This window comes from Salvia miltiorrhiza, chromosome 4 (assembly GCF_028751815.1).
Source record: "Salvia miltiorrhiza cultivar Shanhuang (shh) chromosome 4, IMPLAD_Smil_shh, whole genome shotgun sequence".
NCBI lineage: Eukaryota > Viridiplantae > Streptophyta > Magnoliopsida > Lamiales > Lamiaceae > Salvia > Salvia miltiorrhiza.
The window spans coordinates 44,116,331-44,188,419 of NC_080390.1; the positions used below are offsets into that span (position 1 = coordinate 44,116,331).

Here is a 72,089-nt window from a genome sequence, read left to right on the forward strand (position 1 = left end):
TAAAAATATTTTTTGTGCAGTGCACGAGTGCAAATGCCAGTACTATATTAAAAAGGGAGTTTTCAATTTCAAAATTGAGTGGCAATTTTGTAGTTAGAATAAAATTGAAGGTTTATTTATAAGCTATACATCTTTAATTTTTTCTTTTTCTTTTTCTTTAACTTCTTATTTTTCTATTTTATTTTGGTGAAGCACAAAATCATCCATACCCCAAAAGAGTTAATAAGTTAGTGAGAAAGAAAAACCTGGAGTGTAAATCATGCTCTAACTCAGAAGTTTCTAGATGAATAATTTTTCTTCAGATACAATAGGTGTTTTAGTATAAGTACGCAGTGATAGAGTAAAACCGAAATCCTTTCTACCATTACAGACTTAGTATTTATAGGTGATGAAAATAAAGGGTACAATTGTCTTTTTCTCCTTCGCATGTACTCAACATGCACGGCATACTCCAGGTGTCACTATCGCGGTTGATTGTCCTTGCTTTAACGGACTTGCAGCTTTTTGCCTTTATCAGAAGGTAATTGTGATAGTTTGCGCAAGCATCGACTTAATGGCTGCGCAGGTATATTTAATCAAGTGGTAGTGTAGGTGTCCTCGGGTAACTTATGCAAGTATATCGACTGCGCAGGCATTCTCGGATAACTGTGCAGGTATATCTTCGAATAGTTGTGCAGGTTAAGTTCCTAAGCCTGCGCCGTCTTCAAGGTAGGCTTATCTTCACACCTTTGTTTTACTCTTTTACATGCGCTGTTAGTTCCCCAATACGTACAATAATAAATATAGCATATGAATATTATTTAACCATGAGGTTCATATTAAATCCTGCACTAATGAGGATCTTATCCCTCATCATATTTCTTTTTTAAAATTGTGAAATTCGACTAATTATATAATATTTGATATGCATATCAAATTAAAGATCATGACAAGAGCTTTAATTTAATATATGTTATGTAAATATTGGATTTAAAATATAAAAATTATATTTATTTAAAGATTAAAACTTAAGAAAATTCTCTCTCCTAGGCCTCTCTCCTCTTTTCTTTGAATAAATCCATTTTTTTTCAATTATCTTTTAACTTATATTGTTTTCTTTACAATATCATTTTTTATTAATATGAATTATTCTTTATTACTCCTAGGTGTATTTTTATATTAAACTAAAGGGAAAATGTGCAGATAAGCCCTCCTAGGTGTAGCCCTTATAGCGTATATCTCCCCATTCTCACTGTGTGTGCAACTAAACCCCCCAACTCAAGAAAAATGGTGCAAATACCCCCCTCGCCCTAACCTCCGTTTTCTCACCGTTTGTCAGCATTATTATTTTTTTTTAATTTTCTGTGGGGCCCACCTTCTTCACCTTCTTGAATAAAGCCAACTCAAGAAAAAGGGTGAATAATTCCTTTGAGAGATATCGGCTGCTTCACCTTCTTCAAGTCGCCGTAGATTTTCAGCGCTCGCAGCTTCGTCTTCGAGAATTTGCCTTCGATTTTAGGTTTTAGCTCCAATTCGCGGCGATTTCCGCCGAATTTCTCCTTCGCGAACCCCGTCCGCTGCACCTGGAATGACTCCGCCTCCGACGAGGAGAAGAATCCGACGGCGGCCGCGTAGCTTGAATCGGAGGAGCTCCAGCTGGAACTCTCGCGATCTTTGCACGGCTTCTTCACCTGAAAATCAATGACGGAATTCCTCCAACCGACGGCCTTCTCGGTCACCTTCTTCTCCATCTATTTCTCGATCATGCAAGCGAGCTGGAAATTCGCCATCTCCTCATCACTCTTAAACACGCCGCCGCGCATGTTAGCGCCTTCGGCACCGTAGCTGTTCTTCGCAATGAAGTAAGATAGTCTCAATACTGGTCAACATAACGCAAGTATTGTCCTATCGGAACAGAGGGTCCTCTCAGGGGAAACAAATTATTACAAAGAGTTTCATTGTTCCTCAAGGCTGCACCATCCCATTCCTTCTTTGGATTTCTTAGGCCAGCATCGGCTCGTTTAGCTTCTTGATGGCACTGGAAATGTATGATATTGAAATGGCTAACAGTTGTATAAACACAATCACCACGGGCACTTCCTGACGTTCCAACACCCAAATTCACACGCTTACTGTAAGTGTAAACACCCAACAAATCAGTAGGTCTCAATCGGTAGCCCTCGCGGCAAACCATGCAAGCTAGCTCATCCTCCTCATCTTCAACATCTTCAAAACCCTCAAGAACGGGCTGAGCAACAACAATTCGCTCACCACCATCTGAAGTCACTTGCCGCATCCCAAGCCCCTTAAACCATAAAGTAATAGTTTAGACTTCAAATGTAAACAAAAAGCTAACGGTGAAGAAGGTGGGCCCAACAGAAAATTAAAAAAAAAATGTTGATTAACGGTGAGAAAACGGAGGTTAGGGCGAGGGGGGTATTTACACCCTTTTTCTTGAGCTGGGGGGTTTAGTTGCACACACAGTGAGAATGGGGAGGTATACGCTATAAGGGCTACACCTAGGAGGGCTTATCTGCACATTTCCCTTAAACTAAAATATACTCCCTCCGTCCCAATATTCAAGTCCCGTATTCCTTTTTGGGCCGTCCCATGTAACAAGTCCCCTTTCATTTTTTGGCATTAATTAGGACTCAATTAAGCATTTAATTAAGTCTCTCTCCTCCCCACCAACCAACCCACCTGCTTCTCTCTCTCTCTCTCGTCTCACCCCCACCCACCATCTTCTTCCACCGCTTCCCACCTCTCACCGCCTCTACAACCATTTTCTTCGGCCTAACAAACAGAGCCACCACTGCGCCGGGCTCCAACACCTCCGCGCCACCGTTCCTCTCACCCCTCCACCTTCCACCGCCTCCAACACCTCCTGCTCCGCCTCGCGTCTCCGCCGCCAACGCAACTCGCGCCGCCTCGCGCTTCCGTCTTCACCGACTCCAACGCCACCGCCGCTTCGCGCCTCCTCCTGCACCGCCTTCCACCGCGGGCAGATCTGCTCAAATAAGTTAGGGATTTGCAAGTATTTAGGGAAAATTGAATTATAATTTAGGGATCTGCTCAGATCTGCGCCGCCTTCCGCCTTTCACCGCTTCGCGCCTCCCACTGCGCCGCCTTCCACCGCGAGCTCAATTTTATGATTTTGATTTTGAAGTTAGGATTATTGAATTATGATTTCGTCTATTGGAGTTGATTTTTTATTTTGATTTATGGAAGAGGGAGAAGAGATTTTGCTAGATCTGGGAAATGATGTAGGTATTGCTATGGGTGTGTGTTCGTGTGTTCTGTGAAACCGCCGGAGGTGTTCTGTGAGACTGCCGGAGAGAGACAGCCGGAGGTGTTCTGTGATTTCGTCTCTTCCACCGCTTCCCCTTTCCTTCCTTTTTAATTTTGCTATATTCCTTGTTGTATTAGTCAATTGAATTAGTAAATAAAATAACATTAAATAAAGCACTAATCATATGGTCCCTACTATTTTTACATTCACTTTAACTCTCCTAAATACCCGTGCCCAAAAGAAAGGGGACTTCATTAACGGGACGGAGGGAGTATTTATCTTAAATTATAGTACTTTTAATTATATTTAAAAATTTTATATAATAATCAAATGATAATTAATTTTATACTCCCTCCGTCCACAAAATGAGTACCCATATTTCCTTTTTGGTCCGTCCACCAAATGAGTACCCATTTCCTTTTTTGGTAAGTGTACCCCACACATTCCACTCACAATAAAAGTGGGTCCCTTATTCCACTTACACACACTTAATCAATTTCTTAAAACTCGTGCCACCCCCAAATGGGTACTCATTTCGTGGACGGAGGGAGTATATAATAAAATGTAAAAATATTTTTCGTACGTAAAACCTCTATTTAATAAAGAAAGCTGCAACTATGTTACTATTAAACAATTTTAATGTAAGGAGACAATGAAGCGCAGTCTCTTAGTAAGAACTTCTCCAATCAATAAGTTGGGGGTGTGAATTTAACAACTTTTTTAAAAAAAATGTAAGGAGAAAAGAGAGCCTGAACAAAGAAAAGTTTAAGGAAAGAAAACCAACTTTAATTAAAAGCGGTCCACCAAATTAAGATAAATTATTTCTAAAGAAGATTGAGTCAACTTGAAAATCGTCCACCGAAATAAATTATTTCTAAAGACGAGTGAGAGGGTGTTTGGCTAAGCTTATTTTAAAGAGTTTATAAGTTTCAATAGCTTATATAAGATGTTTCAAAAGCTTATAAGTTGTCAAAGTGTTTGGATAATTGAGCTTATAAGGTAGAGAGAGATTTTTTTTTGTTAGAAAGAGAAAATATGTTTTTAGAGAGAGAAAATCGAAGAGAAATGAACTTGAATGATTTATGATGAAAATAATAAATTATAGTTGAAAACATTTGAAAAATGATTGTTGTATATAAATTATGAAAAAATAAGTTGGGGTAAATGAGCTTATTTTTTGGGGAGCTTATAAGCTCTTAGAGCTTATTTTTGGAGCTTATAAGCTATTTAGGAGCTTATTCTGAATTTATTTTGTCAAACACTTTCAAGGAGCTTATAAGCTCATAAACAGCTTATAAGTTGTTTTGAAGAGCTTATAAGCTCAGCCAAACACCCTCTGAATCAACTTGAAAATCATCCACCAATATACCATCAAGACAAATTATCATTTCCCTATTAGGCTGCTTTACAGTCCATCTCTAGTGCACATAATCATTATATAATTAATTATTTCTCATTCACCAAAAATTGATTATGAGTAAATAAATATACTACGATTATCTATTCAAAACAAAGAGCGATCATAAGCCATTTAATTTTATTAAATTAAATATTTTCATTACTTGAAAAACTAATCAAACATTGGTCAACTTATAACCAAATTCCTACAATATGTTGAGAGAAGAGAGATCGGTAGAGAGATCAAATTTTGGGAATCCAAGCTAACACGAATTCACAAAGAAGAAAAATATTAAGCTGACTCCAATTCAATTCTCATGGCAGGTTAAATTTAATATTTTCACAAAAATTAATTAATTTAAAAAAATTATTTTAATGAATATTTTTTATTTTTGCTATATGAAAATTAATATTTTAATACATTAACTCACATATATAAGAGGGAACCAATTTTATAAGAAACAGGCTCCTGTTACCATTTGGTTTGATAGCTATTTAGGGAGAATTGGTCTTATATAATATTGATGGTTTGATAGCTATTTAGGGAGAATTGGTCTTATATAATATTGATCTGAACGTAGAATTAATCTTGATTTATGAGTTCTTATTTTTCTTATGATATATAATATATTTCCTCCGTTATATTACTATTGGGAACTTAATGAAATATCATAATCCTTGTTTTGATGATACCAAAATTAATAAGTTTCTTCTGTAATAGACTAGGACTGATTGAACTTAAGTGTTAGAGTTCTTTTTCTAGTTTAGTTGCTGTTCTGAAGACTGAAGACTGAAGTTGCCGACTGAAGCATCAGTCGAAGAATCAGTTTTTAACTGATTACTTAATGCGAGCCACGTGGAATCAGCGGACTGATACTAAAGTCAAGTATCAGTTAGACATTCTTCCTCGGACTGAACCTACAACATTCAAAGGAAGCCACGCACTCCAGAAATACATCTGAATTAAATGCAGAGATTTCAGGATCGTCCTTTCTCTGCAGAGGTCATTCCTCTTTGGTGATTACCTTTTCAGAGATGTTGCATCTCCTGCTCTTCAACATAGCCGTTCTCACCAAACAAGGAACCTCGAAGATTGAAGCCTCAGCCTAAGTTCAAATTATTCTCTAACGAAAGAAATCTTGAAGACCTTCTCCGCCAACAGATCTATTAAAGACTTCTCCTATAAATAACGCTCGTGGATCACTTCAATCTTTACCGATTCAACGACATAAGCTGAAACGCTGCCAAAATTGTTTCTCAGCTAAAGCCCAGACTCTCAAAAGTTTGAATCGAAGAAGATAATTCCAAAGCCAAAAATCAGTCACTACTGATTACATACATTCTCTTAGACCTTAGGCAAACCTTGTTTATCCAAAGCCTAGGTCAAACTGACTCCAAAGAACTTGTTCTTTGAAGTTTAGTTGGCAAGTTTTCAAACCTCCCTTCAACCTACTGAATCGAGTGTTTGTGTTGTAAAGGAGTTCAGAAAGGTATTCTGTCTCCGTGAGATCCTAGTGCCCAGTGCGTCCTAGGAGTGAGAAATCCAACAAGGTGTGTTGGTACTGAAGATTGAATCTTCGGTTGTTTCGGTTGTGTGCACCCGTAAGCACATGTTCAGGTTTGCAGTGCACCCGTAAGCACTTGCCCAGTGAAGTTGTTGGTCTGATCAACCGACCGTGGATGTAGGAAGTATTTTCCGAACCACGTAAAAATCTCTGTGTTAATTACAGCTTTCAGTATTTACTTTCTTACTTGTGCTCTTCCCTTCATAAACTGAAAACTGATTAATAGCAAAGAGAAACCTAAAGACTGACAACGTGTTTAACCCACAGGCTATTGCGAAACAAAAGTTTTCAACTGCGTGTGTTATCAGTCTAACTGATCTATCTTCTGATAGTCAGTAAGATTCATAACATCTCTTTTTATCAAACTCGACTGAAGCTTTACGTGAATCAGTTAAGGTATTTGGACTTAACTGATAACTCCTTACTGAAGAGTATTCAGTATCAGTCGTCAACCCTGTTTTGGTCAAAACTCTTTTCAGTAAACAGGTTGTTTAAGTTTGTGTTTGAAGTTTCGTTTTGATCTCTTGTAAAGATCGAAAAATAGCCTATAGGTGTATTCCCCTCCCCCCATACACCTATTCGAGACCCCCGAACCTAATAATTACAAATATCTCATTACTTTTGAGCACAAAGATCAAAGAATGTGTAATTAGTAGATAAAGTAAGTTGATGAAAATTATTTAAGTATTATTTTAAACACAAATACTCATGTGCAACTGGTTTCCAAAATGATACTACTTCATTCGGAAAATGACACTTGAACATTTCTGAATGACACTAATTCAACATACAAATGACACTTGAAGATCTTTATGTTGAAATAGTGTCATTTAGAAACCAATTGCATGGTGTAACCGATTACACCAGAGAGTGCCTCTATTTTAAAAATAGGTATATAGAGAGAGAATGATGAGTGGACCCATTAAATCCCTTTAATCGTTTCACTACAAGAATCTGGCCTATTACCGACGAAAAATTTTGTCGGTAAAGCCATATACCGACGGATCACCGACGGTTGCCGTGTGTCGCCGTGATAAAAAATTTATCGACGGAATTTTGCCTCCGTCGCTAAATTACTAACAGACCGTCCGTAGGCGAGCACACGACGATGTCGACATCACTTGAAATCAACAACGGAAATGACCGTCGATATTAGCGACGGAAATAAATTCTATCGGTAATTTTTTTTTACAATATATATATATATATACATATATCAATCTAGCTTTATATCCCACAAGTATTTTGGTATTTATAATGTATTTTGAACGTAATTGCCTGCGTTAAGACGAACTTTCCAGTGGGTCACCCATCTTAATTGTGCTTTAAGTCAAGAGCACTTAACCTTAAAGTTCATTTCGAGTGGTCACCAGCACAGAGCACACGTATTATTGATATAACTAGTAGGGCTGGGAAATCGGTGCCGGTTTTTCGGTTAAAACCGTAACCGAATCGGAAAAATCGGTTATCGGTTAACCAAAAACCAATTTTTCTCGGTTCGGTTTGATTATCGGTTAGCACTCTCACAGTAAATCGGTAAATCGATTTAATCGGTCGGTTAACAGGTTAAACCGATTAACCGGTTTTTTTAAAATTAATTAATTTATTAATTTAACATTAGTCATTAGGGTTTCCACTTCCAATTTCCAAACTGTTCAGCCGCTCTCTTCATTTCTGTTCTCCACGGTTCAATTCAATTCATTCCACCCGCGGCCCGCCTCCACGGTTCCCTCCGGCCTCCCATCCCCGCCTCCCACCAGCACCGGCGCCGCTGCTTCTCCCATCGGCGTCTCCCTCCCTTTCTCCAGTCCGGCAGTCCCAGCAGCTGCAGCAGTAGCGCTCAGCGCTCGTCCCTTGCACCGGTGCCTCCTCCGCCGATTTTTCCCTCCAGAAGCAGCAGGCAGCAGCAGCGCTCGTCCCTTGCACCGGTGCCTCCTCAGCCGGTTTTTCCCTCCAAAAGCAGCAGCGCTCGTCCCTTGCACCGGCGCCTTCTCCGCCTGGTTTCTCTCTCAGACAGCAGCAGGCAGCAGCAGCTAACCACTTTGCCGGCGTTGCTCACTCTGCCAGGCTCACCTCCTCCGCCAGGCTCGCCTCCTCCGCCGGTTTTTCCCTCCGGTAGCAGCAGCTCAGTAGGCAGCAGCAACTCATCACTTTGCCGGCGTCGCTCAGTCCGCTAGGCTCGCCTCCTCCGCCGTTTTTCCATCCGTCAGCAGCAGCTCGTCCATTCAGCGGGTTAACATCTTTTTTTTCTTCATTTTTTAGTTTTTTAGGCATTGTTTAATTTGAGAAGTTCATGAGTTGCGGGATGAATTGCTAAGTTCTTTTAATTACTTTTAGTTTGTTTTTGAATATTTTATTGTTAAAGGTATTACAAATATTAGTATATAAAAAATTATTTGCATTTCCTATTGTTTGAAACCTGAAAGTTGAAAGTCGAACAAATCTTATGTATATTGATGGCTTTGAATATGTATGATGTATTTATGTGTTGGTGATTTGATTTCGCAGTTATATAGTTTTCTGTTTGTTATGAATTATCATTTTAATTATGGTCTTTTAATACTGATGAATGATGATAAATCGATGATGATATAAATTGATTATGGTCTTTTAACTCTTTTTTATTATATAAATTGAGATGATGATAGGCAATGTGTTTAATAATCTTTAATTAAATTGATTTGGACATTATTTTTTAGTATGTTGTCTTGATTATGTGTAAATTAAGTTTTTTAAATGAAGTTTAAAGAGAAAGTAGTAAATGATTTATAAATTGACTAACTTGTTTGTTTACTAATAACTAATAAGTAATAAGTTGACTAACTTCTTGATTAGATGGAGAGAATTGAAGATGGATCACAATCTATGACTAGGGATGGCAATCTACCCGCGGTAGTGGATATCCACGAAAACCCGAACCCATTAGGGTGGGTTTGGATACCATTTGATATCCACGGATAGTTTCGTGGGTACAATTCACTATCCATTTAGTTCGTGGGTATGGGTTTGGATACTTACTATCCATACCCGCGAAACCCATTTACCCGCGAAAAATACCCGCCAATTATCCGTCAATTACCCGTCAAATATCCACAAAAAAATCTATAAAATATGGGCTTTAAATACATATTTTGAGATTATGGGCTAGTATTTTATATTTTAAAATAGGCCCAAACAATAAGGCCCAAAGGCTAATACTGAGCTAAATGAAAGAATGGAAGCTTTTGGACTTGTCTTGAAGATGAAGAAGAAGAGTTCAATGAAGAGGGTTCTATTTCTACTGTCGAGCAATTATAGACATTGTTCTTTGTTGGATTTTATATTTTAGCTGATGAATTTGAACATTGTTCTTTGTAAATTTGAATTTAAACATTGTTCTTTGTGGATTTGAACTACGCTATTTGTGTTGATTTTTTTTTTCTATTAAATTTGTTGTAAATTTATATTTAAATTCTATTTGTGGGTATCCAGCGGATAGTGGGTATCCGGCGGATAGCGGGTATCCGTCGGATAGTGGGTGACGGATACCCGGCGGATAGCGGGTTTCGCGGATACCCGATGGGTAGCGGGTGTCCGCGGGTAGCGGGTTTGGATACCATTTGATATCCATGGATAGTTTCGTGGGTAGCAACCACTATCCATTTAGTTCGTGGGTATGGGTATGGATAGTCACTATCCGTACCCGTCGTACCCGATTGCCATCCCTATCTATGACACAACAAGCAAGCAATAGGCTTGGAATTGAAGATGATGATATGTTTGAAGAGGTTGAAATACGTGAAATAAAGGGTGATGATGAAGAACCAAAGGCAAAAAAAACTAGGAAATCTTCTGGGACAAGGTCCAATGTTTGGGCTGATTATATTCAGCTTATGGACGGAGAAAGGGATGAAAGGATTAAGAAAGGGCAATGCAAGCGTTGTGGCAGACTAATAAGGGCTTATCTGAATAGAAACGGCACCACTACTTTGAAGAATCATACTACTTCGTGCTTGAAGAAGCATCAAGCAACAGCTAGTCAATCGGTTCTCAACTTACAACCCACTACTGATGGAACATGATCGTTGACAAGTTGGAAATTCGATCAAAATATCGTTAGAATGGCATTGTGTCAGATGATCATCACGGATGAACTTCCATTTAGATTTGTCGAGCGTGAGGGGTTCAAGATGTTTATAGAGGCTGCATGTCCTATGTTCAAGATCCCGGGCAGACAAACAATTAGAGCTGATTGTATGAGATTGTTTTTGGAGCGGAAGGTTATTTTGAAAACTTTTTTTCAAACTAAAGGCATGGGACGAGTGTCGATCACGACTGATTGTTGGACAGGGATCAACAACACAAATTTTATTTGTGTCACAGCACATTGCATTAACAAGGACTAAAAATTGCATAAAAAGATAATCAGTTTTCGCAAGTGCACTAGTCACATAGGTGATGATCTTGCTACTGCAATCATATCATCCGTGGAGGAGTGGGGCTTGCATAAGGTACTCTGTTGCACGATGGACAATGCAACGGCAAATGATGCTGCAATTAGGTACATGAAGCTAGACTTTGAGATGTGGGGGACAAGTGTTGTTGGTGGCAAGTATTTGCACATGCGTTGTGTTGCTCACATCCTAAACTTAATTGTGAATGAGGGATTGGATGATATTGGCATGTCCGTGAGACAAGTAAGAGAAGTCGTCAAATGGATAAAGGCATCACCATCTAGAGCGGATAGGTTTAGAGGTTATGTGGAGGCCTTGAAGATTGCTTGCAGCAAGTCTTTGACTTTGGATGTGCCGACGAGATGGAACTCTACATATTTGATGCTCGAGTCTGCTGTGCCCTATGTTGAGGTCTTCAATCTACATGTGAATGTAGTTAAGGAATTTGTACATGATTTGAATCAAAAGAAGTACAAAGACTTGACAATTGGAGTTCCTGACAGCAATGATTGGGCTAAAGTAAGGATGCTTTGTGATTATTTGGGCAGATTTTATGATTTGACACTTCTCGTCTCAGGTACCACATATGTCTTAGTCAATTTATTTTTCAAGGAAATAAGCAAGTATTTTATTTCATGATTTGACACTTTTCTTCTTAGGTACCACATATGTCTTTGCCCATTTGTTTTTCAAGGAAATGTGCTCTATCTTTGAGTTCATTACTCAGTTACAGAGGGACACCGATACTGAGATTAGGGCCATGGCCAATGAGATGAAGGACAAGCTTGGAAAGTATTGGTTGGAAACTGATGAGATGAACCCAAGAATGAACAAGTTGTTCTACATTGCTGCATTATTGGATCCGAGACAGAAGATAACACATGTGCAAAAGTGTTTGAAGAAAGTTTATGCTCCGCAACGAGCAATTGAATTGTTGGGGGAGGTGCGCAACTCATTGAATGAGTTGTTTGAGTATTACAAGAAACAACTTGCTTCAATTGATGAAGCACTTGCGAATGCACCTACTTCGGTTCAAATTGAACCTCGAGTTAGTGGTGCTCGAAGTCATGTTGATGTTATTTCTGATGATAGTGAAGATGAAGATTCAGGCGATATGTCAGAGATTACTGTGTACTTTGCTGAAAAGAAATACAAGCACAAAGCTATTGAGGGTGATCAGTTTGATATCCTACAGTGGTGGTCCAAAAATAGCCCGCGCTTCCCTATTCTATCCGACATGGTGAGGGACATCATGGCTATCCCTATATTGAGCGTTGCTTCTGAATCTGCATTTAGCACGGGTAGTCGTGTTTTATCTAAATTTAGAAGCTCGTTGACTGTTAATATGGTGGAGGTTTTGATATGCGCTGAGGATTGGCTCAAATCCAGTTCGTCGGATAAATTTCTCCAAGATGAAGAAGATGTGTCTGAGACTGAGTTAGAGAAGGAGTTTGAATCGGGTGAGTACTTTAATGTCTTATAAACCATAATATTCAAATCATTACAATTTACAAATATGCTAATTATTCTTTTTGTTTAATTTTAAAAAATTAACAGTTTTGACACAACTTGGGATGAGTGGAGGACATGGACTTCGTGGAGAAAGTAGTGGAGATGTTCCTAGTCAGACAAGCCGAAGTGTCTTACCGTGAATCCATTTCTTTGTTGTTGGTGTTGACTGTTGAACTTTAGACTTGTGTTACTTTATATTATGTTATGTTTGTTGCCTTGTTGGTGGAGTTTAGACTAATTTTATGACTTTTTTATGGATTGAAAGTAATTGACTTATTATTGTTGTTTTTGGCAATAATGTGAGTTAGTAGTTTACTTTAAGTATCGTTAATTGTTGTCTAAGTTGGGAATTAATTTATTATCATTGTTCTTTTTTTTAATATAAATTACATGTGTCTATAATTTTTTTTTTGGTTATAAATTATCACAAGTTATGAATTGGTGCAGTGGATAAGATCTTATTCTTTCTTTCAAAGGTCAAGAGTTCAAATCCTATTGCACATACTCCCTCCGTCCGCCAAAAGTATTCCACAATTACTATATTTGGCGTCCGCAAAAAGTATTCCACTTTCCTTTTTAAGCCATGGTCCCACCATCCACCTTTATATTTTATCCTTACAAACACTCTTTATTTACAAAAAACTCACCCCAAATTCAATCTCAACCACACATCTCATAAAGTGGTGGGGCCCTTTCTCCACTACATCAACATCATCACACATTTTATTAAACTCCGTGCCCGGCCAAAGTGGAATACTTTTGGCGGACGGAGGGAGTATTTCACAAATTTGAATTTTTTAAAATAAAAATCGGTTAATTCGGAATTAACCGGTTAATTATGCCAAATTGAGAAACAGTGTATTAATCGGTTTTGACCGGTTAATCGGTTAACCGGTCAAAAAACCGGTTCGGTTATCGGTTAGAGAAATTAAATTGACAAACAGTGTATTAATCGGTTTTGACCGGTTAATCGGTTAACCGGTCAAAAAATCGGTTCGGTTATCGGTTAGAGAAATTGCTCTTAACCGGTTTCGGTAAACCGGTAAACCGGTTCGGTAAATCACCGGTTTACCAGCCCTAATAACTAGCACCTATTAATTCATTTAAACTCTGTTTTAATACAAAAAACATATAATCGAATTTAAAATAATAAAAAAATTTAATATTATCGTTAATTAAAAAAATATATATTATTGTTGAAAATAACAATAAATTTTAAAATATTCTCAATAATTTAAAACTAAGAATAAAATAGAATATTAATTAAAAATAAAATAAAAATAACAAAAAAAATTAATAATATTTACCGACGGATTACCGACGGATTAATTAAAAAATAATTTTAAAAAATAAAAAATAAAAAATAAAAAAATTAATATTTTAACGACGAATTATTTTCCGTTGCTAATAATTCCGTCAGTAAAATTAAAAAACTAATTAAAAAATAAATTAAAAATAGAAAAAAAATAATATGTATTCCGGAAGTGAAATTTAAAAATAATTATTAAATTTTAATAAGTGCAAAATCACCGAATTTACCGACAGAATTATTAACTACGGAAATAATCCATCGGTAAACTTTTAAAAACATATTCGTCGAAATTCTGCCGTTGTTCCGTCGGTAATTTATTTTCCATCGGTAATTTCGTCGGTGTTCGATAAATTTTTTTGTAGTGTTTGCCAAAAAAAAAGAATGAGATATTTGTAATGGGACATGAGATGAGATTCAGTGTCTCACAATTTTATGTGTGCCAATGTGTCCCATGCTTAAATCTATTTTTTAAAAAATATTTTTTATAAAAATAAAATTTATTATGTTACTATGAATTATATTTAATTTTTATTTTAAAAAATTAATTTTTTTAAAAGGTATATACCATGACTTTGAATTTATAACCTATTATTAATTAATAAAAGTGAAATTAAATTATAAAAAATAATTATATACCCTACATTGATGGAATAAACCCTAATTAATATTCACAAAATTAAACTAAAGTATATAAAATTGAAATTGAAGAAAAAATATATAAGAAAATAAATTAAATTAAATTAAAAGTGGGACATAAAGTGAGACATAAAGTGTGATACACTGAATCTCATTCCATGTGACATTTATAATGGAACAAAAGAAGTATAAAATTAAGTTTGGATAATCTTAACCTAATTTAATTTCAAATAATCTCGAACGAATTTAATATCGTGCAAGTGAAATCAAATCGCTACTGAATTAAAATAGAAAAACGCAATACTGTAATAAGTAGAAGGAGTTGATGTAGTTGATTAATCGATTAAAAAGTTACCTCAGTTTATATAGTATAAAATAAAATACTCTTCCAAAATCCATCCATGGAGCTTAGAAAGAAATTCACCAAATGACCCAAACAGCACACAGCACCATTCCTTTTTATTCATCAATCTATAATAAAAGAAGAAGAAGTAGAAGATATATACATAATTATTAGTGTTGAAATCTAGCGGCCTGTGTAATTGGTGAAGGAGAGAGTGGCATTAGAGGCTGATGAAAGTGAAGCATTTTGGCCCTCAATAGTGGAATTAGGCCTACGTGGAGCTCTCTGCTCGTCTCCTCCATCGCTTAACATCATTGCCAGGATTTCAGACATGCTTGGCCTCGAAGATGCCGGCGACTGTGTGCAAATCAAACCAATTTCTACCATTTTCTTCAATTCTTCCACTCTATATTCCTTCCAATCCAACATCTCGTCCGCTAGTTTCTGATGCATGCCACTTTCGTATAGTGTCCATGCCTGTGCAGTGCAGATTTAAGCATCATATATTATCTTGGGAAAAAGAGAAAATTAAGAGTTACCTCTTCAAGAAGATAGGTGGAGTTAGAATAATTGGTGTCGATATCACTGCATCTTCGGCCACTGATGATTTCGAGGACAACAACTCCGAAGCTGTAGATGTCAACTTTCTCTGATAAATGGCCGTGCACAGCATATTCCGGTGCTGTGTATCCCCTGATTCATCATCATCATTTATTACTATATATTTCCACAAATTCATTAATTATCATCATTTTGCTAAACTTACAAGGTGCCCGCGAATTTAGTGCTAACGTGGCTGTGATTCTCGGGCAGAAGCCTTGCCAGCCCAAAATCAGCAATCTTGGCTTGAAACTCGTTATCCACTAGAATATTGCTAGGCTTGATGTCTCGATGAATTATGGTAACGTGGTAATGCTCGTGCAAATATGCAATGCCCCTTGCTATTCCAAATATCATATCAAACCGTTGTTTCCAGCTCAGCGATCCTCGCTTCTCACCTATTAATTACTTACATAACCAAATCCTGTTGTTGAGTTATATTTGTAGCTAGTGTTGAGATATAGGTACCGTATAAGAATGTGTCGAGGCTTCCGTTTTCCATGTACTCGTAGATGAGAAGCAGCTGCGATCCTTTGCTGCAACATCCCAACAAACGGATAAGATTGCGGTGATGAACATTACTTATAAGCCTGCCTTCACTCTCAAAATCTGCCTTTGCTCTGCTGTAACTTATATCCAGCCTCTTCACTGCTACCACCTTCCCATTTCTTAAGCTCGCCTGTCCACTGCCATTAATTAACCTTTCACTTTTATACTAACTAAACAAAAACTGCTTATCTTATCTACCTTGTATACAACACCAAAACTGCCTTCCCCTAGTTTTTTTTCTTCACTAAAATTGTCGGTTGCTGCTTTCAACTCATTGTAGCTGTACACATTTGGCTGTTGCAATTCAGTTGCTCCCAAAATGTTACCTGCATATATATATCAACAAACAAATTATTTCCCTGTGATTAATTGATCTTACTAGCTAGACACAAATTAAAATCACCTCTTGAGGCTGCTTTCGCGTTCCTGTGAAACGCATACCACGAGACGAGAGCAAGTAAAAGTAGAACACCGCCCACACCTCCCACCACGCCCCCTACAAGAGCTTTTTCATTGCTCGAATTCCCTATAGAACACAAAAAACATCAATCCCACACTCGCTTCTTGGAAGCAACAAAAGATGCATTATTATTTATTACCTGGTACGCTTAGTAAAGGCGCGATGTCTGTGGTCTGATTATCAGAGAAGAAGGGCGTGTCGGAATATCTCATAAAATAGGCTGCATCAGCAAGCCTTCCTTCAGCAGCCGGGAAGCAGTCGTCTAAGCTCTCGTATGCAGCATTCAAGCAGCCTTGGCACCCACTTTGGCTCACTGTTTCGGCACATTGGGCGGCCCCATATATGGTGAGCCCGTCGTTGGAGACCATCCTCTTGCTGGCTGCAGAATAGCCCGTAGCTCTTGGTGTTGCGATTTGAAGGTCGGTTAGCAGTTTCTGTGCGGCTGCAGAGAATGCATTTTGCTGCGCTGCGCTTCTGTCGCCGCACATTAGAGAGTTTTCTATCGTCTGCTCGTAGAAGTTGTAGCTCTCGTACCTTATTATGTCGACGCATCATCACACTATGTGCTACATTCTCTGATTTACTCCATCTCTTTTTTTTAAGTGTTTTGGTCTTTTACGCTCAAATTATACATATAAAAATATAATACTAAGATTTATATTTATACCTTAGTAGTATTTTCTTTCCATGAGAGGCCAAATTACAAAGAGTACTAAAGAAGAGCGGAAATGATGTCATAATAGTAAACTAAACTGTAAAGACAAAGTTATAGATAAGAGGGGTATATACTTTAAACAAGAGTTACAAAATAACATAGAATTTGGTATAACAATTTTTAAAAAAATGGTGTTCGAGAGTAATTATGAAAATTCCTTAGGCAAATTTAATTGGAAATTATATACATATGACTTTTCTTTTGAAAGAGGATTATTAATAATGATTCAGGATTTTCCTCTGCGAAATGCAGCTTAATTGGTGAAACACTCCTCTTCCAACTATTCAATTGAGGTTGAAGTTATCACCGGTGAAATAAAGAGCCATTTTGGATACAAGGACTTGAAGCGCAAGCAGCGAACATTGTAGCACAACATTAGTTTCTAAAGAAATTTCAAAGAGTAGGGGATTATCTTAATTTGTTAAATTAAAAAATAAAATGTTGAGACATTTCAAAATTGAACAAGTAGTACCTGAGGAAACAACCGTCGTAAACGAGGCGAGCTCCGACGGTGGAGCAGTTTCGAATCTGAGAGACGGCGAAGTCGTAGCAGGCCAAGCAATCCGGTTGGGTCATGTAGCTTCTGCACTGGGCCATGCCGTAAACCGGGTCGGGAGACTCCTCCCGCTGGGCCGTTCCAAACCGTCTGCCGCCCGACAGCTGACTTCTGAGGTCGGAGAAGGTAGCATTAAGGTTGTTCAGAAAAACTGCTTCGTCGGAAGCGTTATACTGGCTGCACCCTTTAGTAATAAGATTAGTCTGCGGTGCTGTCCTCGCGGCCGAGATGGCGGCCGCCGCCAATATCAGGCGGAGCCACCAGGTTAACTGCACCCTGCTTGCCATAAGCCTATGTTTCGAGTATCTGATTGCGGGCAATGTTGTGACCATTGTTTCAACTTTCAGGATTTATTTATGTTTATTGGTGTAGGGTTGTGGGTTGACATTCACCATGGAGTATATTTTATTACAACGATATGCCACGTGTCTGTCTCTTGATCTTTATCACGTCTAATTCTGGGCTGGCCTAACTTTCTACAATAGGAAACGATATATACATGTATCAATCTGCTACTTTATCTTCATAAAACCCAACAACCTAGCTAGCTAGTTCGTTTCACTAGTTTTAGTCTTAGTATTTTTATTTTTATAATGAATTAATAAAACAATGTTGTTTTATTTTATAGCGTGACTGGTGAAATTCCAAAATTCTCAATTCCAATCTAGACTTTTCAGCTCTGTGTCGGAAACGTTGGCCGTGTCAATTTAAAAATAAAATGGGTTTGATAGGTACTGACCATTTAGTTTTATATGTTACAAATATAAGTTATCTAATTGTGGTGCAAGATATAGTTTAATATAAATGAATATAAAATTAAATATGGGGAAGAAATAAATGATTGTTAGAACCGGGTACACGATCGAGATATTACAAAATATTTATTTTGAGAAATTACAACTCAAAATAATTGAAAATATTACAAAGTAAATAATTTGAGAAATTACAACTCAAATAATTCGATACAACTGAAATACACTGTATAAATAAATTATACGTATAAACAAAGTCGAGTCGAGATGAATCTCTTCCCGCAAGAAGATTATCGCCCCGGTAGTGCTCTTCGGTTTGGCGTATCTTCCCCAAAGGTAAAACGACTACGTCTCGTCGGATGTAGCACCACAATCCGGCGAGCTCCGGCGAACTTAATAGGATCAAGAACTGAGCTAGAGGTTGTGCAGAGGGTGTGTGAGTAGAATTGGCAGAATGCAGTATTTCTTGGTATTTGTTGGTTGTTTCTGCATGCTCTCCACAAGCCTATTTATAGACATGTGGTAAGTATGAATTCAATACATTGAATTCCACTCCGACGGCTGGAAGGTTGAAGATGTGGCCGGTGGCAGCAGCCATTGAAGAAACTTAGTTGCAAAATTGAAGACGCCATGCAGAAGTCGAAGCTGGCGTGCTTCTGCTGCTGCTGTGACTTGTTCTGCTGCTGTGACTGTTGCTGTGGGCTTGGGAATTAATTCAGTTGGGCCAAGAAAATAATTCTGTTGGGCCAAAAAATAAAAGCCCAATGGAGTTGGTCCAAAAAATAGTTTGGGCCCCAAACACCACCCCAAAGCACCAATTGCCAAGATCCAAGTCCTTGGCCGCGGCCCGTACCCGACCCGCCCGTCCGGCGGCGGCGGCGGCGACGACGTCGTCGTCCGTCCGTCCGATCGATCGTCGGCGGCGGCGCGCGTGTGTGTGTGCGCGCGAGGCTAGTACTTAGATCAAGCCCACTAGCAAGCCCACAAGTCAATTTATTAACTCCATGTGCTTTGCTATTCTTATACATGAAAAACATCTCTATGTTTTCCAATGTGGGATAACATAACAAATGTTATTTTTCCTCTTCAACATCCAAACTTTGACATACAATATCTCACTCATCGGAAATCGGTTTTGAGACTTCAAGTATATCACGTTGATCTACTCGAGATGTAGATTAACATCCAATAATTATTTTAATTAAATAATAAATATTTAATTAAATAATAATTTCCAGATATGGCATTAAAACCATATTTCCAACAATCCCCCACATGAGTGAGAAAACAGTATGCGAAAGTATGCAAACACTTAGCTCAGTCCTCTTAAGATACAACATTGCATTTGGAAAGGTAGCTTGTGGCTTTGAACCTGCCATAGTCAATATTATCGAGTATACCGGCGGCCTAGTGGATATGGTTCCTTGAACTAGTCCTCCTCGGTGTATACTGAGTCAACAATATTGACACAATATTGCTTCAATCCTTATTCGTTCTCACGTTTGTGTCCATTACAGGCCTTGGAACACCTCTTTGGATTCATAAGTGTTTCAATCGAAGCGGCCCCACTTCACACTTACATAGGTGACTCTTAACTCAAGTATCCTGCTATACTTGTCCTCTTCGAGGAGTTCTAGAGTCATTAAAAGTCAAAGACTTAACCTCACCACGTGCAGGTTTCCGAACACTCACTGTTCTACAAGGAATAGGAAATTCGAGTGTTCAACACACGGATTTTCATAGCTTAGTTGTCCCATTGAACCAAGTTCTTGGGATCCTCCAGTCATCATGGTTGGGTTGCCACTATGATTATCCTTAATTTGTGGACTTCAAACCCATTCCCCCTAACAGTTTATACATTTGATCTCGATGGATACTTATTGTCAAAGGATCCGCTATGTTATCAATTGATCTTATATAATCAATTGAGATAACTCCACTAGTGATCAAATGTCTCACGGTATTATGACGTCGACGAATATGTCTCGACTTACCGTTATACAAATGGTTTTGTGCTCGTCCGATAGCAGCTTGACTATCACAATGAATTATCACGGACGACACAGGTTTCGACCAACATGGAATATCCTCGAGGAAATTTCTAAGCCACTCGGCTTCTTCACCAGCTTTATCCAAAGCTATGAATTCTGATTCCATGGTCGATCTAGCAATACATGTTTGCTTCTTGGATTTCCAAGACACAGCACCACCCCCCACAGTGAATACATAACCGCTCGTTGAAAACGAGTCTTTGGCATCAGATATCCAATTTGCATCACAGTACCCTTCAAGTACAGAGGGTTCCCTAGTATAATGAATCGCATAGTTTTGAGTATATTTCAAATATCTCAAAACCCTTTCAAGAGCTTTCCAATGTTCATTACTAGGGTTAGCTGTAAAGCTGCCCAACTTGTTGACCGAGCATGCTATATCGGGACGAGTGCAATTTGTTAGATACAACAAGCTCCCAATAATCTTCGCATATTCTATCGCGTCAACAGGTTCTCCCTTGTGTACACTCAAATGCACACTAGGTTCCCATGGTGTCTTAGCTATTGGCTTGTCAAAAGCGTTGAATTTCTTTAACACTTTCTCAACGTAGTGAGATTGTGTTATAGTAATACCATCAGGTCTTCTTAGAATTTTAATTCCAAGGATAACATCAGCTAAGCCCATATCTTTCATGCTAAAATTTTTACTTAGCATGCCTTTGGTTTCTTGAATCACTCGGGAATTACTTCCCATGATGAGCATGTCATCTACATAAAGACAAACAATAACATATCCGTTATTAGAATTCTTAATGTAGACACATTTATCGCACTCATTGATTCTGAATCCATTTGACAACATTACACTGTCAAATTTTAAATGCCATTGAAGCGGTGCTTGCTTCAACCCATATAAAGACCTTTGAAGTTTGCATACTTTGTGCTCTTGCCCAGGTACTACAAACCCTTCAGGTTGCTTCATATATATTTCATCTTCCAACTCGCCATACAAGAACGCAGTTTTCACATCCATTTGGTGAATCTCGAGATTGTGCAAGGCAGCAATAGCGAGAAGCATTCGAATAGATGTTAGTCTGGTCACAGGTGAATAGGTATCGAAGAAATCGTACCCTTCTTTCTGCCTGAAACCTTGAACGACAAGTCGGGCTTTGTACTTATCTATAGTACCATCAGATTTGTACTTCTTCTTTAGGATCCATTTGCATCCTAAAGCTTTACTTCCAGGTGGTAGATCCACTAACACCCAAGTATGATTCTTCATAATGGAATCAATCTCAATATCGATGGCTTCTTTCCAGAGAGCTGCATCTGAGCCAGACATAGCTTCTTTAATCGTCACCGGTTCGCCATCTAGCATCAAGACAACATAATCCGGTCCATAGACATTAGCTTTTCTAACTCGTTCCCCACGTCTCGGTTCTACATCCATAGGTTTAGACCTTGGTCTTTTCCTATTAGGTGGTACATGATTAGAACCCGTGGCATCATCTACTTGAGTAGAATTACTAGCTACTTCCATAGGTTTAGAACCTGTAGCATCACCATCAACTCCATCATTAGAGTTCGATGTACCTTTATCCTTGTTAGGATAGATATTTTCAAAGAATATAGCATTCCTTGATTCTATCGTTGTCCCAACATGTATATCAGGTATCTCCGATCTGTGCACTATAAAACGATAGGCACTGCTATTAAGTGCATGACCAATGAAGATACAATCCACCGTTTTAGGTCCTATTGTAACTTGCTTTGGTAAAGGCACTTCTACCTTGGCTAAACACCCCCACACTTTGAGGTATTTATACGAAGGTTTCCTTCCTTTCCATAGCTCATAGGGAGTTACATCTTTCCCTTTGAGTGGAATCTTGTTCAAGATATAGTTGGCCGTTAAGACAGCTTCCCCCCACATGTTCTGGGGTAATCCTGAACTAATCAACAAGGCATTCATCATCTCCTTAAGAGTTCGATTCTTGCGTTCAGCAACGCCGTTAGATTGTGGTGAATAAGGAGCCGTCGTTTGATGGATTATACCACTTTCGTTGCATAATTCAGCAAACGGAGCTACATATTCTCCACCTCTATCACTTCGAACCATCTTAATTCGACATCCAAGTTGATTCTCGGCTTCATTTTTGAAGTTTCTAAAAGCTTCAATAGCCTCATCTTTACTTTTCAATAAGTAAAGGTAACAATACTTTGTGCAATCGTCTATAAAGGTGATAAAGTACTTCTTGCCACCTCTAGTTTGCACGAACTTTAAATCACAAACATCGATGTGAATAAGTTCCAATGGTTGAGTGTTCCTTTTTACCGATTTAAACGGTAACTTAGCCATTTTGGCTTCAACACAAACTTCACATTTTTCTTGTGAGTTGTATTCATCAACTTTTAGTAAATTCATTTTTACTAATCTCTTTATAGCATTTAGATTAACATGTCCAAGTCTACAATGCCATAAATCAGAACACTCAATCAAGTAAGCAGAAGAGGTTGATGCATCTTTATTGATCTTAGCCTTGGCAGGCTTACAAGCTCTTACACCAAGTTTGAAAAGTCCTTCGGAGGCATAGCCTTTCCCTAGGAACTTTCCCCACTTGCGTATTACAACATAGTCAGATTTGAAAAACAATTCAAAATCCTTATTCGTAAGCCTAAAGCCCGAAATTAAATTCTTTCGGACAGTTGGAACGTGTAATACGTCTTTTAATGTGATCTCCACGCCCGACGTGAGTTGAAGAATCACATCTCCCATGCCAAGGACTTGGGATGTCCGCTCGCTAGCCTCCATTATCGTTTTGTTTTCCACTTCCTTGTAGTTGTGGAACAACTCACGATTTATGCATATATGGACGGTAGCGCCGGTATCCACGAACCAAGCGTTCGGGTTGTCCACATGATTCACCTCGGAGATCATGGCAGCAAAGTCATCGTGGTTCCAATCGTCGAAGTCCTTTTCGACGTTGTTCACGTTGCTCTTTGCCTTCTTCCGCTTTGGCTTGCGGCAATCTTTAGCCATGTGACCTTGTTTGTCACAGTTAAAACATACACCATCAAACTTTGATGGTTGACTACCGCCTTGTTTCCCTTTACCCTTATTATTAGGGTTAGGGCGACCACGTTTATTAAAGGGACCGCCTTTCTCGGTGAGATTGGCCTTTGCCTCCATCGGAGCTTTTCCCTTTTGATCACGACTTCTCACGTGATCCTCCATTTGAAGCTTGGATATTAATATCGGCACGGACATCTCCGAGCGCTCATGCTTCAAGAGGTTTTGAAATTTCCTCCAACTAGGAGGTAATTTCTCTATGATGATTGCAACGAGCAATGCATCCGCCAAGGGCATCCCTTCGGCTTGAACCTCATGTGAAAGATTTTGGAATTCTTCCACTTGGTCCATCAATGGCCGGGAGTCGACCATTTTGTATTCCAACCATTTGGCGACAATATACTTGGTAGTATTTGCCTTGTCCACTTGATATTTCAAATCAAGGGCCTCCCACAATTGTTTCGCGGTTTCATGAACCTTGAAAACACGGTAGAGCCGTTCGTCCAGAGACATGAGAACGGTGTTACGGCACAAGTAGTCGCCGCGGCACCAGTTCAAATATCCGGCACGAATTTCTTGGCTTGTCTCCCCTTCCCCTTCACTCGGGGTTGGAGGTTTATCCTCCATTAAAAATCCGGCAAACCCCACGGTTGTGAGGTAGAATAGCATCTTCTCTTGCCAATATTTGAAGTTCTTGCCTGAGAACGTTGATGGTTTCTCGGCAAGACCAATAGTTCTAGATGTTGACGATGAAGCCCCCGTTGATGCAAACGAGGAAAATATTGACGACGTGGTTGAACCGATGGTTGCAGAGGTGGTGGCGCCGTCCATATTGACGTCGGTGTGAGCCATTTCTCGAACGTGTATCAACGGCAGAGAAATAATCTTCTTGCGATTGTTATAACCGGGTACACGATCGAGATATTACAAAATATTTATTTTGAGAAATTACAACTCAAAATAATTGAAAATATTACAAAGTAAATAATTTGAGAAATTACAACTCAAATAATTCGATACAACTGAAATACACTGTATAAATAAATTATACGTATAAACAAAGTCGAGTCGAGATGAATCTCTTCCCGCAAGAAGATTATCGCCCCGGTAGTGCTCTTCGGTTTGGCGTATCTTCCCCAAAGGTAAAACGACTACGTCTCGTCGGATGTAGCACCACAATCCGGCGAGCTCCGGCGAACTTAATAGGATCAAGAACTGAGCTAGAGGTTGTGCAGAGGGTGTGTGAGTAGAATTGGCAGAATGCAGTATTTCTTGGTATTTGTTGGTTGTTTCTGCATGCTCTCCACAAGCCTATTTATAGACATGTGGTAAGTATGAATTCAATACATTGAATTCCACTCCGACGGCTGGAAGGTTGAAGATGTGGCCGGTGGCAGCAGCCATTGAAGAAACTTAGTTGCAAAATTGAAGACGCCATGCAGAAGTCGAAGCTGGCGTGCTTCTGCTGCTGCTGTGACTTGTTCTGCTGCTGTGACTGTTGCTGTGGGCTTGGGAATTAATTCAGTTGGGCCAAGAAAATAATTCTGTTGGGCCAAAAAATAAAAGCCCAATGGAGTTGGTCCAAAAAATAGTTTGGGCCCCAAACACCACCCCAAAGCACCAATTGCCAAGATCCAAGTCCTTGGCCGCGGCCCGTACCCGCCCCGCCCCGCCCGTCCGGCGGCGGCGGCGACGACGTCGTCGTCCGTCCGTCCGATCGATCGATCGATCGTCGGCGGCGGCGCGCGTGTGTGTGTGCGCGCGAGGCTAGTACTTAGATCAAGCCCACTAGCAAGCCCACAAGTTAATTTATTAACTCCATGTGCTTTGCTATTCTTATACATGAAAAACATCTCTATGTTTTCCAATGTGGGATAACATAACAAATGTTATTTTTCCTCTTCAACATCCAAACTTTGACATACAATATCTCACTCATCGGAAATCGGTTTTGAGACTTCAAGTATATCACGTTGATCTACTCGAGATGTAGATTAACATCCAATAATTATTTTAATTAAATAATAAATATTTAATTAAATAATAATTTCCAGATATGGCATTAAAACCATATTTCCAACAATGATATATGAGTGTATTTAATAATTATAAGCTTTGATTTTGGATGCTTATGAAGCACCGGCTGATCCTCCCCGCCAAATTGGACCTCTGATTCTTGTCCGTGAGACAAGTCCTATAAAAATAGTACAAACAAATTGTCAAATATAGTAGACAGAAGTTTTATTGGATCGTCATTGATCCTCACAAATTTTTGCACGCATGTGTTAAATTTCTTTAGATGCAGTCATCTAGTGAGAAATGTGCTTTGAGTATTTGAATTTTCTTTGCGGATAGGAGTGGTAAAACGATTTCAGTTATTCAATATATCGAATCGAAATTTCAATTAATCGGTTAATCGATAATCAAAATTTACGAATTTGATTTGATTATTAGTTTTAGCTTTAATTGGAATTCGGTTAAAACCGATTAATCGATTAAATTTAAAATAAAATAAAAAATATTAGATTTATTTTAAAATTAAAACATACCTAATATTAATTTATTACTAATAATTTCCTTTTCAGTATTCAATGAATTCCACAGAGTTTAGAGAAATAAAATAGGGCCCGGCTGCAGTTGCTTATGGTCAAACAAAGTTGTCAGCCTCTTAGGTCCAATGGCGATGTACACCCATAATTTGCAGCGTGGTCGTCAAAGAGACATGGTACCAGCCTGCAATCTTGGTGCTGTAGCATAAACAACCGATTTGTTATAAGCTTTATACAACAACAGCAGAAACAATCTATGGTGCCAGAACCAAGCCATTCAACCAATGTGCAACCTTCTTGCTTAGTAGTTCACCTGATCATCTGTCAATCAAAATTGGAACTTTAGAAATTTTGCAGTGGATTACATTAATCTCTTGCTTCAATCAAATTAATAATTCGATCGTCAGGTATTGGGCAAGTCTTGGAAGTGAACTGTAAAGCAGTGAGTGCGCCTTCTGACTTTGGAGCAGCAGCTTCTGTTTCATCTACATAATCTTGCTCAAGAAATATGCAAGAAAGTTATTGTCAAAGAGTTCGGGAACTCATTCTATATGATCTATGCTGCCCCCTAACATTACCTAAGTTCTTGTCAAAGAGTTCGGGAACTCATTCTATATGATCTATGCTTCCCCCTAACATTACCTTTGTGCAAGGTTCTTGTTTTTTTTTTTTTTTTTTTTTTTTTTTCGGATAAAGTTATGTTAGATGTTAACAATTAGTTAACCAAACACTCCAAGAATTCACCAAGTCCACCTTATCTCTCCAATCACCAAATTCGCTCCCAAAGGGGATCGAACCCGGGTCTCATCACTTAAGTGAGGACCCGGTGGCCAAGTGAGCTAAGCCCCCTGGTTTGTGCAAGGTTCTTGTAATGGTAAATTGAATTTGAGTAAGTGAATTTCGGTTAATCGAATCAGTTAATTGGCGGTTAATCGAACCGACAATCGATTTCGGTTACGGTTACTAATTTCGACCAATTTCGATTATGGTTAATTGATATGTTTGTTCAGTTAATATGTAACTGAACTGTTTAATTACCACCCATATCTACGAGATCGGTTCCTTAAGGTCTTCAAACACAAATACATAGTACTCCATCCGTCCCATTATTGAAGACCTACTTAATTTTCTTATTGGGGTGTCCCAATAATAAAGACTCATTTCCAAATAAGGAAAGAATTAGCCTTTAAAATACACTAATTAATTTAACCTTAATTACACTATAAATAAGAAACAATAAAAAAACCCTATCATAATTCCTACTCTCTCGGCCTATCCGCCTCTCTCTCTCTCTCTCAAGTTCTCTCGGCCTCTCCGCCTCTCTCACTCTCTGAAACCCTAGGATTCCTCCGTCCTCATCCTCCATCCGCGCCGCCCTCTTCCGAAACCCGCGATTCCGCCGTCCTCACTCTCTATCCGCGCCGCCCTCCTCCGAAACCCTAATCGGCCTCCGTCCTCAGCCTCCATCCGCGCCGCCCTCCTCCAAAACCCCAATCGGCCTCTCCGCCTCTCTCTGGAACCCTAGATCTACGTGTTTATGGCCGAGAATAGCAGTTGGTTGGCATATTTGAACTCTAAATTCGTCCCCGATTCGGAGGACGAAGAATTCTTTGCTAATATACCTCCGTTGCCGTCACCGCCGTCTGGTTTTTTCTATGATGGGAGCGGCGGAGTCCAGGGTTCTGAGGAGTCCGTCGGTGGTGCTTTGATGGAGGATTCGAGGGTTCCAAGGAGTCCGATCCGGCGGCCCATCTATCGCCGCCCCTCTACCGCGATGAAGGCGCAACATTCGGATCTAGACGCTCTCCTATGCATAGAGAGTTGGGATGACGTCGTGCGCGAGCGGGAAGAGGTCGTCAGCGGCGACTGGTGGCTCCGGTGCTCCCCCTTGTTGCGAAGGATGGTCTATACTATGTTTCCGGGATTGAAAGGGTGAGATCTTTCTTTTTTGTTGCGATATTTGTGATCGTATATGCGTTGTTGGTATGAGGGGTGTGACCCTCTGTGTTGTTTCCATGAGTGCGATTGTGGTAGATGGACTGAATGCTGAGATGATGAAGTTGCTGCTCATTTTTTTTTTCCCTAAAATGCTAAGAATCTATGATTAAAACTATGAAAAAATGAGATTGTGGGCTGTGTCCCCATTTGGTTTATTGATGGTTGCTTCCCTGGTTCCCTCTTGTGACTAATTGTTTGTGATTGCATATGGTGTGTGCCCTAGTTCAAGATTTGTGCGTAATTGTATTGTGTATGTGGGCAGTGTCTCTCTTGTTTGAGTGTTATTGCTGGTATGAGGGTTGTGTCCCTCTTGTTTGAGTGTTATTGCTGGTATGAGGGCTGTGTCCCTCTTGTTTGAGTGTTATTGCTGGTATGAGGGCTATGTCCCTCTTGTTTGTCCTGCCAAAAACTGATCTGCACAAAAAACTGAAAACAACATCTTTAGAAGCATTCCTATGCATTAAACTGAAAACAACATCTTTACAAGCATTCCTTGCACTATAGCTTTACAAAAACTATGCATTCACACAAGCATTCCTATAGCTTTACAAAAACTATGCATTCACACAAGCATTCCTATAGCTTTACAAAAACTATGCATTCACACAAGCTGTACAAAAACTATGCTCCTACTCTTGCATATGTTGCTGCCTGGTGCTAAGTGGAGGCAGTCTCAATCATGCTCAATTGATTGAAGGTTGTCTCCATTGCCCCATATGCATCATCATGTAATCCCAATTGCTCATTCAGTTGGTCTATGCCTTCAACAACTCCTTTTTCAATCAAATATCCAATGCACTCTTCCACAAGTTCTTTTGGCACCTCTAATGACATTGGAAGTGCACCTTGCCTTGAAAGCATTCATTTCTTCATGTGTGGAAGCTTATAATAGTTTTGCCCTCTTACTTTCATGATTTCAATTAGACATCCTTGTAGGCTCAAGAAAACTGCATTTAAAGTATGAGGACTTAGCTCCTCGAATGATTTTTCAACTGCTTGTACTAGCTCATGCTCAGTTGTGGCCACTGATTGTACTTGCAAGCTCTGAATGGCCCTAAACCAACCCAAGTCATTGATGTTGGTGTCTGGGCTATTTGGAGGTTGATGTATAATCTTGATATCAAATCTATTGGCTGTTGCAGCAGCTCTCCAATCTGGATCATTGTCCTTAATATGTGGCCTTGCATTATCTTGTTGTATATATATAGTTTTGCTTGCAAATTGAGGCCATTTGTCCCAAATTGCAGGAATTAACTGTATATAAAGGCAATAAACTGTAATGAATTGTAATGAACTGTAATGAACTGTAATTAACTGGAATGAACAGGAATGAACTTCAATTAACTGGATTTAGGTAAAAATGAATGCAAATATTTGCTACATTTAGCTATACCTTGGAGATATAGCAGGCCTTCATCACTTCTTTGGTGATGGATTGGATTTGCTTCTCCTCCATTGTTCCAGCCAGCCTGTTCTTGCTTGTTCTCTTGGCTGGTACCATCTCTGTGAAAGGAAAAATCCCTATCTTGCCATCGAATAACACACTCCCATCTTCATTAAATAGAGGTCTGCCCACTGCACAACTAAACATAACTTTTTTGATAAACTTCTTACTCTTGCAAGTGCGATGTGGATCAGTTTCCTCTGGAGTTAAGTAAAATTTGTGGTTTGCTTTGGTGATGTAGAACAACTTCTCATCAATGTGCACTACATTGTGCATATTCTTGAACTTTAGGACATTGCATATCCTATCATATTCAATCTGTTCAAGAGAGAACCGTAGCCTCAATAACTTGTTGGGAGCCGTCAAATCGGGTCGGATAGCACTTGAATGAGCTCTGATCAGCCCCTTTGAGATCCATCTGCCCACTGTACTCTTCGAGCAATTAATACCTGTTGCTAGTCTTCGAATGGTTCCCCTTTTATGCAACTCTAGACTAGATATGAGTTCTAAATCTATTTGCACTCTTTTTCTTCTACATTTGTTGATTTTTTTTTGCTTTGAACGGATACTAATTGACCTTGTGCTTGCTCCTTTTTTGCAGCCTGCCATAAACGCGAGACGGAGCTCCGACAACACCCCCATTTCGCCATGGCAGCAGTGATAGTCCCATGGTGGAGCTTCCCATCTGTTGAATTTTGAAGAAGAAAGAAGGCCATGGCTTGCCTTTCCTCACTTGTTAAATCCTTCCTTCTACCCATCTTTTGTTTTTTTTTTTGGTGTTTGGAGCTTCTAAGATCACAGCTTTTGTGTGAAAAACTGATCTGGAAGAACCGCACCTTTATAAGGTTGTAATCCCAAATTTTGGTGGGAAATTAAACTAATGAATGAAAAATGAAGGTTGGCGCCCATTTTTGGAGATTAACACTTTTACTTTTGTTTCCAACTGCTCAACCGCCTATTTTAATGATGTATTGACTGCTCAATAAATGAACTTTAGGTTTAATAAAAAATCAACCAAAATAAATAATCTGGATTAAAAAAAAATAATTAAATTAAATGAATTAAATTTTTTGAATTTTTTGGAAATTAAATTCAAAATTGAAGTAAAGCATTAAATAGAAAGATTCCAAAATTAATCACCTACACTAATAGTGGTGGGCCACAACACTTTAACAACTAATCTACCTCTCCTTAATCTCCGTGCCCAAGAGACCTATGTCTTAAATAATGGGACGGAGGGAGTACTTTTTTACAAGAACACAAATTCATAATTATTGGAGAATAATGGTGTCAGATTGTCTGAGGACCTCAATCTATCATGTCCTTCTACCACCACAAGAAAAAAGAAAAAAAATTACCGATGAAAATTTTCGTTAGTAACTAGCTAATTTCCCTTGGTAAAATATATTACTGAGAGATTACCGATTAAACAATGACATCATAAAATTCTACGTCGGTAATTTTTTTATTGAGACGTACTGTAAGTGGAGATGAGACTTCTGCGAAGTACCGCCCACGAGGCTCCGTGCAAGGGTATTATCAATGCCGAACATCATATATATGCTTCTTATTGAGATGGTCTATCTCCCATCACCTCATCAACATATATCTGACTCAAATTGGAACTATCTGCTGCTCAATAATCTCTCTCACTCTTGCCTAATTAGTAGATATTGCAAGTCATAAACATTAAAAAATTAATTAAGATATATTACAAGTCACAAATATTGGTTTTAGTTATAAAAAACTTACATCAATCTCTCCATGTCTTCTTATAGGTATAAGCTCCATCATGCTTCACGTGTAATTTTCTAAAGGAATCATACACACTTCTTGATGGGAATTCCCTCCTCTAAAGCCTATTTACAAAAATATAATTCAAACTATAATATATATACATATATATATAATATAAAGAATAATTTAATCATTAAGTGTTCACCATCTTGTGAGCTCTCACAATAACAGACTTCGAGCCACCCCGGTGATTCATTACGGATAACCTCAGGAACATGGTACCTCGCCCTTTTTGTCCAAATTAAGGCGACGTACCTCATCCTCCCATCTCTCATCCCATAAGTAGTATTTATGTTAATACATTGGTTAAATGGAACAATCATGCAATTTCTACTAAATGTGATATCAAGTAGTGAATATATATGGGCGCGCTCCAGTGAGACCCCATAATTTTCGTGAAACATTAAGACAATGAATAAGACATACAATACTAATGAACAAAACGTATATCTAATGAACAAGATGTATATACTGATGAAAAATAAAATTTAAAAAATTTGTAATGAATAAGACATATATACTGATGAACAGGGTCGTATATACTGATGAACAATGTGCTCCCTCCAGGATTCGAACCCTGTGAAAAAAAATCACCCTCCAGATACAATATCAGCCATAGGATTGATAAAATAAACGCACCATATCGTGCCTAGATCTCACTAAAATTAGGGGGTCTCATTGGGGCTAAAATAAATATATTTTTAAGTGTGTAAAATATGAATAAATCATGTCCATTAGATCTTGGTTGATCTTGTGGCTAGAAATTTGCCTAATCAGAACATAATTCATAACAAAAGATCTTCAGATTCATGCATATAATATAATTCGTAACAAAAGTACTTTCAATTCGTAATAAAAAAAAACATATGAATTGCAAAGGAAACAGTTACGAATTTCAGATCTCCATATAATTTGATCTGGACCATTAATTCACTATGATCTAATGGACATGATTTGTTCATATTTTATACACTTAAAAGTATTTTCATGGTAGCCCACCCATATGCACACACACATATATATATATATATATATATATATATATATATATATATATATATAAATACTTATTTGAAACACCTAATCAAAATATTAATTCTTGACTTCTCCTGGGGTAGTCTTTCAATTAATTAGAATCATATATATATATATATACATATAAATACTTATTTGAAACACCTAATCAAAATATTAATTCTTGACTTCTCCTGGGGTAGTCTTTCAATTAATTAGAATCACAAACAAAACAAAATTATTTTCAATTTTATATATATTAACAACGAAAAATTATAAATAGTGACAAATCCTAACTTTCAGGCGTCCTTGAAAGTGGTATGCACCTGTCATTACTTGAAAGTGCCTCAAATGTTATTTGCTATTACTCTACATCTGAAGAGGAGATGCACAAAACGATGATGTTGCGCTGCTATAATATATACACATAATTATTGGATAATATTGGTGTTAGATTGTCTGAGGACCTCATCAATCTATCAAATTCCTTCTACCCGACTCAATATAGAAATTATATTAAAAAAATATTGTGACATATATTAGTTATTTGGATCGAAAAAAAATATATTCACGCTGAAAAGTATCGCTTGTATATTGATAGAAGTATCAATTAGTTCTAATACATATAGGATTCAATTATCCATACACAAGAGTACCATACAACTCCAAATTACACCCGTTTTATCAAAAATATCTTAAATTATAAGAAGATTTTTTAAAAAATTCAAACTAATTAAGTTTGTATAAAAAATGCACCACATTCATTATTCATGTCGCCAGAATCATGATGTGGCTCGTCGGATGTCATCATGTAATTTATATATTGTTGTTTTAAATGACATGCATGACACAAAACAATGTCGTTTTGTGTCACGTCAGTTGATTTAAACCGTGTTGATGGTTAGTTATCCATCATCGACTTAATTTTGTAAGTGATATAGCATAAAGTGCCGTAATTTTGTATTATGTCATTTAAAAATATAAATATAAATTACACGATGGCATCCGGCGAGCCACATCATGATCCTGGAGATCAGAAAATGGATGCATGACATTTTTAATACAAACTTAATAGTTTGAAGTTTTTAAAATATTATGATTCAGGATATTTTTAATGAAGTGGATATAGTTTGTGATTTAATATGATATTTAGCCTTACTACAAAGATAAATAGTACTCCCTCCGTCCCTGAAATGGCTTCCTCTTTGGGGACGACACGGGTTTTAATGAAAAGTTGTAAAGTGTATTGATAATGGAGAAAAAGTGATATAATTATTATTGAAAGTTGTGAAAAGTGTTATAATTAGTATTGAGAGTGGTGAAAAGTGAAAAGTAAGAATAAATAAAGTATTATTAGTGGTGGGGTAGGTGTCCAAAAATAGAAAGAAAGAAAGAGGAAGTTATTCGGGGGACGTCCCAAAATGGAAAAAGAGGAAGTTATTTTAGGGACGGAGGGAGTATAATTTTTTATAAGAAATGTATAGATAGAAAAATAGCTAGGACAAGATCAATGTGACGGATGGAGTATTTATTTAATCGTGGGCGAATTACAACAAAAACAATTTATCTCGAATTTTACTTAAATAAATTGCCTCAGTAACATTTTGCTTTAAAAAACAATCTAATCAAGTGGAAAAGGGGTAGAAAAAGTGAAGCTCGTTTCGAAGAAAAATACGGAACCTAAGATATATCCAAGAACGAAAAAGGAATATTTGAGAATAAAATGATAGTATAAATGAAGAGTAGAAGTTGAGGTGGCAAGAGACAGAATTGTTTGTTGTGAGCATGAGAGATTGGACAGACACAGCGATGAATAGTGATTTAGGTGGTTGAACATACAAGTGTAAAGTAAAAGAGGTGAGTGAAGCTAGCGACCTGTGAAGCGAGTGAAAGAGTTGGTAGCATTAGACACAGACGATCCTGTTGAAACTGATGTACTCGTTTCACCGCCAACCCTATTTCCATAACTTACAGACCCCCTGCTTGGAGCTTTCCCTTCCAACGATCCATCGCTTAGCATCATCACCACTATTTCAGACATGCTTGGCCTTGAAGACGCCGGCGACTGTGTGCACATCAAACCAATTTCCACCATTTTCTTCAATTCTTCCACTTTATACTCGCTCGATTCCAACGTCGCATCAGCTAGCTTCTCGTGCAGCCCGCTCTCGTACAGTTTCCACGCCTGCACTTACAAATACTCATGTATAATACTTTCTCTTGAAACAATTAGTGAAAAACAGCTACTTATAATTACTTACCTCTTCGAGAAGATATTCTGTGTCGGTATCCATATTCATGTGGCTGCTTCTTTTGCCGCTCATCATTTCCAAGATTACAACTCCGAAGCTGTAGGTGTCGACTTTCTCTGATAGATGCCCGTGGATTGCGTATTCTGGTGCTGTATAGCCCCTGATTCATATATATATACCGATCATCATCAATCTCAGTTAATTATCATTTTAATTAATTTGTAGATTAAGGAGAAGGGGCTTACAATGTGCCTGCGAAATTGGTGCTAACATGACTCTGGTTCTCTGGCAGAAGCCTTGCCAACCCAAAATCGGCTATTTTGGCTTGAAACTCTTTGTCCAGTAGAATGTTGCTTGGCTTTACATCACGATGTATGATGGTTACGTGGTACTGCTCGTGCAGATAGGCAAGCCCTCTCGCTGTGCCAAATAATATATCGAATCGTTGTTTCCAGCTCAGACTTCCTCGTTTATCACCTATATAATTCACAATGATATATCGATCGTCACTACTTGTGTGCATATATAAATTAAGGTTGAGAAAATGGTATGTATAACTAAGCATATATACCGTATAAGAATCTGTCGAGGCTTCCATTCTCCATGTATTCATATACGAGAAGCAGATCGGGTCCCTTGTTGCAGCATCCCAATAGACGGACAAGATTGCGGTGATGAACATTGCTTATAAGCCTTACTTCAGTCTCGAAGTCTGCCTTGGCTCTGCTGTAGCTTATGTTGAGTTTCTTCACTGCTACGACGTTCCCATTTTTCAATGTCGCCTGTTGAGTTGCAAGTGCAACATTTTAGTTAAACCATGCAAAAACACAAAATCATAGTATTATGATTTTACCTTGTATACGTCTCCAAAACCGCCTTCTCCTAGTTTATTTTCCTCACTGAAATTGCTTGTTGCCGCTTTCAAATCCTTGTAGCTGTATCTATTTGGACCTTGCAATTCGGTTGCCCCCAAAATGTCACTTCTTGGAGCAGTTTCGGGTTTCCTTGCAAACTTGTACCATAACAAGAAAGCAGCCAAAATTAGAACAAGAGCTCCAGCTGCTACCACGCCGCCAATAATAGCTTTCTTCTTGCTTGAATTCCCTGAAAATACAAAGCCATGCATCAGACTAATTAAAGAATAGCAGCGTATTAAAATCGTACCTCCTGCTCCTAGAAAGGGCGTGATGTTTGTGGTCTGATTATCAGCGAAAAAGGGGGTGTCCGAATATCTGAGAAAACAGGCTGCATCGATGGCCCTTCCATCTGCATCAGGCAAGCAGCTCTCTATGTTTCTGTATGCAACAGTTAAGCAATCTTGGCAGCCAGCTTGGGTAATGGTTTGAGCACATTGTGCCACGCCATACACTGTGAAGTTCCCGACGGCCCTCTTGCTTGCTGCATAGTAGGCTTTGGTCCTTGGTGTTGCTACTTCAAGATCCCTTAGCAATGCCTCTCCAGATGCTGCGAATTCCGCCGGCTGCGGCGCCGTTCGATTGCCGCATATTTGGACGTTCCCGGGAAGGGTTGTCTGATCGTAGAAGTTATTGCTCTCATACCTTAATTAAGTGAAACAAGAAAGCTTCTCAATATACTTGAATTGTACGTCAATAACTCGCTTTGAAATACGCTGAAACTGTAAGCTTGTGATTGTAAATAAAGTTGGTAGGTGTGGAACATTGTCTCTGTAAATGAATGATACTATTAATAGCTGAATTCCATTTAGACGAATCTTGTTGTGTATAGATTACACGGAGGAGTGGAATATGAAATTAATATTATTAAATTGAGGTTTATTATAAAAGAAAAAGAAAAAAAACCCTTGAGAGCACAAAACGCAGACTAAGGGTACGAAACTCGAAAAGAGATCGTTAAGCTGAGAATCCTAAAGACACTAGCAATCCCATAACTCAGGATAGTCGTCCATCTCATCTGACCAACGTCTATTTACTATATTATTCATTGCCCTCATGCTATCACTATTGCTACAATCAACTACAAAGTCCCTCGGCTTGTAGCTCATTTCACCCGCATTCCTGAGACGACCTTTTATGCTACCTTCCGGAACCGCTTGCATCGGCTCCTTTCCCATGCCCTTTCCCGTGCCCTTTGGGCGGCCACGTCCCCGCTTGGTCGTCTTGTCCGAGAGCATTTGCATCCCCTGATTAACCTGCTCTTCTAACCGACTAATGCGACTAGCAATATTGTCCGGGCCAAGAGCGGACAAATCCTTGTTACCTTCATGCGAAACACCCCCTCTTTTGTCCAAAGTTGGGTCACGTTCGAGATCAACAACTGTGTCGTCCATAATCGGGCTGTTCAAACCCGCGCCATTCGGAGCCTCCATCTCCAAAGTTTCCTCCACATCCGAGTCCTCCTCGTTAATGACTAAGTCACTATCTTTAATAATCACATCTTTAACCCCCTGAACCGGAACCAGGATTTTATCCAACAAATCCGGGCCAGATAAATGAACCCCGAAAGACGTTCCAGAAATAGGATCAACGCCCATATCCAAAACAGTCTCCGCATTATTCTCCAAGTCAAGAGCCTGAAATGCGTTCCGCGCCTCTTTCTCAAGAACCTGAACAACAATCTGTTTTTTTACCGCCTGTTCGGTAACCTTTGACCAAGCCGCAGCAGGTTTATCAGCTAGTTGAGCTTTAGGCTTAACCTTCTTGCTCTTGTTTTCATAATCAGTAGCAGACTCGATCAGAGCTTCTTTACTGTCCTGGATGTCCTTCCGCTTAAGCTTTGTACACTTTTCCACCTGATGTCCAGTGATGCGGCAATTCGAGCAAAAGAAAGGCAATTGTTCATAGCTAAACTCGACATAGAAAGGATGTTCACAATCTATAAGCATCGATTCCTGCAATGGCTGAGCGAGATCCACTTCAATTAGCACACGAATGAAATGGCCGACCTCTCCATGAGCTGATACACCATCAATTTTTATTGAAAAACCAATAATTCTAGCAATTGTTGTTATTACCTCAGGATCCCAAAACTCATTCGGAAGGTAATAAATCCGAACCCAAACTTGACAAATAGAAGAGACTTCTTTGTAGGGATTGAAACATGGAACCCAATCGCGGAGGCGAATGGAACCCGCAGCCAAATCCCAAACAATTTTAGCTTTCGCAAGTTTTTTATCTTCAAGATTAGAGAATTTCATGGTGAAAAAACCCTTACCCAGAGTGAGAAGCTTCCACTCTGATTGGATACCCCATAAATTGTTGAGTTCAAGCTTCAACTGATGTGTCGCCTGTGGCTTGCTTCCTTTCCGTAGTAATACCCTTCCAATAACAGAGAATTCGAATTCAGCTATACGTTTTTGATACATCTGTTTCGGAATGGTGAGAGAGAACCCATCGGCGAGTTTCTCAGCCTTAAGTGCTGAGAATTTATGTGCTGGTAAATCTGGAGGTCGATCAACCCGTTGTTGCATGATCGAGGCGTATGAAACCCTACCCTCTGGTGGCGGCTGTTTTGTGAAGTTAGGCACCGAAGCTGTTCCTTTAGACGGAATTGTAGAGGTAGTTCCAGATCCTGATGGATTATCCGATAAACAAACCTCAACAAGTTTCAAATTCCCATGCTCCAAATCCCTCGGCTGTTGATAAAAGTTGTTTGAGATTTGTGGCAGGCGAAGGCTATCAGGTTTCTCAGGAAAACCACGGGCTCCTGAAGCAGTCGGCGACAGAGAGGAAGCAGTTCTCTTAGCGGCGCCGGAGAGCGGCGTCGGCGAAAGAACCATGGCTGATCTCCGACGCAGAAGGCCTTCCGGAGGCGGAGCTGATTTGGAGAGACCGGTTCCGGCGTGCGGCGAGCAGCGTCGGGGTGGTGGCGTAGTCAACGCCGGGCCTTCGCCGCGCTGCTGCTGCTGGAGCACCGGTCGCCGCGCTGCTGCTTTGCACCGGTCGCCGCTCTGCAAGTCGCCGCTGCTGCTGGATCTGCCGGTCGCCGCGCTGCAAATCGCCGCTGCGGCTGGACTGCTGGTCGCCGCTCTGCAAGTCGCTGCTGCTGCTGGATCGCCGGTCGCCGCTGCTGCTGGATCTGCAAGTTGCCGCGCTGCCGGTCGCCGCTGCTGCTCGTTCTGCCGTTCGCCGCTGCTGCCGATCTGCAAGTCGCGCCGGATCTTCCTTCGGTGGCGGCAGACCGTGAAGAGAGGCGTCAAGGTCTGGTGGCCGGGATCCGACTGCGCGCGGGTGTGCAGCGCCGGTCAGCGGCGCGAAACAGAAATATCAAAGCTGGTGGGCGGCCACCCACTTTGACTCACGAGAGAGAGAGCATGCGTGTTTCAAACATTTTCAAATTCGAATATGAAATTAATATTGATTTCAGATATTATATATATATATAGATACCTATATATATATATATATATAGGGAGAGGTTCAAATAAGAACCACTAAATAAAATTAGAACGGAGAACCATTTTAAGCCATTCGATCATCAAGATCTACGGTGGATGCATCATCTTGGTGGATGAATGCAGATCCTGGGTTCGAATCCTGAAGGAAGCAAAATTTTTATTATTTTCGGATGCATTAAATTTAATAGCGAATGCATTAATTTATATAGCAGATGCATTAATTTTAATGGTTCTTATGTTCTCACGATAAGTGTGGTTCTCATTATAACCACACCCTGTATATATATAGGATATATATATATATATAATATATAAAGGGAGAAGTTCTATTGAGAAGCACAAATATGTTGAGAAGTGAGAAGCAATCTAAATAGGTGTGAACAAGCTAGTACATTTTGATGAACATGTCAATTAATTTTTATAAACGCGTGTTTGGTCTGGGGTTCGATCCCTGGCGGTAGCATGTTTTAAAACAAATTAAATAGATTCGTATGTTCATCAGTTATATTGGTGTGTTCAATGAATTTAATTATATGTTTATTAATCTCACTTCTAACTTTTCAATAGAACCTAATCCTATATTTTTTCTTAATTTTTTTAATTTATCTAAAATTTTGTCACACCGTTCGCGAGAATATGCAACATAAATATACATATAATTAATTAGATACAAATATACAAATGTGCATGATGTTGATAATTTTTTGTTTTATTACCTGTCGAGTCACCTAATGCAATATATATTTATGTGCAACGTTATGCATGCATATATGTGTTTGTATATCTGTTCCGTTATATACATAACGGCCAGGGCCGACCCTGACATTCCGGGGGCCCTAGGCGAAAAGAAAAAAAATGGGTCTCTATAACATTAACTATAAAATGCGATAAACTAGAAAATAATGATGAAATAATTATAAAAATAAGTTAAATCTTCTAGCATTTTGAGAAGCAAAATCATCAATAATTTCTTCAAGATCAAGCTTTTCTAATACCTCATGTTAAATGCATAAAATCGTTAATCCATTCAACTTTTCTTGAGACATAGTAGAACGCAAATATAATTTTATCAATTTTAATTTTGAAAAACTTCTTTCTGTTAAAGCTACAGTAATTGGTATAGTCAACAATATTTTATATGCAATAGAAACATTAGGAAAGCAATCTGAAACTTTAACAAACTTAAGAACCTCACCAAGCGACTTTGTTTCAGATGGTAAACACATTTGTAGCACTTGCATTTTCAGAATATAAATCTTCAGCATCAATGTCAAATTTATCATTATGTTTCAGGGCATCTTGAAGTTTAACACAACAGTTAAGCAATTTATTACCATCCCATGAAGATAACATCTTATGAGGAAACAAAAAGTCAAAAATATCTTTAAAAATTGTCAATTGTTCAAATCTAGCCTTTAAAGATAAAATAGCAATATCCACTATAATAATAAAATAATTGATCCTGAAAGACTCCTAATCAGATAATGGAATCTCTTCTTGACAACTTTCATCAAATTGTTTCTTCCTACAAATCATACGTTTTGATGGAAAAATAGGATCAATTTCCATCTTAGATGCAAGCTCCTTAGCTAATGTCAAGGCCGATTGAAAACCTTGATCTCTATATTTTACAAAATAAGAAATCAAACATTTCAAGATAACTATTGCAACATCAATTTTCATATCTTTAGATTGTAGTTTTTTGCTAATCAAATTTGTTTTGTTCAATATATTATGCCATATTGTCATACCCGCAACAAAAACTCAAAATTCTCAAGTTCATTAGTCGCCAAAGACTCGGCTTCACTCCTAGTTTTAGCACCATCACTAACTCTTGATAGTTCAAATAGATCATCTCTTATCTCATTAGGTTGAGTTATTGTAGCAGTAACACTATTAATATGACTTTCCCATCTTGTTGTTGATAAGGACTTCAAAGTAAATTGATGAAGGTGATCCTGTAAAATTTTCCATCTTTTTGTAGAACTAGCAAATAAAGTATACAAACGTTGCACAACTCCAAGAAAATAGACAGCTTTAACACAAGAACCAGCCATATCACATATTGTTAAATTAAGAGAATGACAAGTACATGGCATATAAAATGTTCTAGGATTAATTTCATGAAATCTCTTTTGCACACCTTGATGTTTTCCTTTCATATTGGAACCATTGTCGTAACCTTGTTCCCTCACATTATCAATATCATGGCCAAGTGATTCTAAAGCAGCTTGTATTTCATTGAAAAGAGCTAATCCCGATGTATCATCCACACTTATAAATTATATTAAATATTCCTTTATCGTTATTTGAGAACTAGTCATATCAACACATCGAATTACTAAAGTCATTTGCTCATTATGACTTATATGTGAAGTGCAATCAAGTATCACTGAATAATACTTAGCCTCTTTGATTTTTTTAACTATATCATTTTTAACTTTAGAGGCTAATATTGAAATCAACTCATTATCATTCTCATTCTCATCTACATCAATTTCTTCGTTCAATGCATCATTTTCATTCTCAATAATAGCATCAACCTCTTCATTTTCAATCACATCAACTTCTTTCACCGAAGAACTAGAACTAGGTATAAGAAACTTATGAATGACTCCTTTTTTAGTTTTAATCACCTCATCAATTCTTTTTCTTTTATTTCTTTTTGACTACCCAATGCATATTTTCTAGGAAACATAATACCCACAAAAAATTTCAAAGCAATTAAATTTAAAATTGGAACAACACACCAGTTGAGTTCGGCTGCAGAACCGGCGACCGCAGCTGCAGGCTAGAGCACCGGCGACCACTGGAGCTGAACAAAAGTCCCTTTTCCGGCGCCGGCACAACGTAGCAGAGGCTTAGTACAGTGAGAGGAGAGGATGTTTGTGTGCGAGCCGAGAGATTTGAGAGATGGAGAGAGTTGAGAGAGCTTAGAGATAGAGAGAGTCAGATAGAGTGCAGAGAGTTCTGAGAGAGCCGTTTGCTAGAGAGAGAGAGAGAGAGAGAATAGAGATGATAGCCGTTTTAATTTGAGAATATTTTTTTTGTTTAATTGTTGCATAGGCTACCGTCTCCCTTAGAAACAAGGTAAATAAATTTTTTTTAGTAGGGTATAATACAAATGGGCCTATATTTTGGGGCCCCCAAAAATTAGGCTGGGCCATTGCCCCACCTATTTCACTAAAGGGCCGACCCTGATAACGACGAACAGTGAGCAGGAGCTGGAGGCACTTGACGAGTCAACTACTTCAATACATATTTAATTTGTGTGCAACGTTATGTATATATATGTGTTTATGTATATTTATATTTGTATTTAATTATATGTATAATTATATTTAACTATATGCATAATTAAGACGGTGAGCAGAAGCGAAAGACACCTCACGGGTCACCTAGTGCTTTGCATATTTGTGTTGAATTATATGCATAATTAAGGCGGTGACGGTGAGGGGGGAAAATGGTTAACGAATGCTTTTATCAGTTCTCCAAGACAAAAAAACAAAAAATACCCCACTATAAAAGAAAACTATATAAATTAAGCCATTTGAACTTGAAATGACAAATTTACCCATACTTAATTCACAAAATTTGTTGAAATCGTGAACTTTGCTCGACATGCTCGACTAATGCATGTCGAGCATTAGTGGTAAATACACTAATGCTCGACCATTGCGAGTTGAGTATATCGAGCATTAGCGTATTTGTGATAAATATATTAATGCTCGACATGCTCGATTTCTGCTAGTCGAGCAATAGTAGTAAATACATCAATGCTCGACATGCTCAATCATTGCGAGTCGAGCAATCGAGCATTAGTAGTCGAGCATTTTTAGAAAACACACTAATGCTCGACTTTTGTCGATTACAAGTCGAGCATCAGTGGTCAAGCATCAATGTAAAATACTTTAATGCTTGACATAAGGGTAAAAATGTCATGGGTATATTTATATGTTTTATAATGGGTGGGTATTTTTTAGGTTTTTATCTTTTAGAATGGGTATATATTATTTTGCTCCAAAAAAATTTTAGAAAAAAATTTAAAAAAGAAATTATTTTTTTTTAATTTCTAAAATTTTTATTCCTATTTTACCCTTGCGTGTATTTTGCCTTGAAAAACATCTGTCACGTGTCGCGTACTTAATGTGCCATGTAAAGAAAATATGTGATCTAAATTTGGACCTATATATTATCATAAGAAGTGGATTTACATAATCACACCCCTATATACATTATGAAAAGCAAAAAACAAAAAAAAAAAACAAAAAAAAACAAACAGAGAAATAAAAAATTAAATTATAAAGAATTAAATCATCTTATTCAAAAAATAAGAGGGATGATTGATTTTTTTTTTTACGTTTTAATCTTTAAATAAATACTCTTTTCATCCTGTAAAAATAGTTATAATTTTCTTTTTTAGAGTATCCACAAAAAATAGTCACATTCTATTTATGGACACAATCCATAATAAATTACCCTCCATATATTAATTTGTTATCTTTCTATCACATGGTGAGACTCTCTCTCCACTCACAATACAATTAATTATGTGTTGATGGTGAAAATGCTCATATTTGCAACTTCTAATTAAAAATGTCACTTTTATATATATATATATATATAAAGAAGAAAAAAACTTGACCATCATATGCCAAAATCAAAATGAAGAGTCGAAATTGCCCTTGAATGTTGATGGCTTTACATCATTTTTTATGTAAAGTCTTACATTTTCTAAGACAAGTATAATTGTGTAAGAAAAATGTAAGAAAAAATAGCTTACTGTCGGAAAAGTAGGTTGCCACCCGCGCGGCAAACTATTTTTCTGACTATTTTTGTCTTGCAAGTACATTTATTGAGACATTACGGGTATAGTTTTAGTCAATTTGGGCATGACACAATAGTTTTATAAAAGTGAACATTTTTCATTACAACTTAGCAAAAGTGGACATTTTTAATTTTTACTCATTAATTATCATATTAACACAATTTTTAAGGTGAGATTCTCTGTCTACTCATAATATACTTAAACATTTTTATTAAAACTTGTGTTACTCCCTTCTAAGATTATTTTTATAGGACAGACGGAATATAATTTTTACATTTTGAATCAAATATATTTATATGAAATAGTTCAAATTAATATTTTATTGTGATTTTTAATTTTGTATGCTAAATATTTTATAATTAATCAAATTCAAAAAATATAGAAAATAAATAAAATTGAAAAATAAGAAGATAAAGAAAAATAAAATAGAAAGAAAAACCTTTATTGCACTCCTTAAAGCCCACACGTGTGATTCAAGGATGAATAGGAAAGATAAAGAAAAGACAATATCAAATCGAAGAAAAAGACAAAATATAATACAAATTGACTTCCAATTTATTCTATTTACAAAATTGCCACTTAATTTTAATATAGTAATAAATATTATAATACATTAATTAAATAAATTTTTAAAATAATAAATTATGGTCTTTTTGTAATTTTTGCTGATCATAAAAATTGAGGTGCTTTTTTTTTGTTTCTTTTTTAATCTGATTTAGACTTAATATTTTTTTTAAAAAAAAATCAGCTTTAACTCTTACTATAATGTTCTTGTAGGACTTTTTCTCCACTTAAAATACATTTATCAATCATGTTCAAAAATTAAATATTTTTTAAACCATACTATCATTTTCACGGATGGAATGAGTAAATTACATGAAAAAAGTGAAGTCAGACAAATGAAAGAATTTGAGAGCAACAATTCTAAATTGAAGATATTTGTCCTTGTCAAATAATGCCGCCTTGCTGTGTGCCGGCCAGCAATATTACGAACATACGACTTTACATTTTATTTTTATTTTTTTGAATGGGGTACATTATTATTATTATTATTATTATTATTATTATTATTATTATTATTATTATTATTATTATTATTATTATTAGAGTTAAGTATCAAATAAGCCCTTAACATGGAAACCCTTATTACATTGCCGACCCTATGGCAAATGGGTATCAAATAAACCCCTATTGTAATTAATTTTGAACAATTAAGCCCCCGACTTAACGGAGAGTTAACACCGTTAACTTTCTTTTATTTATTTTTATTTTTTTACGAGCAAATCGTCGAACATCTGGTAGGCGTGGCTGGACGGCTGGTGCACCGACATCACCACCGTCTTCCCCCTCGCCGCGAGGCCCCCCAGCGCCGCCATGAGGCGGTAGGCCGTCGTGGCGTCGAGCCCCGACGTCGGCTCGTCGAGGACCAACAGGCTGGGGTCCACCACCAGCATCTCGTGCGCGATGCTCACCCGCTTCCGCTCCCCGCCGGAGACACCGCGCACGAAGCTGTTCCCAATGATTGTGTCCGCGCACCGCCCCAGCCCCAGCTCAGCGATCGCCGCCTCCCCTTCGCCTCCAGTTTCAACCTCCGGCAACAAGAGCAAAAGTCGTCGACGCTCTCCCTCTCTCTTCCCGACTTTCTCTCTCACCTCTCCTAACAGATCGAAACAGGGGGTCAAGGTCGAAAATAGTCGGTAACCTCGCCGGAAATCGCGTGGCTGGGCCTCCCCTTCGCCTCCAGTTTTGACCTCTGGCAACAAGAGCAAAAGTCATCGCCGCTCTCCCTCTCTCTTCCCGACTCTCTCTCTCTCACCTCTCTTAACAGATCGAAACAGGGGGTCAAGGCCGAAAATAGCCGGTAACCTCGCCGGAAATCGCATGGCTGGGCCTCCCCTTCGCCTCCAGTTTCAACCTCCGGCAACAAGAGCAAAAGTCGTCGCCGCTCTCCCTCTCTCTTCCCGACTCTCTCTCTCTCACCTCTCCTAATAGATCGAAACAGGGGGTCAAGGCCGAAAATAGCCGGTAGCCTCGCCGGAAATCGCGTGGCTGGGGAAGGAGAGAAGAGAGCCACAGAATAAAATTAAACGGCTGTTAAGTGGACGTTAGGTCTAAGGGTGTAATTGTTCAAAATTAATTACGATAGGAGTTTATTTGATACCCCTTTGCCATAGGATCGGCAATGTAATAAGGGTTTCCACGTTAAGAGCTTATTTGATACTTAACCCTTATTATTATTATTATTATTATTATTATAGGCAAATATATTAGTATTTATTATTGATTCATCTTTTTGTTTACCATTTTAAAATAGGCTCGCTGTTCTATATATTTTTTGAGCTGGCTTTCTATCATATTTCAGTCTATTATTTCGCTTTCTAGGTGTTAACCAAATTGGTTGAAGAGTAATTTATATAGGGCCTTGGAAATTTGGGAACCTCGCCTTTAGGCTTTAGAAAGTACCTATTCCCCATTCTTTAATTGTAATATTTTAATTCATTTTCAACAAATCACACTTTACCTACTCATATAAAAAAAAAGTGCATTATTATGAAACTATATAATTATTGGACAGAGTGAGTATGAAATCAAATCTCGCCAACAGATCTATTAGATTTTAAGAAGTTTCTCCTCTAATCTTAACCCATAAATTTAAGGGTCTGAGTCACCTTGAAAGAAAATGGATCAGAATCATTATTAATCCTTCTAGAATCTTAATCTAATGACCTAATAAAAAGCTCTTACTAATTAAATCGCACTTCCATTATTTAGTAAATTTTATTAATAAATTTCTTTTATTTAAAACTCTACTTAATTAACCTGCATATCAAGAAAATAGGCAACCTAGAATATTAGTACATTCTAACGTATATGTATAAATAACTTTTTAGCTTCAATTTATCAATTGATTTTTTTACTATTGAAAGCATAATCCTGATGACTAAATAAATTTTTCTTTAAATCCTACAACCTATTTCCGAACCAAACTAATAGTACGTAAATTTCACATATTAATTAGTCATAAAAAGTAAAATTACGAAGAATGGGGAAAAATGTTGGATAATTTAATGTTGGATAAAAATTAGGAGGTGGTCTTGGGTACAACCGGGTGTACCGTACAATCGGATTGCACCCTCACTTAGACGATTCTAATCCGAGTGCGGGTCAACCCAGTTATACAGTATACCTAATTGTGCCCAATTTTTTGTGAAAAAATAGAATAACCTGAGGAAACAGCCATCGTAGATAACCCGAGCGCCATTGGCGGCGGAGCAATTCCGAATCTGCGAGACGGCGGCGTCGTAGCAGGCCAAGCAATCCGTTGGAGTCATGTAGTTTCTGCACTGAACCATGGCGTAGACGGGATCCGAAGACCTCGCCTGCTCCGCGGTAGCGAAGAGCGTGCCCGATAATAGCTGACTTCTGAGGTCGGAGAAGGTGGCGTTGAGGTTGTTGAAAAAATCCGCAGCGTTGCTTGCATTGTACTGGCTGCATCCCTTATTCAGCAGATTAATCTGCGGCTGCGAGTTAGCTTTTCGCCACCACATCGACACCGCGGCGGCTGTGATAATCAGGCGGAGCCAACAGCTCCACCTCGATGTGCTTGCCATCTGTCTGAATTGGCTTTCCAGATACACCAGCTTGTCTGTCTGTATATATTATGAATTTCAAATTAATAACTTATTAACATGTTAAATAATTCGCTTAATAATTAATACTAATTAAATTATATATTTATGTAAAATGGAATTACAACTTATACGTAGGTGGGGGTGGGAGTCGAAGTTGACCTCTTTATTAATAAAAAAGTATTTGATTCCTTATCTTTGCTATAAGACTTTTTTTTATAAAGATATTATTGATTTCATTCTCACCGACGTATGAATTGTAATTATCTTATTCATAAGGGTAAATATCACTTTATGTCCCATTGTTTGGCCGAATTATCGATTATGTCCCAACTTATCGATAATATCTAATCGATACCCAACCTAACAACATTTTTTCAATTGTGTCCCCTAAAAATTTTCCGGCGCCCGGAAGATGATGTGGAACGTCGGAAACTGTGACGTGGATTTATTAAAACATTTGGAATTTCAAACATTCTTAAACTTTTTAAAAACAAAAATACAAATAATTATGTGGCAACAACGCAGGAGCCGAGTTCACTCGTGCAGTCACCGCCTCCGTCACCGTCTCCGGCCTCCTCGGGCCGAGCTACACGGATATCGAGTCTTTGTTGTTCCCGATCAACACTGGCGTCCACAGTTACGAAGGAATCTCAAAGCCTCTATTGGCAGTGCAAGTCACGGAGCTCGACGACAGCATCTTCATCGACTCCGCCGCTAACCACGCCGCCGTGGACGGCGCTTCCTTCTGGCATTTCTTCAACTCTTGGTCGGAGATCTCTCGAGGTTCGGAATCGATTTCGAAATCCCCAATTTTCGACCGTGACCGCTACAATGGTGCTGCCGCCGCCGTTGATAACAGACTCATCCATATCCCTACGTTAGAGAAAAACCTAATGGCCGCTCCATCTCAATTGGTGCTGCAGAAGGTATTCCACTTCAACAAAGAAGAGTTAAGTCAATTGAAGGCTAAAGCTAATTCCGAAGCCGGCACTGACAAAATATCTACTCTGCAAGCACTCATGGCGCATCTGGCGGAGCACGGTGCGCTCTCAAGCAGCTAACAACGATCCAACTACTCGCGCTTCGATAATCCTCATTGGCGCAAGAGCGAGGGTGTCGTCTTTGCCGGATGGATATTTTGGGAACGCGTTCGGTGCTGCTTCGCTGTCGATCAGCGAGGGCGAGATATTGCAGAAATTAGGTTTGGGCGCCGCCGCGCTTAGGATCAATGAGGTTTCTCAAACTCGTTAGTTTTGTTTTAGTGCCACATAGATATTTGTTTTTCTTTTCTTTTTTTTAAGTTTATTATAGCTGGCAAATTTTAAAAATCCACGTCACAGTTTCCGGCGTTCCACATCATCTTCCAGGCGCCGGAAAATTTTTAGGGGACACAATTGAAAAAATGTTGTTAGGTTGGGTACCGATTAGATATTATCGATAAGTTGGGACATAATCGATAATTCGGCCAAACGATGAGACATAAAGTGATATTTACCCTATTCATAAATCTATTCTTACGTACTATATATAAACATAATAGGATATTTTAGTATTATAATTAACTGAAATACAATTTTACATATTTAGCCTTGGATGATTTTTTGGAATTAATTTCAAAATACATCTTTTTCCCTTAATAATTAATTTTTTTCTTATATATATTAAACTAATTATACCATGTTTGACTAATTGATTATTACCTAATATGCATTGATTTATTTTTGAATATATTAACTTGATTTTATTTAAATAATGAAGGTATATTTTGTCCTAAAATAGTTTCATATTTGTAAAAATATTTAATAAATTTTAAATTGTAATTTAATACTAATATATTTTGTCATATACTAAAGATTATTTTTATTTAAGTAAATATTTTTTTTTCTATATTTTACTTTATACCTATTTTATTCTCTATTTTTGTGTAATCGAATACTTCGAATATTGAATCGTATATTATGATTTTAAATCGCATTTCATAACTAATCAAATTTAAAAAATATTTGTATTTGTATTTGAATATAAAAAAATAGAATCGAATATTGAAGGTGAAAATTATTTAATTTATTTGCACCCCTATGTTCACCGCATTGTTCAATTAGAGATTTTGGATACTTGATGTCCAACACCCGATGCCTGGTATCTAACAATGATCACTCGACGGCTTACACAGTTCGCCTCATGCCCGACACCAATGGTGTGACACTCGCTCGATGCCCTACGCCTATCAAGGTTCGCCTCATGCCCAACACCCATGACCTTACACCCGCACATTTTCAAATTTAAAAAATCATAGCATATTAGGCATATCCTCTATTTTTTTTCATTTTCATATAGTTTTTTTATAATTCTCAAAATTGTGTTATTTCATTTATGAAAGTATATATATAATATGCATTTAGAATTACACATTGTAATAAGATCTTTAATTTAATACTCCCCCGTCCCTCAAAAGTTTGCCTTAAAGAGAATGACATGAGTTTTAATAAAAGCTGAAAAATGTTATTTGATGGTGGGTCATGTGCAAAAACAGTGTTTAAAAATATAATTGTAAAGTTGATGGTAATGTACAAATGGAAAGCAAATAGATTAGGCAAACTTTTTGGAAACACCCCAAAAAGAATTTGGGGCAAACTTTTTGAGGACATAGGGAGTATATATGATATGTGAAAAAAGAATTCAAAACGAACAAGTTATGACAATTTAGAATCTTAGTATACACAATTTATATTATAAAGTTAAAATAAAATATGGAAATAAAATCTATTATTATTAAGGAAACAATATGAAATTTAAAATTGGAAGGTTGAATTAGAAACATCTTAATATTTTCCTTAATTACGCAAAAGGATAAATATGTAAAATGTTATATAAGTTAATAATTTATTAATTGTCTATAATACAAAATGATTAAAATATTCAATATACGTATATACATATTATGTTAATCTATCACTACTCTTATGTTATATGTAGTCTAATTTGTATTTCCTAAGTTTTCGAAAGTGAATGTCATCTCATAAATGTTACTATCTCCGTCTCACTATAAGTGACTCAAAATTTTTCGGCACGAGAATTAAGAAGAATGCGTAAATTGGTTAAAAGTGGTGGGGCCTACATTTTGTTAAGGGTAATTTTTTTTCTTTTATGTAAACATGCCACTTATAGTGGGACGAACTGTAGTGACCCGCTCTTTTATGTTATTTAAATATGGTATCGCGATAATTAATATCGCATCTTTTAGTAAATGAAACCCAGTTGCCAGTTATATGTGAATCCAGCTTATGATCCTGATTTTTTTTTAGAGACGGAGTTATCATTTTAGCCTTATGCTTTTGTATCGCTTGAGAAAATCGCGATGAGAATTATTGAGCTATTCAATAATTATTATCTCCAAGTTATGACTGACTTAGCAAAGTCATGTTATTTATTAATCGAGAAACATATGCAGTTATATTTTATTAGTGCTACTAGAAGTCCTGGAATTACTTACGACTGCAAAGCAGATTAAATCCACGGATTTAATTTAAGATATATTACAATTTTTTTTTTAAATATTGGAAGCAAGGAAGCAAATATCAAACAGATACAGAAACGCGGTGATTAGAGACTCGAAACCATTATTTTATTACAGTTCACGAATACAGTCTACTTCCCAGCTTAGGGAAAATCGTTTAGTATATTACAAGGTTGAATTTACGTGGCCACCTTACTGCCACTCACTCAAGTTGGCACAACAATCAAAGAAAGAGAGAGAGTTTAAAAGTAGAGTGCTGCAGGGGTATACTCTTATTTACAAAGAAAGAAGAGAGATAGAAAAGTCAATAAAGCTAGTAGAAAGAAAATGAGTGTGCTGCCGACCACCCTCTGCAGCGCCATCTCTTCAAGCCGCCTCCAATGGCTGCCCGGTTCCCTCATGTCACAACCTCCAGCCACCCTATCTCTGCTAGCATATTTGAGTATGCGGCAGCAAATTTTTCTATTAGTATCAACTCCCCCAACAAATGAAATGCTCACTCTCAGCTCATTCACAGAAGTACCAAAGAACAACCCCAGCTCGTTTCGGCCGAAACACTCAAGGTAAAGCTGGCTCAATGCTTTCTTTTTCCTTAATCTTCACCTGCATATATTGAAAGAGAACCAACATTCATATTCATTTCAGTTATTTCCCCATTAAAACCATCCAATTACAACAAGCAGTACGACAATTAAGCCAAGCAACTGCAAGGTGAGTTTACTCAAAACTCTACCATTTTTGCCAAAGTTTCCTTCATTCGTGTAAGCAATAGCATCTTCAATTCATTTCAGTTATTGTACAATACGTTCAACCTCCAACAGCAAGCAATCAGTTCGAACATTCAAGGTATTGATTCTATTTCAAATACCCATTCCAGTAAGCATTCATATTAAAGCATGAGCACGATCAGTTTCAGTTTCAATTATAGAAGACCTTATAGAAATCTTGAACTTAGTAAACACCCAACTATGCGATCATGAGCAAGTGACAGTTTGCACATATGAGTAAACGAGCATAATTTGAGTTTATGCATAACAAGAAGAGATTACACCTTGTCTTTGATTCACGATTGAGAATCGATTGAAATAGAATTGAGCGAGAAAAAGACTTAGCCTTGAGTCGACGGCGACGACGACGACGGTCGGGACAGGGGCGAACTCACACGGCCTCATCGAGACCCAAGAGCAGCAGTTGCCGCGCTACCGAGCAGCAGCTGCTCGGCGGCGGCGATTCTTGCCTTTCTGGAACGAGGACAGCGTCGACAGTGAACTAGGAGGAATGAGGAAAAGAGAGGAGGCCAACCGGCTCCAGGCCGGAGCAACGCCGCTCCCAGACGGCGACCGGTCGCCCAATTTCGATAGGGCAGCAGCAACGATGATTCCTTGAGAATTAGGGCTCGATGTTAAGCTGGGATGTCGAGGTCTGACGCGTCGGGAGTCGAAGTCGACCGCAACAGTTGACGGCTGAACGGTCGGGGAAACGAATACGGCCAGATTTTGCCGGAGAAGGAAGGGCCGATCGATTCTAAGAGATGGCCGAGAGAGAGAGAGAGAGATCGGCTTTGAGGATCGGCTCCTTGAGAAAGAGGGACCGACAGTTTGAGAGAGAGAGAGAGAGTTGGGCTTGATGCTATTTCATTTGTTTGGGCTTTTCTTATTTGGGGCCTCACATTTTAATTGTTTTGGGCCAAAGACTTTTAAGTTTGGGCTTGATTTTAATTGCTTGGGCTTTCACAGTTAAATTCGAACTGGGCCAGTCTTTTATTTAAGTGGCCATTCTCATTATTTTCTATTGGGCTTGTTTTAGTTAAGGAGTTGGGCTGATGCTTATTTTATGATGGGCTATTATTCTAATCCCATTTATATTTCGTTGGGCCAGTTTAATTCATCATTTGGGCCGATTAAATTGTCTATTGGACTGAGATTTATTCTTTCCAGCCCACATTAATTACTATTATCACTTGGGCTGAAGCTACTTCTTTAGTTAAGCCTTGCAGTAATTATTTTGATGGAGCCCAATTATTTATCAGTGGATGAGCCGATTCTTATTCAGTAAATGAGCCGCCCAGTCTATTAATTATTGTTTTGGACTTCAGATTTAAAGCGAGCTATCATTGTTTTTTTTTTCATTAAAGCCACTAGTTTACTTAATTAATTGGCTACCCTCTTTTGAGCCGATTAATTATTTGAGGTTAAATTAGTAATTATGTTTCTATCGAAAAGCCCGATAAATTCTACAAGGTCACACCTCGATTAAAGCCGAATTAGTCCTTTATTTTCGATCGAGTACAAATGCGAGGTTTATTTCACAGCTAGAATATTCCGAGGAGGAAGGAAGAATCACAGCTCTATTCGACCACGTTATACGAAGAATTAGTTAAACCTATTAACGAGGATTAATAGTAGAATTCCCGATTATCGTTCGGAAAGATTAGTTCATGCATACCAGATTCATGCATAGTTAAAATTACGCTTTCTCATTAATTGAGAATTTTCCTCGAGGCAATGTCTTATTTTACATTCTCGTGATTAAGGTCAAGTGCGAGAGTAAGAACTACACAAGGAGTCACAGTACCTTAGCAAAACCTTGCTATCAGGTGGGCAATTTCTTACGCGTAAATAAAAATGCTATTGAAAGATTATGCAAGTGTTATGCTTTAAAATGCAATTGGATCTTCAAGTGTGTTATGCTTTATTACGCTAAATGATTTACGCTATGCTATTTACGCTTTATTACACCTTAGTTTTATAAACACGCGATATTAACAAAACCCGGGAGTTGTTTTTATTTAAAAACGCAATACAATATTACAGATATAGAAATTCCAAGACAAGAATTATTGCTTCTGTTTATACTTCACTTTACAAACCCCTATTTTTCTATCTATCTACCAGTACTTAAAAAAAAAAAAAGAATAGTGTATGTGTGTGAAGAAAATCTGCAGCTATCCCTTAAGCATGCTCAGCCATCTATTGACATCTTTTTTTTGACTCCAGCTCCAGCAGCATATCTGCAAAATTTTCACACCCGAACACCTTCATTTGGTTTCAGTTTTCAACAAGCAAATCTCATTTTTTCAAAAGTACAGATTTCCAGCCGCAGCAGCCGATTTTCACTCACAAAAATTCCACATTCATAGATTTCATTGTCGCAGAGACCCATCTATAAATTCATCCAAACACTTCAGCTCTAAAACAAGCAAATTCTTAAACGCAGAGTTTTCTTTTGACAAGATTCAGTGAAGGTATTACACGCAACTTTCTTCCTTTTCATACATAGCATTATCCAGAAATTCAACATGAATGAGATCACATATGATTTTGTTTACAGTTTACAGAATTTGTATACGCATCAAAGCTTTCGCAATAAATCAGAATTAGAATTTGTATCTCACTAGGAATACAGAAAACCAAGTTTTCATTTCAAAATCAAGTCTTTACAGTTGAGTTTTCTGAAAATTATTCAAATTTACGAACCTATCGTGAGTGATAAAACGAGAGAGAAAGGATGGTGGATTGTCGGAGCTCTACGACTCACGGCGACGGCGGCTCCGGGAGAGGCGGCTGCCGGGCTCTTGCTGCCAACAGCAGCGGCCGGCGGCGGCGCTCCTCCAGCGAGCCACTGACCACCGGACGAGCCTGCAGCAACTCCAGATCCGTCGACTCTCGGCGAAGCAGCTGCAGTCGGCGGCGACTCCGTGCAAGCCAACGGCGGCGGGAGCTCCGAGCGAGACGAACGGCTGAAGGCCAGATCCGTCGACTCCCGGCGAAGCAGCAGCAGCTCCAGCGGCTCCCGTCGACCCAAGCGGTGGCCGTGGTCTTGACGCGGCAGCGGATCTGCTGCAAGGACGACGGAGGCAGCGGCGGCGGCGCACCGCTTTGACAGCGGCGTGCGTCTACTGTATCTTGTTCCGGCAGTCGTGAGAGAGAGAGCGGAGGCGACGGCGAGGCGGCGCGCCGGAGGCAGCGCCGCCCTCAGCCGAACGAAGAGAGAGAGCAGAGAGAGTAAAGAGAGAGAGCAGAGAGAGTAGGGAGAGAGAGAGCCGAGAGATAGAGATAGAGAGAGAGAGGCGCATTTGATGTGTGTGTGCTGAGTGTGTTTTATTGTGTGTGTATATTTAGGTTAGGGTTTCAGCCGGGTTTGGGCCGGGTTTCAGCCGGGTTTGGGCCGGGTTTGAGCCGGGTTTGGGCCGAAAATTTTGGGCTTTCTTATTTGGGCCTATTTTAATTTAATTGTTTGGGCCTTATTCAAAGAAAAACATGATAGACTTAATTTATCTAATTAATTTGGGCTTATATCTATTTAAATTATTTGAGCTCTTAATTATTAATTTAAATTGAGCTTGATTAATTTAATTATATATTGACCTTTAAATTAATTATTTAAATGGAGTTCTTTATTTCAAGTATTTATAAAGGGATTATAAAATAAAATATTTTGAGTTAAACTCTCATTTAAATTAATTCTTTTCAAAACGACTTATTAATATGGATTATTTGAAAAGGATTAAATTGTTTTATGTATGAGAAAGCATGATCTATAATGATATAATTTATCTATGTAATATTATAGGTTTTGTTTTTTTTAAATGACGGAATATTTGACTTGATGACATAAATAGAACGAGTTATGATTAATGCGCATGTTGATGTTCGAATAAATAGTTTCGAACCTAAATGATCGTTATGTGATAATGTTTTGAGTCTAAGGTTTTGACGAGATAAGATTAATATTATAATTTACTAATTATTTTAAGGGTGATGATGGGCTCACTTATTGGGCTTCATGATTTTATTATCTTGGGCCTCATTTGTTGGGCTCTAGAAATAAATTGATGTTGGGCCTAATATTATTAATGCACTGGGCTTCGAATTTATTCTTTTGGGCTCGAATTAAATTCCTTTTGGGCCTTGATTATTTTATTTTAATTGGGTCTTCATAATTATTCTATTAAGTTTAATTAGAGAAGATTTTAAGACTTACTAATTATTAATTAGTAAGTGAATTAGATTATTTTAAGATGAGTAGATTATTAAAGATTAATAATCCGACCTCATAAGACGAGCTTTAATTCCTTAAATAGGATTAGCATCTCATAATTTAATTAAAGGAATATGAGTCATGCATAATCATTTCACGCATCCTCATTTATTGAGATTTTTCGAGAATTAGAATCTTATTTTATTTTCTCGGATTAAAGGTCAAGCACCAGAGTTAGAGCTAAACCGTGAGTCTGCTATTCAGGTAGGCTTTCTATGTATAAACTAAAATTATATATTAGAATTGTTAAGACTTTATGCTTATGAATTTAAATGATATTGTCAATGCCTAAATGCTTTATGTTTTATTATTAATTGCCTATCTGATGATAATCGAATTCGGATTCTGGATGGGACCGCAAATCCCTTCGGAATTAGTGTACACCCTTGTGATCGTGAGTCATCTAGCGGGTTGGCCGATCATAGTGTCCGTAGAGGGAGGCCTCCCTCTCGGCACGAGTTACTGATATGGTGATTAATGATATAAAATACCTGCGCGGGTTATTGATGAAAGAAATGATATTATGTTTGGTAAATACGAGTCTTTAAAGGAAAACCCTCGTATATTACTACTGTTGAAAGGCTTGACAATAAAATATTATGCATGTATGTAAATTTCGGCAAGTGTCCACTAAGTACTTTTGTACTTAGCCCTGCATGTATTTTTAAATGTGCAGGTTGAGCGGTGATCGAGGATGTAGTGTGCAAGCGGAGCTTTGTCAAAACTAGGATGATTACCTCAGAGTAGAGTATATGTCTTCATACATATACTCAAATTGTTATTCCGCTGCGAACACTGATTATGTTAAGATATTATGTCAAACAATATGTATTATTTAATAATGTACTAAAACTATTGAGTACCCCGTTTTGGGATAATATTATGTACGGTCCCCTTGTGGCCTTCATTGATATCTAGATATTTCGATTGATTTCCTTATACAAGTCGAGTCATCAAGAAACCGAATATGCCCCTTTCTTACTCCCGCTCCTAAATTCCCTCCCTTAGTCGCGGTTTCCCCGAATTTGCTATCCTTAGCAAGTGCGGTCGTGACAGAATGGTATCAGAGCATTTCTTTTGCTCTGAGTACTACTCATTCCTTCTAAGTTGAGTCTAGATTAAGTAAGTAAATACACTTTGAACTAGTTGACAAAAGCTTGGCACTACATCTCGTCACGCTCAACGGAGGTTATGGTAAGTACTTTCAAGTTTTAATTAAGTTAATTTCTTGAAATGTATGAAGCATGAATAAGTATGACTATGGTATGAATCACAAGAACTTAGAACTGTTAAGTTATATATGCTCACTCTCACGACGGAACATAGAAGAGAACTTAGGGAGATGCCTTAACTTTTTCTTCATGTTACGATGACATCGACAATGACGGTCGAAATAGAGAAAGAAGAATCACACGAAGGGTCGCATGATGAAACCACGAGCATGAAGATTGAGCAGCGTAACGAACGCCAATAAAACGTTGATGGCATGGGCATAGCTTAAATATTCGAGTGTTTTTCTACGATGAGATCTCGAATTAGCTTGGCCTTTTGAACTTATTTTGTTGAAACTTTTAGTGCTCGTTGCTAGATTTAAGAAAATATCATCATCACATAACAAGCCCTAAGTTCGGTAAACAACGACACTAGAACTATATGATAGTCGAATTAGGTAATCTGTAATTAAGTATTAAGAACCTGTATGACTTGTGTAAATGCTAGATTTAGATGATGAGGTGTTTTTGCACGTTATGGTTATTGAACCGAACTTGTTTTCCGATTTTAGATATTTAGAACCTTATCGCCTTAAGTTACTTGTCGTGTGCTACTTTTGACGATAGAACTTCCTTTGTTAGATGGCGAGGACTGTTTTCACCCGACGACGACCACTGCCCCCATGGGCTAGTCCAGAGGAGGTCGAACGGTCCTACCGCACCTATGCTCCATGTCACGGGGATAACCTCGGACAGTTCCTCGCAGGTTTTCACAGACACTGGGTCGAGGCGAGTGCACATGGAGTATCAGGTTATGACGGTATCCAGAGGTTGATCTTACTGTTACCTTCCGAGTGGCAGGGATGGGCTAGGCAGATCTCTGCCCACTACATCTTTCGCCGAGAAGATTACCACGACCTCATGGGAGACTTCCCTAGCTTTATTGCGGAACTTCAGATCTGTTTCACTTTGTGGGGCCGCGCCCCTCTAGGGCCCTACATCCTTCCGGGAGACTACGTACAAGTGGGGACGCCTTTGCCAGCGGAAGCACCCACTACTGCTCCCGAGCCCTCGATGGCCTTGCCCCGAGATCCTCCACCACGAGCCTCAGTTCTAGGGCGCCGTGGTAGGCACGATGACGAGGCAGGCCCTTCTCGTCCACGAGCTCGCAGGGATTTCCCATCGCCTCCTGACTCATCAGCCCGGGCTGCTACTCCTCCACCACCAATGATACCTACGGCAGAAGCAAGGCTTTCGACTGCCATGGCCAACGCTGACAGGGTCATGTCCAACCTGAGGGAGTTCATAGATAGGGGCAAAGCCCCTATGCAGGAGGATGATGGTACAGTACCGTATGGTACGATGAGGAGTACTCATCCCGAGCCCGTGTCAACTCCAGCTCCGATCAAGCCTCGTGCCACGGCCAGGATCAGCACCAGAGACGATCCGATCCGTGAGTTTGTGGACGATATCTTCCGCTCAGCCCAGATCATGCAGGAGACAGGCGAGGGCCAGGGAGAGACTCCGTTGCCCAGCTGGGAGCCGGGCGAAGATGAGGAGGAAGACCCCGAGGAGGATAAGGAGGAAGACCCCGAGGAGGATCCAGAAGAGGACCCCCTGGCGTCACCGAGGAGCAGTCGTACCGCGACTCAGAGTTCACAGATTTGATAGTTTTTAGCTTGTGGATGTACTCCGGAAACGATAATTCGTTCCAATGACTATGTTTTTATTTATGTTGTTTCTAGCTAAGCATTAGTACGGAAATGTTGGTCTCTAGGACATTTCGCGAATAAAAACCCTTTTGTGATTGCTTAACTAGTAAGCCGATACATCATAGGGAGTACTAGATAGACTTTACTTACATTTTGGGTTGACGATGTAAAAGCCCTCGATGAGGCAATATTCCATGATATATATATGACCCTAGCATGGGCTTTCTGCGACGATCTCGTATATGTTTTATGTTTCTCTACGGGTTCTTATTCTTCACGAGTCAGTTAAGAATATAGTAACTTTGAATAATGTGACTCGTGTATGCAACAGATCCTGTTATATTTTTGGAGTTATGATAAGTTAAATTTGACAAACAGTTCTTTATTAATTGCCTTAGAGACTCCTGTATAGAATGCATTAAAAAGGGTGTTTGTAATTTGCAGAATGCCGCCTAAACGAGGTCGCCCCCCTAGGAGAAACGTTAACAATGATGGAAATCGCGATGAAATACCTGAAGGGCGGCGAAACGACAGGGAACCTACCCCACCCCCTCCACCCCCTGCTAGAAGGACTGAAGAACTGTTTCTTCGACAGAATCCGCCCACATTCACTGGGACAGGCGACCCAGCCGAGGCCGAAGCTTGGATACGCGCCTTGGAGCGTATCTTCACTTTCCTACACTGCACGGAAGAGGAGCGACTCTCGTGTATGTCTTTCCAACTAGCCGGATCGGCTGACTTTTGGTGGGAAGCCCGCCGAAAGACTCTGACTCCCAAACAATGGGCAGCATACACTTGGGAAGACTTTAAGACGGGATTATATGATAAGTATATTCCCAAAAGCTACAGAAAGAAGAAGGAGGCTGAGTTCTATAGCCTGAAACAAGGGAAGAAGACGGTGACAGAGTATGACAGAGAGTTCTGCGATTTATCGCGTTATGCTCCACAACAGGTGGATACTGATGAGAAAATGGCGGAGAAATTTTGTGCCGGTCTGAGGCACGAGATTCGGATGACTCTAGCTAGTCATGGTGGACTCTCATACACTGAGTCTTTGAACAGGGCACTGGACATCGAAGCTGCGATGCCAGTAGAAAGGTTGGCTCCATCACAGACCCCAGCGCCAGCCAACCCACCTGCACGCCCTCAGAACTTTAAAGGGAAGCGCAACTGGAACGACCATAGAGGAAATGAAAACCAGACTAACAAGAGGCCATGGCAAGGAAATGCGCCGTTTGGACAATATCAGCAACAAGGACAAGGGAAGCAACAGGGTCCTGCCCCAGCTGGAGGCAGCCAAAGACAAAATGAAGTTCCCCTTTGTCCAAAATGCCACAAACCACATCGTGGTGTCTGTAAGGCTGGAACTGACAGTTGCTACACGTGTGGCCAGAAGGGCCACTACTCCTCACAATGCCCCAACAAACAGCAGGGCGCGGCAATCAGGGCCACTTATGCCCAGCCCCTGCAAGCAGTTCAAGGGCAACACCAGCCCCGCCAACAACAGCCATACCAGCAGCAATACCAATACCAGCCCCGCCAACAACAGCCATACCAGCAGCAATACCAACACAAGCACCAACAGCGCCAACAGCAACAGAGGCGGCAGCAACCATTGCCGCAGCAGGCGAGAGCCTTTGCTCTCACCCAAAACCAGCCCGAGAAAAACCAAGGAAACCTGGCAGGTATGGGCAAGCTTAAAGGTTTTTCCATAATGATTCTGTTCGATACTGGTGCCTCGCATTCTTTTATATCTGCCCCTTGCGTAGATACCTTAGAAATCGAATCAGAACGAGCTAAGTGTGCCTTAAGAATCACTACACCCTCAGGAGGAAGATCTACCACCACACATGTTTGCTCGAACGTAGAATTTGAAATAGGAGAACTTAAGATGGTAGCGAACAATCTTAATATTCTGCTCATGTGGGACGTAGATATAATTTTAGGAATGGACTGGCTAGCTGAGAATCACGCCACCATCCTTTGTAGTGAACGAAAAATTTCTATTCGACCACCTGGAAAGGAACCGACGGAATTTTACGGCATAGGTATGAAGAAAAGAGTACCAGTGATATCCGCATTACAAGCCAGAAAAGAGATGATGAAGGAAGGAAGCACAGCTTATCTCGTCTACCTAAACGGGGAAGCTAGTGAAGACAAGAAGGTGGAAGATGTGGCAATAGTACGAGACTTTCCAGAAGTTTTTCCTGAAATATTGCCAGGACTACCTCCAGACAGGCAACTAGATTTCACCATTGATCTAGAACCTGGATCTGCCCCAGTATCAAAGGCACCGTACAGGATGGCCCCAAAGGAACTACAAGAATTAAAGGTGCAACTACAGGAACTCTTGGACTTGGGTTTCATCAGACCCAGTGTCTCGCCTTGGGGAGCGCCTGTACTCTTTGTCAAGAAGAAAGATGGAACCATGAGGATGTGCATTGATTATCGAGAGTTGAACAAACTGACGCTTAAAAACAAATACCCTCTCCCAAGGATAGATGATTTGTTCGATCAACTCAAAGGAGCCAGTGTATTCTCAAAAATAGATTTAAGGTCTGGGTATCATCAACTGAAGATCAGACCAGAGGATATATCTAAGACCGCTTTCCGCACAAGATATGGTCACTATGAATTCGTTGTCATGCCATTTGGTCTAACCAATGCACCGGCAGTATTCATGGACCTCATGAATCGAGTTTTCCATCCATACTTAGACAAATTTGTCTTAGTGTTTATAGATGATATCCTCATCTATTCTAAGAATGACCAAGAGCATGAAAATCATTTAAGAATCATCCTGGAGACATTAAAGACGGAGAAGTTGTTCGCCAAATTCAGCAAGTGCGAATTTTGGTTGAAAGAAGTAATGTTTCTAGGGCACATCGTATCAGCAGATGGAATTAAGGTGGACCCCGCCAAGGTGCAAGCAGTGCGCGAGTGGAAATCACCAACCACACCTAATGAAATCCGGAGTTTCTTAGGTTTGGCAGGATACTACCGGAGATTCATCGAAGGATTCTCTAAAATAGCGAGACCAATGACGCAATTACTTCGTAAAGGAATCAAGTACAAATGGGACGAAGTGTGTGAAGCCAGCTTCCAAGAGCTGAAGAGGAAATTGACAACTGCGCCAGTGCTAGCAGTTCCAGCAGCCGATAAAGAATACGTGATCTTCACGGACGCGTCCAAAAATGGGCTAGGTTGTGTGTTGATGCAAGAAGGGAAGGTCATCGCCTACGCCTCGCGACAACTAAGGCCACATGAATTGAACTACCCCACTCATGATCTGGAACTAGCAGCAATTGTGCATGCTTTGAAAATTTGGAGACACCATCTATACGGAGTTAGATGTGAAATCTTCACTGATCACAAAAGCCTTAAGTACTTTTTCGAGCAGAAAGACTTGAATATGAGACAGAGGAGATGGCTCGAGCTCGTGAAGGATTACGACTGCGGTATCAACTACCACCCGGGAAAAGCTAATGTAGTAGCTGATGCTTTAAGTCGTAAAACTCAATCCGAGTTAGGACTTCTTCTCACTCAAGAAGACACGCTTGTAAGGGATTTTGACAAATTGAAGATAGAAGTGGTTCAGCCACCGGCAACGACAAGAGCAATTATTGCAACTCTGGTAGCCGTCCCAGACCTCAGAGAAAGGATCGTCAGTGCCCAGAGAACGGATGAGAGCTTGGAAAAAGTTCGTCTCAAGATCCGAACAGGCACGCCAGGAGGCTACCAAGAGGCAACGGATAACGCAATTCTTTTTGAAGGAAGATTGTGTGTTCCCCATAACGAGGAACTGAGAAACGAGATCATGAGTGAAGCTCATGACACGCCCTATACCGCTCATCCCGGGAGTACCAAAATGTACCAAGATCTAAAACAGAAGTTTTGGTGGGACGGGATGAAACGAGATATAGCCTCGTTTGTAGAGCGTTGCCTTGCATGCCAGCAAGTGAAAGCTTTACATCAACGACCATATGGGAAATTACAGCCATTGGAAATCCCAGAATGGAAGTGGGAGCACATAGCGATGGATTTCGTGACGGGTTTACCCAAGACAAATAGGGGCAACACAGCTATTTGGGTAATAGTAGACCGTCTCACGAAGAGCGCTCATTTTATACCGATTCCAATTACCCATGGATCGGAGAAACTAGCCCAACTGTACATTCGTGAGATTGTACGGCTACATGGAATACCAATATCCATTACTTCAGATAGAGATTCAAAATTTACTTCTAGATTTTGGATCAGTTTACAGAAAGAGTTGGGAACGAGATTAAACTTTAGCACCGCCTTTCACCCTCAAACAGATGGACAATCAGAAAGGACAATTCAGACCCTTGAAGATATGTTGAGGACAGTGGTGCTAGACCGAGGAGGAAGTTGGGAATCAGTGCTGCCGTTAATCGAATTCGCCTACAACAATAGTTACCAAGCAACCATCGATATGGCACCTTATGAAGCGCTGTATGGAAGGAAGTGTAGATCACCACTTTACTGGGATGAAGTGGGTGAAAGAAAGATCCTTGGGCCAGATGCAGTAAGCGAGATGATTGAGACCATCCGCCAGATTAGAGCAAGAATTAAAGAGGCCCAGGACAGACAGAAGTCTTATGCTGATACCCGACGAACTGAACTACAATTTCAGATTGGAGACAAGGTTTTCCTTAAAATATCACCCTCGAAAGGGATCGTTAGATTCGGTGTTAAGGGTAAGTTGAGACCCCGTTTTGTAGGACCTTATGAGATCCTAGAAAGAATAGGTCCCGTAGCGTATAGGTTGGCACTGCCACCTAGCTTTGGAAACGTCCACAATGTGTTCCACGTGTCACAGCTGAGACGGTACGTGTTTGACCCCAAACACGTGATTCACCAAGATGAAATGATTCTTAACCCAGACTTGACGTACGAGGAAAAACCTGAAGCCATTTTGGACCGAAAGGTGCAAGAGTTAAGGAATAAATCGATCGCGTCAGTCAAAATACTATGGAGACACCATGGACCGGAAGAAGCAACGTGGGAACTTGAGGACCAGATGAAAGAAAAATACCCAGAACTTTTCACATAGGTATGCAAATTTCGGGACGAAATTTTTGTTAAGAGGGGTAGTATGTAACAACCCGCTCTTTTATTATATTTAAATCCAGGAATACGATAATTATTATTTCATCTTTCAGTAAATCAAACCCAGTAATTATTTATGATTTAAATTCAGCTTATGACACTGGATTATATTCAATTAAGCAGGATTATTATTTTATTACCAAGTCAGTAGCTTCGCGTAAATAAAACCGCGATGAGAATTATTGAGTAAGCCAATGATTATTTATTTCAGATTCATAACTGACTTAGTAAAGTCATGTTATTTATTAATCACAATAGAATTATTTTTCTATTTTTATTATTATTTCTTGAGTCGTGAATTTATTCCGGCTTATGAAGAATTAAATCTACGGATTTAATTTAGAATTATTTTAGCTAAGCACGGAAGCATGATATCGAGTAGTTTTATAAACACGCGATATTAACAAAACCCGGGAGTTGTTTTTATTTAAAAACGCAATACAATATTACAGATATAGAAATTCCAAGACAAGAATTATTGCTTCTGTTTATACTTCACTTTACAAACCCCTATTTTTCTATCTATCTACCAGTACTTAAAAAAAAAAAAGAATAGTGTATGTGTGTGAAGAAAATCTGCAGCTATCCCTTAAGCATGCTCAAGCATGCTCAGCCATCTATTGACATCTTTTTTTTGACTCCAGCTCCAGCAGCATATCTGCAAAATTTTCACATCCGAACACCTTCATTTGGTTTCAGTTTTCAACAAGCAAATCTCATTTTTTCAAAAGTACAGATTTCCAGCCGCAGCAGCCGATTTTCACTCACAAAAATTCCACATTCATAGATTTCATTGTCGCAGAGACCCATCTATAAATTCATCCAAACACTTCAGCTCTAAAACAAGCAAATTCTTAAACGCAGAGTTTTCTTTTGACAAGATTCAGTGAAGGTATTACACGCAACTTTCTTCCTTTTCATACATAGCATTATCCAGAAATTCAACATGAATGAGATCACATATGATTTTGTTTACAGTTTACAGAATTTGTATACGCATCAAAGCTTTCGCAATAAATCAGAATTAGAATTTGTATCTCACTAGGAATACAGAAAACCAAGTTTTCATTTCAAAATCAAGTCTTTACAGTTGAGTTTTCTGAAAATTATTCAAATTTACGAACCTATCGTGAGTGATAAAACGAGAGAGAAAGGATGGTGGATTGTCGGAGCTCTACGACTCACGGCGACGGCGGCTCCGGGAGAGGCGGCTGCCGGGCTCTTGCTGCCAACAGCAGCGGCCGGCGGCGGCGCTCCTCCAGCGAGCCACTGACCACCGGACGAGCCTGCAGCAACTCCAGATCCGTCGACTCTCGGCGAAGCAGCTGCAGTCGGCGGCGACTCCGTGCAAGCCAACGGCGGCGGGAGCTCCGAGCGAGACGAACGGCTGAAGGCCAGATCCGTCGACTCCCGGCGAAGCAGCAGCAGCTCCAGCGGCTCCCGTCGACCCAAGCGGTGGCCGTGGTCTTGACGCGGCAGCGGATCTGCTGCAAGGACGACGGAGGCAGCGGCGGCGGCGCACCGCTTTGACAGCGGCGTGCGTCTACTGTATCTTGTTCCGGCAGTCGTGAGAGAGAGAGCGGAGGCGACGGCGAGGCGGCGCGCCGGAGGCAGCGCCGCCCTCAGCCGAACGAAGAGAGAGAGCAGAGAGAGTAAAGAGAGAGAGCAGAGAGAGTAGGGAGAGAGAGAGCCGAGAGATAGAGATAGAGAGAGTGGCGCATTTGATGTGTGTGTGCTGAGTGTGTTTTATTGTGTGTGTATATTTAGGTTAGGGTTTCAGCCGGGTTTGGGCCGGGTTTCAGCCGGGTTTGGGCCGAGTTTGAGCCGGGTTTGGGCCGAAAATTTTGGGCTTTCTTATTTGGGCCTATTTTAATTTAATTGTTTGGGCCTTATTCAAAGAAAAACATGATAGACTTAATTTATCTAATTAATTTGGGCTTATATCTATTTAAATTATTTGAGCTCTTAATTATTAATTTAAATTGAGCTTGATTAATTTAATTATATATTGACCTTTAAATTAATTATTTAAATGGAGTTCTTTATTTCAAGTATTTATAAAGGGATTATAAAATAAAATATTTTGAGTTAAACTCTCATTTAAATTAATTCTTTTCAAAACGACTTATTAATATGGATTATTTGAAAAGGATTAAATTGTTTTATGTATGAGAAAGCATGATCTATAATGATATAATTTATCTATGTAATATTATAGGTTTTGTTTTTTTTAAATGACGGAATATTTGACTTGATGACATAAATAGAACGAGTTATGATTAATGCGCATGTTGATGTTCGAATAAATAGTTTCGAACCTAAATGATCGTTATGTGATAATGTTTTGAGTCTAAGGTTTTGACGAGATAAGATTAATATTATAATTTACTAATTATTTTAAGGGTGATGATGGGCTCACTTATTGGGCTTCATGATTTTATTATCTTGGGCCTCATTTGTTGGGCTCTAGAAATAAATTGATGTTGGGCCTAATATTATTAATGCACTGGGCTTCGAATTTATTCTTTTGGGCTCGAATTAAATTCCTTTTGGGCCTTGATTATTTTATTTTAATTGGGTCTTCATAATTATTCTATTAAGTTTAATTAGAGAAGATTTTAAGACTTACTAATTATTAATTAGTAAGTGAATTAGATTATTTTAAGATGAGTAGATTATTAAAGATTAATAATCCGACCTCATAAGACGAGCTTTAATTCCTTAAATAGGATTAGCATCTCATAATTTAATTAAAGGAATATGAGTCATGCATAATCATTTCACGCATCCTCATTTATTGAGATTTTTCGAGAATTAGAATCTTATTTTATTTTCTCGGATTAAAGGTCAAGCACCAGAGTTAGAGCTAAACCGTGAGTCTGCTATTCAGGTAGGCTTTCTATGTATAAACTAAAATTATATATTAGAATTGTTAAGACTTTATGCTTATGAATTTAAATGATATTGTCAATGCCTAAATGCTTTATGTTTTATTATTAATTGCCTATCTGATGATAATCGAATTCGGATTCTGGATGGGACCGCAAATCCCTTCGGAATTAGTGTACACCCTTGTGATCGTGAGTCATCTAGCGGGTTGGCCGATCATAGTGTCCGTAGAGGGAGGCCTCCCTCTCGGCACGAGTTACTGATATGGTGATTAATGATATAAAATACCTGCGCGGGTTATTGATGAAAGAAATGATATTATGTTTGGTAAATACGAGTCTTTAAAGGAAAACCCTCGTATATTACTACTGTTGAAAGGCTTGACAATAAAATATTATGCATGTATGTAAATTTCGGCAAGTGTCCACTAAGTACTTTTGTACTTAGCCCTGCATGTATTTTTAAATGTGCAGGTTGAGCGGTGATCGAGGATGTAGTGTGCAAGCGGAGCTTTGTCAAAACTAGGATGATTACCTCAGAGTAGAGTATATGTCTTCATACATATACTCAAATTGTTATTCCGCTGCGAACACTGATTATGTTAAGATATTATGTCAAACAATATGTATTATTTAATAATGTACTAAAACTATTGAGTACCCCGTTTTGGGATAATATTATGTACGGTCCCCTTGTGGCCTTCATTGATATCTAGATATTTCGATTGATTTCCTTATACAAGTCGAGTCATCAAGAAACCGAATATGCCCCTTTCTTACTCCCGCTCCTAAATTCCCTCCCTTAGTCGCGGTTTCCCCGAATTTGCTATCCTTAGCAAGTGCGGTCGTGACAGGGAGGCCCCTCTCACGGCGCGATGCCCGTGTTCGTTGGGGAAGGCCTTCTCCACGACACGATGCTTGTTATGATTGTTGATGATGAAGAATGCGCTCATGCTATTTATGATTTTGGAAATGTTTAATGAGCAAAGGATTTGAAAGAACCTCATGTCTCTTATGCAATGTTGTGACCTTGTTGATAATATTAAGTTATGCTTTAGTTTTGGCAACTGCCCACTAAGTATTCTTGTACTTAGCCCTACGTTGTTTATGTTTGTGCAGGTTGAGCTGTGATGGGCGATGAAGTGTTGCTGAGTGGAGTTTTTGTCAAACTTAAAGTAGGCTAAAAAAGGATACATGTCTTCATACATGTATCTCAGTTATGCTTTCCGCTGTAAACACTGATTATTTCAGTTACGCCTTCCGCTGCAAACGCTGATTATGTTTTAGTCAAGCCTCTAGCTATGCCTTTTTCCTTTCAAGGAATATTTTACGCTTATTCAAGTTCTTCGAGTACCATTGTATTATGCGCCCTTTCTAAACCCGCTTCTTAATTTCCTTTCCCCAGTCATGGTTTTCATGGCTTAATTATCATTAATTAAGGCCGGTCGTGACACGAACCAACTGGAATACAGGCCACTTATAGTAGGATAGAGGGAGTAAATTATTGACTGATTAAATATGTCATATCTAGGCACTTAAAAATGTCATATCTAGGGAATAATAAAATATTAAGTGGTTATTTATCAATATATATATATATATATATATATATATATATAGGGGGCCGCTCCAATGAGACCCCCTAATTTTAGTGAGATTTAGGGCACGATCTGGTGCATTTATTTTATCAATCCTATAGTTGATATTGTATTTGGAGGGTGATTTTTTTTCGCAGGGTTCGAATCCTGGAGGGAGCAGAATATTTTAAATTTTGTTATTCATCAGTATATACTGCATTGTTCATCAGTATATACGGCCTTGTTCATCAGTATATATGTCTTATTCATCATGAATTTTTTAAATTTTATTTTTCATCAGTATATACATCTTGTTCATTAGATATACGTTTTGTTCATTAGTATTATATGTCTTATTCATTGTACTCATGTTACACGAAAAATAGGGGGTCTCACTGGAGCGCGCCCCTATATATATATATGTGTGTGTGTGTGTGTGTGTGTTGTTAATTTTAGGGTAAAAATCAATTAAAGGGCCAAAGTATATGTATAATTCCAAACTATTCTCAATTATCGATAATATCAATCATATGCCTAAATCATTAAAATTGTAATAAAAATGTCCCAAACTATATCGATAATCTATCTATATATATATAAAAGTAAAATAAGCTCTATCCTACGTGGCGTAATAGAATCACTCTATTCTAATTTTCCTCAATTCTCATTCATTCTTATTTTTTCTATTCATTCTTATATTTTTCAATATCTCTAATCAATCTCCACCTCTAATCAAACTCCATCTATTAAAAAATTTATAAAAATCAATAATATATAAATCTATAAAATCAATCAATAGTATCACTTATATAATATATGTAAGTTACTCCAACGAATATAACATTAATATGCATTTTTTGAGTTTCAAGTTGTACAATTAATAACAATATAATGCTCCAACAAATACATCAACTTATTCCAACGAATTTTAGATTCATATGCAGATCATATACATCAAAATACTGATTAGTTAACATCTGAGTTTCAATTACATATCCCAAATTTAATTATTTTTTTTCAATAATCATTCATTCTTTCATTTTTAAAAATTTTAATTAATTTTCAGTAAAAATAATTTATGAATATGTCTAAGATTTATAGTTTATAGTTTTGATTTAGATATTACATTGTTCTAATGACTTTTTTAACGGATTTGCAGTTCACAGATGATCAAATAATAGCATTGGTTGAAATTGAGAAGTTGCTTATTGCTAATTTCACCAGTTTAACCAATTTTCCTGGCATGTCGTTATCAAACGGAACTTTCATATCTGATTCAGACAATCTACTGATATTAGAAGAGATGTCTTACAACATGGAAGAAATGAAAAAAAGACAACGTTAAACTATATGTCTGTCTCTTTGACAGATGAGCAAAGAATGATATATGAAAAAGCATGGAAGAAATGAAAGAAGACAACGCGTTAAACTATATATATGTCTATATCCCTCTTTTACAGATGAGCAAATAATGATTTATGAAAAAAATAATGGCCGTAGTTGATAGTGGTGTAGGGAGAATTTTTCTTTCTATATGGATATAGCATCATTATTGTTGTCTAGGGCAGTATTACACACTATAAATTCGGTATACCATTAGATTGCCACAAAGTATAATTTTTTATAGCTATTAATTTTGAAAATTAAAAAATGCAACTTTAATTTGTTTTTAGTTCGTCCTCCATTTTAGAAAATAGAAAAAAATATTAAAATATAAAAATTACTAATTGTCTTTAGGTATGTATGTATGTATGTATGTATGTATGTATGTATGTATGTATATGGTTAGAAACATCTGAGTTTCAATTACATATCCCAAGTTTAATTTTTTTTTTTCAAAATTTTAATTAATTTTTAATAAAAATAATTATGAATATGTCTACGATTTATAGTTTATAGTTTTGATTTGGATATTACGTTGTTCTAATGACTTTTTCTCTAACAGATTTGTAGTTCACACATGATCAAATAAAGAACTTAGCATTGGTTGAAATTGAGAAGTTGCATCTAATTTCACCAGTTTAACCAATTTTCCTATCAAACGAAACTGTCATATCTGATTAAGAGAATCTACTGATATTAGAAGAGATGTTTTACAATACGGAAGAAATGAAAAAAGACAACGTTAAACTATATGTCTATATCCCTCTTTGACAGAGAAGCAAATAATGATTTATGAAAAAATAATGGTCGTGGTTGATAGTGGTGTAGGGAGGATTTTTCTTTCTATATGGATATGGTGGTATAGGAAAGACATATATTTGGAACACCTTATACTCGATCATACGTAGGAAGGGTAGTACTCCAGGTAGCTTCGAGTGGTATAGCATCAATAATGTTGTCTAGGGGCAGTACTATACGCTCTAGATTCGGTATACCATTAGATTGCCACAAAGTGTAATTTTTTATAGCTATTAATTTTGAAAATTAAAAAAATGCAAGTTTATTTTGTTTTGAGTGTTTGTTTTATTATGAAAATAAATAAAAATTAGGAACAATCTCTTTCAAATGTAGGATTGTATATACCGAAATCTATTTTTAGTCATGGACAACCCTACATGTCAAATTTAATAATTTATTCAAACTTTGATAGTTTAAGTCATTAATGATTTTATTTAATTTATTTATTTTTCTTATTTTTTTCAGTTGTTGGTTCGAGCTACATGCATCTAATTTAGGTACATTTCAAATAATTGTTACAATTTCTCTTTTAATATCTTGTGGGTTGAAACTATGTTTACATATAAATTTCATAAAGACATTTAAATTAGATCAATTCCAAATAAATATTACAGCCTTTTACTTTAAAATAATTTTATTAAATTCTCTATTTTAGTAAAAAGAAATTCATAAAACAAAAAATATAATATTAAATAATTTTATAAATTTATATTTTAATAGATCCCGTCGAAATTCGACGGGTCATTTACTAGTATTAATTAAACTATCGAAATTGCAACTAATATATCGAATTTATATGTTGAAATATCCACAAGTATTACAAATTACAAACAACTTTTAATAAAGACTTCACCAGTCAACTTTAAGAGCACTCCCAACAAATCACCTAAATGCATCACTAACTTTAAATTTAGGCTAAAACAATTGAAAATGAGATATAAAATGCATTCAGCAGATTCCTAAATTGGATGGGGCCCATAAAATTTTTTACACCTACCTAAATTCAATCTTAAATTTACACCCACCTTAAATTTATTTTAAACTTATAATTAATAGGGCCCACACATAATTATTGTTTTTATGTAGAAAATAGGAGATCTGGTGTATGCATTTATAAAATCGAGAACCTAAAATTAAATAGGGAAGCTTTAAGGAGGAATATAAGGGCATGTTTTTTGGACTGTATAATGGCAATATTGATTAATAATCCGATGTAATCTATGTTTGGTGCCTTGGGTATGCTTCTCACGAAGCCCTGTCAAATATCACTATTCAATCAGGCTTACCCAGCCGCCCACTCCCCTCCGATACAGTTTCCAGCCTGCATCGAAATTTGAAAACTTTCTAAATTTCCCAATAAACAAGGACACGCTTGGAATTCATATTATTAATTGGGGGTAAACCTGGAATTTCACAATTTAATCTATCTTACAATACAATGCACCAAACATGGAATGACATAGGCTGCCCAACTTATTGTTTACCTCGTTTTTGGGTGGTCTTTGCTTGTGTTTCTGCTGTGCATTCGAGCATGTTTCATGACTTTTTGCTCTATATTTCACGTGCTCGATGATCTTTTTGGGTATAATCTGAAGCCCAACGACTCAAACCTGCTGCCGCTCTTTCATGGGATGCCCAGTGAGGACGCCTTACAGTTCATCCGTGATTTATGCACTCAAGTGCAGACCTTCCCACTGTTGGACCTCACCGAAGATCAGTTGAGACTCAAGTGCCTACCTTATGCACTCAAGGACCGGGCGAGAACGTGGTTATTGTCCTTGCCG

General features: G+C 38.3%; 4 protein-coding genes across 5 annotated transcripts; 1 reads left to right on the forward strand and 3 right to left on the reverse strand.

Moving 5' to 3' along the window:
• Positions 1 to 14,539: 14,539 nt before the first annotated feature.
• On the reverse strand, positions 14,540 to 17,715 carry LOC131021908 (cysteine-rich receptor-like protein kinase 2). Its single transcript, XM_057951246.1, has 8 exons — positions 17,264 to 17,715; positions 16,216 to 16,610; positions 16,020 to 16,142; positions 15,815 to 15,942; positions 15,536 to 15,746; positions 15,234 to 15,465; positions 15,007 to 15,160; positions 14,540 to 14,944 (listed from the first exon to the last, which is right to left on the reverse strand). The coding sequence occupies exons 1-8, from the start codon at positions 17,677 to 17,679 to the stop codon at positions 14,651 to 14,653; spliced, it is 1,953 nt and encodes a 650-aa protein (XP_057807229.1). The 5' UTR covers positions 17,680 to 17,715; the 3' UTR covers positions 14,540 to 14,650.
• Positions 17,716 to 28,361: 10,646 nt separating this feature from the next.
• Positions 28,362 to 29,906, reverse strand: LOC131023483 (uncharacterized). The gene is made up of 4 exons (XM_057953026.1): positions 29,726 to 29,906; positions 29,098 to 29,636; positions 28,603 to 28,958; positions 28,362 to 28,554 (listed from the first exon to the last, which is right to left on the reverse strand). Exons 1-4 carry the CDS (start codon positions 29,904 to 29,906, stop codon positions 28,362 to 28,364), a joined length of 1,269 nt encoding a protein of 422 aa, XP_057809009.1.
• A 3,764-nt stretch (positions 29,907 to 33,670) lies between these two features.
• LOC131021907 (cold-responsive protein kinase 1-like) lies at positions 33,671 to 47,117 on the reverse strand. Of its 2 annotated transcripts, XM_057951245.1 has the most exons (7): positions 46,640 to 47,117; positions 35,376 to 35,770; positions 35,065 to 35,315; positions 34,783 to 34,993; positions 34,457 to 34,688; positions 34,221 to 34,371; positions 33,671 to 34,144 (listed from the first exon to the last, which is right to left on the reverse strand). In XM_057951245.1, the coding sequence occupies exons 1-7, from the start codon at positions 47,023 to 47,025 to the stop codon at positions 33,827 to 33,829; spliced, it is 1,944 nt and encodes a 647-aa protein (XP_057807228.1). In that variant the 5' UTR covers positions 47,026 to 47,117; the 3' UTR covers positions 33,671 to 33,826. The 2 variants fall into 2 exon arrangements, with proteins under 2 accessions (XP_057807228.1, XP_057807227.1); XM_057951244.1 differs by having other exon boundaries at positions 35,065 to 35,770.
• A 41-nt stretch (positions 47,118 to 47,158) lies between these two features.
• LOC131023485 (uncharacterized acetyltransferase At3g50280-like) lies at positions 47,159 to 48,107 on the forward strand. Its single transcript, XM_057953027.1, has 2 exons — positions 47,159 to 47,177; positions 47,572 to 48,107. The coding sequence occupies exons 1-2, from the start codon at positions 47,159 to 47,161 to the stop codon at positions 48,105 to 48,107; spliced, it is 555 nt and encodes a 184-aa protein (XP_057809010.1).
• The last annotated feature ends 23,982 nt before the right edge of the window (positions 48,108 to 72,089 follow it).

Bases quoted from the DNA above. Each gene is read 5' to 3' on its own strand.
- LOC131021908 (XM_057951246.1), bottom strand. From the start codon at position 17,679: ATGGTCACAACATTGCCCGCAATCAGATACTCGAAACATAGGCTTATG. The intron at 15,466-15,535 runs GTACCTATATCT...AGTAATTAATAG, and splicing joins CCTCGACACATTCTTATACG to GTGAGAAGCGAGGATCGCTG. The intron at 15,161-15,233 runs GTAAGTTTAGCA...ATGATGAATCAG, and splicing joins ACTAAATTCGCGGGCACCTT to GGGATACACAGCACCGGAAT.
- LOC131023483 (XM_057953026.1), bottom strand. From the start codon at position 29,906: ATGGGTAGAAGGAAGGATTTAACAAGTGAGGAAAGGCAAGCCATGGCC. The intron at 29,637-29,725 runs GTCAATTAGTAT...TATCTAGTCTAG, and splicing joins AAAAAAGGAGCAAGCACAAG to AGTTGCATAAAAGGGGAACC. The intron at 28,959-29,097 runs GTATAGCTAAAT...CTTTATATACAG, and splicing joins AGGCCTGCTATATCTCCAAG to TTAATTCCTGCAATTTGGGA.
- LOC131021907 (XM_057951244.1), bottom strand. From the start codon at position 47,025: ATGGCAAGCACATCGAGGTGGAGCTGTTGGCTCCGCCTGATTATCACA. The intron at 35,771-46,639 runs GTTATTCTATTT...CACTTAATTAAG, and splicing joins TACGATGGCTGTTTCCTCAG to GTATGAGAGCAATAACTTCT. The intron at 34,994-35,064 runs GTAAAATCATAA...GCAACTCAACAG, and splicing joins GTTTTGGAGACGTATACAAG to GCGACATTGAAAAATGGGAA.